Below are 71,779 nucleotides of genomic sequence, written 5' to 3' on the forward strand. Positions count from 1 at the left end.
GTGTTTCATTGACGTAAGCATTGTTTTCTCATATTAGACTGTTAAGCTATTTTTAGCATGAGAATATATTTGTTTATTTTTCACTTATACTTCTGCTATTTCCTTCCACTAGATACAGAGCCCAGGGATGAAATCCTGGTCCTTTAGATGCCAGCAGGAGTTCTGCTATTGGCAAAGGGGAATCTCACAACTGACTCCACATTTTTCTTTTAAAAAAAATACTGCATACTTTTGTGCTCTTGTCCCCTTTTACATGTCAGAGTGATTTTTTTTTCTTTCTATTTTGTTTGAAATCCCTGCAGGAATGGCTGCACTTTAAAACTTTTAACTTGAAAAACATATTATGTAGGTAGTTTAGGTTACAGGCATTGTGTATTTGACCATTTGGGGTAACTTTTCATCAGCATTTGCTTGACTTTCCCTATTTTTTTTTCCAGACAGGGAGTTACCAGGAATTCATGTCTGTATGTCTGAAATAGCTGCAAAAGTTGATGTGTCAATGTCAGTTTTACTGGCAGGAATTCTGGGGAATGGTGCTGCTGAATGACAGAAGAGGCACTGGTTTTGAAACAGCACAGATGTGTATACATGTTTGCATGATTTTAATTTTCAGTCACATTGTATTAAAGTAATGTAACTTTGGGGAAAGAACGCCTAGATGTGTATTTTAAGTGAAATAGGACTGACATGAATGCATGATGCTGAATATAATGGAAGACACAATATATTGCCATATCAGTGAATGATCTTTCCCCATAATGGAAGTACTACTTACAAGAAAATCACCATTCTGTTCTCCAAGATCCTCTTTTGAAAGTCTTATTTCCTTAGTTTTATTGTGTTACTTTTTTTCTTGTTCTTGTTACTTTTTTTCTTTTGAATAAAGCTGAATGTTTATCAAGAATAATTTATATTTCTTAGGTGTCAGCCACATTACAAAGCTGATACTGAATCTTTCTTGCCACTTGATGCGCAGTCATTCCTCTTCTCATTATTGCATAGCTAGCCTATCTGACTTGTTTATAGTCCATTCAAGTAATTTATAAAGATAAGAAATTGCAAAAGTCATTTGAAGCCTGCAGACATCCCACATGGTAGAGTTTCAAATGGATGTGGTCTTTTTCCTGTCAAATAAACTCTTGCTGTATATTCACTATTTCTTTTGCAATCCTTGATTTTATTTAGCCCCTCACTTCTGAATGAGTCAATGTGGAGATCTTTATCAATCAGCCAGTTATTCCATCATTGCTGATGTCCTGCTCTTCAAATAAGCATCTTCAGGGGGGAAAAAATAAAATGGAAAAAAAATATATCTGTAAGTAAGTGCATCATCAGATGATGAAAAAGAGACAATAAATGGGTAAAGATTAAAACATGATTAAGAGAAGCCCAGTCTGTGACAGAAGTAAATTTCATATGTGAGGGATAGTTTCAGCAGGTGACCTAAAACCAAATGAGACAGACTCAATACTATGAACACTCAACACAAATCATGCCAGATCAAAACTTACAAATGCCCCTGGGAACTGTGTGTGGTCTCCTTCTGCTTCCCATCGAGCCTTCCCGTTATAAACCCCACGCTGTCGATGTTGCTTGTAAATTGAAGACCAACAAAGATGGGCTCAGTTTGAGCAGGCTCCTTGAAGATGAGCTGAAATACCTTGGCAAGTCAGTAGGTCCACAGACAGCTTTGCTGTCTTAGAACTAAGCAGAGAGCAGGCCATAGCAAAGCAATAATGAGTAACTGCTGCTCTGCTAATTAGAAGTCAAGTTGGAGTTTAATGCTTTAATCAGACTGTAAATAAGTAGAGAGACATGCAGAAAAGCCACCAATAGCTCTTGTGGTGACACTTGTACAGATGGTTTGGGCACTGAGGATGGCATATTTATACATATTTATGTGCATATTATCCTGATGTGAAGAATAAAATATCTTCTGCCTGTGAGATATTACCTTGCCCAGAGGCAAAGAAGGAAATCAGAGAACGCTGCTAGAGGAGCAGCGGAACAGCGACCTCTCTGTGGAGCCTCCCAGTAAATGACTCCACACAGCAACCGGGTTATTCCCCATGAAGAGTTACTGGCCTAATACTCAGCTGTGTCAGAGAGGTTCTTTAACACGCTGGTTTGGAGAATATAGGAAGGGAGCATCAAACTCCAGCCTAATTGTTCAAGACAAACCTCCGACAGACCGAGAAGGAAGGTCAGCAGCTGCACGTGACAGCTTTTCTCTCTCGGTCCGTGCATGGAACTGATCTGGATCTACTGGGGCTGCGGACATGGGTTGTGAAGGAAAGCACATTTTACTATTTTAATTAATTTACCTAGATGCCATGTTCCACCTGGCTAAGACGTCTTAGCAGTTTGGGATATTTTTAATTCCTCATCCCAAGTGATCAGGCCCCTGTTGGGTTAACAGACGGGGGTGATTCTAGGACAGAGGCTCCTACAGGTGACTGGGGCACGGAGGGACACCTTCATCATCCCCCCAGCACACCACTTGCCACGAAGGTGGCAACTCTGCATTTAAAAAACCAGTTCTGGCCTAAAGAGTGAGTGATAGACAAAAACGGGGATGAGCGTGACCTGACAAGTGTTGAGGACGCTCATGGAGGTCATCCTGCCTCTGAAGGGCTAAGCAAGCTGTCCCACGTGATGGCCACATCTCCAAAAAACTGCTTCTGTGTCCCACTTCACTGAAGTTCTGCACTTCCAGGTGATATGCAAGAAGTCAGGCTGATAGGTTTCTTCCTGAGGACACAGCATGACCGGTGGCACCAAGGGACCTTCAATCCAGGCAGTAATACTTTTTGATCTTTCTCCTTCACAAGCTTAAAAGCCACTCAGCAGAAATTGTAGCATATTGTTAAGTATTCAGGGAGTGTGTTTTTACAGCAGGGGTTAGAACCAGGAATCACGCAGTGCTGCTCTGTTTCAGAAGGAATTCTGGAAAACACAAAAATTTGTACAGGTAAGAGAAACTTAAGGAAAGATCAGCAGAGGGCACCTCATCCATAGGTACAATCTATCTTCCTGCAGAAAGCATCTCTCTTTTTAATAGGGTACCACGACCTTTGTGTAGCACTTGTGTTCCTAAAGACCCTTCTTCCTCATCCCACACAGGACACCGCTCACCAGACTGCTTCATTTCCATGCCATGCCAGAGCTCCTCCACCCTCATGCTCTCTATCCAAAGCAAACATTTTAAAACTTCTTAATAATACCTGGAGGAGAAGGAAGGGAATTTCCAGTCAGAACTTACGCTACAGTCCTGGCTTCTTTACCAACCACTCTAATTAATAATAAGGAAAAATATAAAAGATGGAATTTCTGAAGGCAGAATTAAAAGGAGTTAATACGTCTTTCCTAGCCAGTTATCGTGGGGATATATTAACTGGCCAGACAACTGGGCAGAGGAAGAAAGTCACATAGAAGGTCAGACAAAATCTTATTTAAAAGAAAAAAATGAATCATATTAAATTGTCATGTTAATGATCCATCTCTCAGCAGTTTCTTCAGATAGTTAAGCCTGAGCCAGGGTTTTTCTAAGTGTAACATCTTTGTACAAAAGTGTTTTGTCATAATATGCCATGCTACCTTTGTCTACGTGCATATGTGTGTCAGAGTCCTTTGAAATGAAGGTTCAGGTTCACAAACCATAGGCTTAGGAAATCTTTCATCATTTGTAGGAAACTAGTCATGCAAACTCCTGCCTGATAAAAGCGACGCAGGTTTAGGTAAGTCCACCTGGGGATCTCTTCACTGTCGTCAGGATGGACTGGTCAAGGCCGTTTTAGAATGATGGGCACTGAGAAACATCTAGCGTTGACAAGGGTTTCCTGAAGTGTCTGTGCATGTATGTACAAAATAAATACTAAACCAGCAGACTGGGACTGTAAATTGCTTCTTGCTGTAGCTTTTTCCATCACCTCTTAAGAGGTGGTCTTCAGTATTTGGAGCTTATTTACATCTATTTGAAATTCTTGTTTCAAAACAGAACTAGTCTTGAGGAAAGGGTTTTGCCTGAATGCTGGTTTTATGCAGCCATCCCCAGCCAGCAAGCGTGCTGGTTTATAATGCCAGCTTTGGAGTACTATTCACAGCAACTAGCTAAAAAGTCAGTTTTCAGTTTATCATTCCTTGTTTGATTCAATTAATGGAATTTAAGCTCATTTTACAGCACATTTTCTTTTGGTTTTCAAAACATACATTTGCTAGTCACTAGACAATAACAACTGTTTAATAACATAATTAGTTAGGCTTTGATTTGTAAGACATATGACTTGAAGCCACATGATTTCCAGGATTCCAGTAATTATTTTTAATTCAGGCTATAAAAATTCCATGCCATATTAACCAGCAAGGCTGGGAGAGAAGCCAAAGACGGAGTTTAACTTTTTATGTTTAAAAAAAAAATCTTCTTTTCCAAACTGTGTTCAACTCCTGTTTACTATACAATTTTCTACAGAGATATTTCAGTGTTAAATCTGCGAAGGCTAGTTAGCACAGGATTAAAATGAAACAGAATCTAGCAAGTAATGTCTAGACCAGACCTTTCATGACCAGCTGCTCTAGGGACACAGTATGAGAAGGTTTAAAAGGCTCCAGCTCCAATGGGGCAACATGAGGGTCTCGGCAAAGCAAGGCATCGTGACCAGTGGGTTAGCAAAGGCTACTTTGAAAGAGTTGGCTGAATTCAGCAGGTGTCAACAAAATCAAGATTTGTTGCATTTCATGTCCTGCCTCAAAGGGTGTGTTAGAATACATTTCTCAGCTAAAGAGAGTTCCCTTAGATCTATTGCACACACCTACTTCATCAACTCTTATTGCTCTTAATCTTCTTATTGTACCTCAGATTTGGTTTCCCTCAGCGAAATAAAAAAAAAACAACACCCCCTTATTTTTTTTTTTTAATTATTTACATGAACAGCATCTATTTTTAGGGAAATATTAAAAACCCAGGACTGAACTTAGGGTTATAAATGCGCAGCTCCTCAAGTGTTCTTTCAGGATGTACAGATAACAAACCTTTCCTTTGGCTCATTCAAAGACAACATTCAGAGAGGCTATTTCTCCCGTGCAAGAGAAACTTGGTGTATTGAGAGTAGAACTTCATGTCAGCCAGCAGTATTTATTTTAAACAACCCAAAGGAAGCAACTACTCTGGATCTGGATCTGAGCAACTGCTCAACTTATTACTGCTCAACTTACTCTGTGAGGTTTTCAGTACTCAAAGAATGTAAAGGGACACCCCAATTCCTTGCAGAGGAAGAAAGCACTGCTTTTGTTACATATTCATTAGTCAATTTTGCAAAACTATCATCATAAATACCTTTTTATGTAAACAATTAAGTTCTTGAGGAAAAAAAATATATTTTCAATAAGCACTATGGGCACAGAGATGTATCCTGACCAAAAGCCTGGTAAAATCAGTCAATTGATTTGTGTAGAGCACACACAAATTGAAAGTTGAGCAGAATTCTGCCTATGAACACATGATATCCACCCATGCCCGTATGACTCAGCTGCAATTTTTCTAAGCCCGCTATATAGGAAGAGGAAAGTGTTATTTACTTCCAAAATTATTAAGCAAGTTGATTTTATGCACTTACTCGTTTGCTTATAGGCTTTATTCGCTCACACGCTCGCACCCACTTACTCACAAGCGCCATGCATGTACTCCCAGGTGGTTTCCCACAGAGAACGGGGGACAATGACTGTCAAGACAACTCTGGGGCTTTTCTTGATTGGCAATGAGGAACTAGTGCTTGGACAGATCTTTCATTTCCTTTAGGAATTGTTGGCTGTGATGGGGTCTCCCTCACATAAAAATTTTGCATAGTCCATAAATCTTAGACCACGTTGCGGCACATTGTCTGCTTTCCCTTGTTGGGAATATATGTTTGAAGTATTGGCCTGTAGTTAGTTTTTGTGTTAGGCTAGAGGGAAAAAGGAACTGTAAATGGGACATGCTGCAACCTTGTCACCATCTTTCTGGTCTGAGGGTGCAGGGACTCCAGTTGGCAAGACATCCTTACTGGGGTTTTATCGGAGCGCAAGCTGCATGACCTCAACGTAAACATCTCTTTCCTCAATCTTGCTGCTGGGAACGGGGTGCTGGCAATCGTGTGCTGAGGTCAGGGTCCCTCAGTGTCAATAGAGGTCATTCTTTCCACCTTTCTACTGCTTTTCTTCTGGGGCTTGCACACGCTTTCCTAATTCCATTCATACTTCATTCATGTTAATATTTGTCTTAGAGATCTCTGCAGCTTTACAAAAGTTGACAAATATGACTTATAAAATAGGGAGGCTTTCCATGGACTTAAGTCCTTCAAAATGCTAACCAACATCTAAAACTGGGAGTTTGTTGATGGTTAGAAGAGCATTTCTTATTCTACCTGTCTTACAATAAGTCTACCTACTTTATTTTATTTATTTTATATCTTACTAGAGTTTTCTTTTCAGCTCAAATTGAATTTAACAAATATCTTGTTTGGTTTTGATTTTCCATGTTACTATTTTATTTTTTTAACTCATGCTAAGACCTTACCTTTTATAGTCTAAAGCACTGATTTATAACTCACTTTTCATCAGCAAAGACATTATGAGTTTCCAACTCCACTTTCTTTTAATTTTTAACAACTTAGGGCCAACATCATCAGAATGCCTGTAATCTGTTGTCAGGTGCTTTGGCTTTGATGGTGATGATAGGGCACACTAAATCTCTCAGTGAAATTTGCATCTTAAAGTACAGTACTGGTACGAGGCTTGCTGATGATGTTGCTTGCTGTTCAGTGTCAGCAAACTTCTGAATCAGTAAGCTGCCAGTCTAAGACACATTAAATACACTAAAATCTTCCTTCTCTCTGAAACATAAATTTGAAAAAAATCTGTTAGGTAGACTTTAAGTATGATATTTATCATTGTATGATTCTGTCTTCCTTTCCTCAACTCCAGGAAGCCCAGCTGTCTTTAACTTATCATCTTTAATTTTTGCAAGTATGGCAAAAGTCTTCATGGCTGTTAAAAAAATTAAATTTCTCTCCATTTTCCCCAGTTTTAGATAGTACCTGCATATCACTTTCTTACCGTATTTGCTGAGCAAAATTGAACAAAAGTGCTTGAATTTATGCATAAAACTTCGCAAAATGCATTTTGTGATAAAGTGCTTTATGTTGTTAAGAATTGTAAAATTATTACTGCACATCAGCTTCATTATGTAGCTTATTTTAAATGGGGCAGAATATTTTAATAGTCCAAGAAAAGACATATTTTATAACTTACAACTGGAGATATATCTGTAATTTTTTCCATAAAATATGCATGAATGATTTTCAGCTCCATTTAACTAATGTGTTTTGGAAAGTCTTTGCAATAGTAAATGCAACAAATCTCAGGCAAGATGAGAAGTAATGTGTAAGTGTGGTTAAGAGTAACTTTTCTTTTAATTTTCCAGTTCAAATTTTGGACCAAATGTTTCTTTATGTAGATAGCCTCAGTGTTATTGTGGAATGCAACAGAGTGATCACCAGGTATAAAGCTGCAAACTATGTCAGAAAATAAAAAATGTCCAAACATCATAAACTCCTCACAACGCATTTGCTAAAGGAAAAAGAAGTGCGTGCATCCTTAAATTGACTCGGAGAGCCTCTCGGAACTGACTATCAGCTGCTCCGCAGATGGATGCAAATGCCAGTGTTGTCCTGAGCTGAGATTTACTAAACACGGAGTGAAAGACAGCAGAAGTCACTGAGAAGGAGCAGGGGTTGGCTGGTACTGCCCATGCCTATGAGAGCAGGCTCTGGTCCGTTAAAGTCTCAGAATCCACAAGATTTTGGGTCTGCAAGAGCATGTTGCCCTCTGCCCATCTCTCGCACATCTGCTACACCAAGTACATCGCACCTTCCCTTTGGCGTTCTCCAGACACGCATCAGCTGTGTCAGGGGCTGGAGGCTTGGCCCCACGTTTCGTGAAGTCAGTGGGAACAAGCCGGGTTCCGAAAACCGAACAAAGAACAGCAAATGAAACTTTGCAAATAATTGAGACTCACCGAAAGCACCTTAAAGATGCTGTTAGTGATTATCTGCTCAAAAGAGGGGAAGCTGTCACATCAGAAGCAGATTGCTAAGGATTCAAAACTGCAAACAGAATTCCTGAACCCAAGGTCATCCCACTTAACTCAGGCACATAAATCAAAGGAACCAGCTCAGGAAATGAGCGTCCCAAATGCTCCCTTATGATCAATATCTAGAGGTGATCACCTCCATGGAGCAATTCAGCACACCTAAAATCTTAATCTGCCAGTACTGGGCCTCCTGGAAGAGAAGTGATTTTTACAATAGACCATAAAAAAAAAATTAAACCCTCTTCCAGACAGAGGGAACAGAACCCCAGTTCTGCTCCACCCCTAGTGAATTTGTAAACCACTCACTGAGAAATATGCCCTCTTTCACCTATTTCTAGGTCTGTGATTTTTTTCACTAGTGACTACACAGATGTTTAGTTTCAAGAGGCAGAATGAAGCCTTTTTTTGCTTTGGATAAGGTAGGTTTTGTTATTAGGACATAATTCTGGGACTTGATGAAGCAGCTAATCCTGGAAACCAGTTCCAGGTACATTAAGGGTGAGAAAATTATCAGGAGCAATCAGCACGGCTTCACCAGAGAGAAGTCATACTTGACCAACTGGATGAACTTCTAAGATGAAATGACTGGCCTCGCAGTTGAAGGGAAAGCAGTGGATATTGCCAACCTGGACTTCGGTAAGGCCTTTGGGGGTCAGCTGTTAGTCTTGGTGAATAATTTAAACTCTGAGTTACTATGCAAAAAGTGACGTAATAACACGGTTACTGTCAATGCTGAAGTTTTGAGGCTTCTCTGGCAACTGATGCAGTGTCCAGTGGGAGAGTAACAGCAGTGCTTTAGGCAGGGAGAAGGCACCCACCTTTGCAGAACAGGTCCTGCTTGTCATTCACAAGTTAACTCATTGCAAGTAAGGCTGTCAGGTTTAGGAGATATGTCCTAAAGAATAAGCAGTTCTTACCCGTGTTTGTATTTGTACATAGGACTTAGACCACATCTGCAATTAGCTAACTTGGCAAGTAATGAAGTCCCGAAGGGTGCCATCCTTCAGCTCAGTTCTATAGCCAAGTATTGCTCAATTTTCTAAAGAGAAAGCCTATGAGTTTAAATAAAAGTCTTACGTAAGGGTTGCAAAGTTCAGTCCTCTGCGTTTCAGTCAGCAACATTTTTACCATCAAATGCTGTGTAACTGCCTCGCAAAATTCATACATCTGCCAATACTGTCAATACATACAATTTTTTACAATGTTTGTAAAGTTGCCTTGAAATATTCTGTTTTCAGATATTATAACAAAAAAAATGAAAAAAACAATATGAGAAGTATAACATTATACTTTACATGATTGGTAGTATTGAAGTGAAAACATAGTTATACAGTGATCTTACTTCATTTTAAAAACCTGAACATTACTATTCATGGAAAGGTGGGATTGAAAATACAGCAAACAGAAATCCAGATAGTAGAAGAAATATAACACATGCAATGGCAATGCACTATTTATTACGTGCTAAATTGCCCCATTAACATGACTTTTTCTGACCTTGAAATATCACACTGAAGACAAAAGAGTAGTTCTGCCTCAATGCCTGTTGATTTTTGCATTTTATGTGGAAAATGACAAGGTATCTGGGATATCTGGCCATTATAAGTGTAACTGTTGCCACTCCTTGTCAAGAACATACATTCAGCATAATCTTCAGATAAGTAATGTGTGAAAGAAAGGTCAACTAAACAATATTTGAGCAAGTATAGAGTAGAAATTGATCTAACATTCAATTTCCTAGGAAGAGAAACATATCTGAGGATTAAAGGATTATAAATTAGGTGTGCAAGTTATGTGTCACCTCTGCACGTAATAGAGGTTTTAAGATCCAAAAGCAAAAGCCACCACTGCCTGGAATGTAGATCTTACATTTGCTTCCCTGTACCAGTATGTATCGCAAAACCTGTTTGTTCCCCAGAAAAAAAACCAAACACTAAAACTTTTTTTCTTTTTAAATGCCATTACTGTAATCGATGGTTGAGCTCCACCCCATCCAATTTCTAATCAAAACAGTATTATTCACTTTAGTATTTCTCATTTAGCTATTTATTCCAGCATGAATAAATTAGGTGACTAAGAATTAGGTCAACAATGTTAAGTATTTCAGTGCTCTGATAATAAAGGGATAAATGGAATAAAATTATGGAAATATTTTGCAATTACTAATTCAGTTTATTATCATGTGTCCTGGGTTGGGCTGGGATGGAGTTAATTTTCACAGGAAGCTGGGAGGGGGCACAGCCAGGACAGCTGACCCAAACTAGCCAAGGGGATATTCCATAGGGGATATCCCATACCATGTGACGTCCTGCTCGGTCCATAAGTGGGGAGCGGGCTGGGGGGTCGGGGTGGTATCGCAGCAGGGGAAGTGGCGATGCACATTGTGCATCACTCGTTTCTTATATTCTTTTATTCGTAGTATTGTTATTGTAACTTCTTTTCTTGCGTTGTCCCAGTAAACTGTCCTTATCTCAACCCACGAGGTTCTACCTTCTTTTTTCTTTTTTTTCCTCTCCTTTCTGATTCTTGTCCCCTTCCCCCCAGGGAGGGGGGAGGAGGGAGTGGGCTGCCTCCTGGTGCTTTGGTGCCAGCTGGGCTAAAAACCACGACACCAGGGATGATGGGTGTTGGTGGTTGATAATTTCTTTTTTTCTCTCCACACAGTAGGAAGTCAAACCCAAGAAGAGTAGCAGAGTCTTGAGGAGCATTTGGCTCATTTCCCCATATTACTCCCCTCCAAAGGCAAAATTAACATCAAGAAGTTAGGTATAGCGTATGACAACAACTGGGATGGAGCCAAGGCAAATGTTCTAGGCATATTGCCTGGATATATTCAGATTTCAAGGAGGTGGTGTCAACTTCACTGAGTATTTAGTCAGATGTGTATAATACGTTAACAATTTACTCAGACCAGAGTCCTACACAGCAGACACAGAAATAGTATCCTTTATTTTCCTATTAAAACTACCAACAAAACCTTCTGTTTCATATCAAAATTATAAAATTCAAAAGCACTTGCTCAAAATCTTGTAGCATTAGTATTACAAGTTAAAGCTTCAGTCCAGCTCCCGATTCAGTATGATAAAGGTCTTATCTGGATATGTATATTTATGTATCTGTGTGTGGCAGGGGGAGAGAGTGTGTGTACGCACGCGCACATGCCTGCATATAAAATAAAAGGTACATATAATATAATAAAGGACAGTTTAAAAAATGGTGACACTGTGCTATTGATATGAAACTCTGAAATAAAGTCTTGTATATAAATATCTCTTTGATACCAGAGGAATGCCAATATTTTATTCTGGACCAAAAACACACACAAGGCAATGCCAGTAACAAGACATTTGATTTAAATATGAATTATATTCCCTCTCTCCCCCAAGAGAATTATCTAATAGATTTTTTTTTTTACTAAGGAAAATATTTGAAGGTAGTAGTAGGAACACAGTTTGCAAATGGCATTTTAGAAGAGTTTTCACAGTAAGAGTGAAAGATATTAAAGACATTAATTATCCTCAGATTAAGATATGTTTTTATAGAGGATATAAAAATCAATTTGGTAAGAAAATGCGAAGTAAGTATGACTGTTGGATACATATCATAAATAACTTTTTTTGCTATCGTATGTATTACTCTAACATATGAGAACTGTGATTATTTTCTAACATGAAATTGCTAATCTGTTATTCCTATTTAAAGAGAATTATTTGGCTTCACTAAAGTCCTTGAGAATTTTTATTTCTAACTTGAATAAGATCATCTCTTCACCTTTAACTTTTCTAAGACACATCTGATCTACAGAGTTATTACAAGTAGTACCCTTTTCAATTAGCATTTATGTTAATATGTCAATAATTAATTGATATGAGAGTAGTATTGTTCTCTTTCCCTAATCTCCTCTATGACATTCAAAAAATTTTATTTCATCGTTCTACACTTAATGAACCACATGAGTAACTTTCTTCTGTTTTACCATGCTCTACTGACAACCCTTAGTTTTGTATAATATTTCTTGGACCAAAGAGGGGATAAGACGACGATAAACTCTTGACATACCATCACAACAATGAATGTAGAGTTGAGATTTACTAGTTTATTAGCATATTCCTAATAGTAATGGTAATAGTTTTTGAAAATGGTAAGCATGTGTTTATCATTTCACTTTTATCCCTAAAGACAGCTCAGCTTGAAGCATTTTGTAACCACAGTGTTGTTCAAATCCCACACTCGCTGAAGCTGTCTATACAAATGTTCTACATCTCATATGAATGACCGAGCCTAAGAGCCCCAGAATGCTTGCCTTGTGGCAGAAAAGGATCAGCTTGCTCTTTGATTATCTTGCAAATTACAACATACATATAGAAGTGTATTTATAGAGACATATATACACATATATTCATTTGTCTATAAACAAATTCTTCTTAACATAAATGAAAACATTTCCTCTCTCCAAGTCCACTTATCTAATTATCACACAATAACTGAGAAGTGCTGTTAAACGAAATTTTCATGCCAAGAGTGGGTTTTAAAATACCTTACGATGTATTTTCCTCATAACCAGTTTTTGTAAACTGGAATTTACAGATCCTTTAACTGAATATTAGGAATGTTTTGCCATATTACATCAATTATATAAAACCTGTCTTATTTCTTCAAAAATTTTCCAAATAAATTAATATACCCATAGTCACTCTCCAAGAAATCATAGACAAAGATAAAAATCATGTTTCTTTCTTTCACTAATTAAACTTAAGGTCTAGGAAAGAAGACCCACTTTTAAAGGTATGACTTTCTTTTTACTAACAACAAACACTTTCGCAGCATGTTTCCTCTGCAGTCTGTAAGGTAGTTAAACATCATTATGCGCTCCCTTTGCTGGGGAAATAGAAGCGCAGAGAGGATTTCATCACCTTCCCCCATCCGCAGAGCCGGGCCATGGTAGCGGCACAGCCGGAGCCCACATCCTCAGCCCGTGGTTACTAAAGCGTTCTGCGTCCTGAGAATCAATTTTTGGAGGGCGAAATATATACTGTGCCTATGAGTATAGGAGAAGAAGTTTTTACCGATCTTTCTTGAGACACAGTTTTGCTTTAAGAAAAAGAAGAGGAAACAATTACAGTCAGTGAGTGCCCAGTGGATCGACTTCAAGAGGTGCTCTAAGGTAAGGAAGATCTCAGAAACACTTTGTAATTTACTTAATTAATTCAATGAAGTAACACTTACAATCCACTTTTATTAAGGGTACAAAAACAGATGTAAATTTTGTGTCAGAAATGGGCCAAGTACAGGCTAAACACAATACAAGCCGTGCTGTTAATGGATGTTGAGCTAAGAGTTTTGAGATAAGTAACATGGTTCATAACTAAATTATTAGTACTCCACCTTACTGTGTCTTAAACCCCTGTACATGGCAGGTAATACTGCATTATTAACAATCTTCTCCATTTATGCTTTTTCTCTCAATAGTAAATTACTGGCAAATCTTTCAGATAGTCTTAAAAAGATACTCTTAAGGAAGAGATTTAGTATGCATGAGCAAATACAAAACGCAAGTGTTTGGCCTTGAAAGTATTCTTTTATCCCTAACTTTCTCCATGCCATGAAGAAAGAGAAATTGGTGGGAGTATTTGGCTCATTGGTGACAAGAAATTTACCCATCCAGTTATTAAATGAATAAAGCATGATCAGAAGATACTACTGACAAGGACTGAAGTCCTAGCCGCTTTGTATACCCACGTGATACTAAGCTTTCATTTAATTAAGACATCATATGCATAAACAGTGAAGCTGAAAGGCCTGCAGAGCAAGAAAATAACTAATGAAAAGCACACAGCGGCTGAAGCCTGGTTTCCAAAGAATTTGTCATGTCCTTTACAATACACAACGACAAGAGAACTACCTCTCCCCACATTTTCCATGAACCTTTTACTCTCTTCTCCCTTCATCACAACACTCTCAGTTTCTTCATCTTCTACCATCAGCACCCTCAGGCCTTCAGTGTAATACCTCCACTTTTCTCTCACCCATCCAAATTTATTCTCAGCCACTTCTGGTGTTCGTTGTTCTCTCTCTCCCCTGCACTTTTGGGGAAACGTGGGAAATGGGACGGATTGGATGGACGGTCCCATCAGCAGCGTGGACCTGTAAGCCGTATTTCCATAGTGAAACTCAACTCAATATTTGAGAGGCATCCACTCCCACAGAGCAGAGGTTGCCAGCTGTACCTCAGAGCCCACTGGTGGATCCAGCTCCTCCAGCAGGTTCCTTCGCACGCCCGAAGGAAGCCGCAGCAGACAACAAACCTCCTGAAAACTCAGGGTTCAAGCTTCGGTGTGTGCATCTTGCAGACCTGACGGCACAACCTTCCTCTCCTCCATACAGACCCGTAAGTGTCTTTCAGATAAGTGTATCATGATAAAATCTGACATTACCTGCAATGTCCTGTTATTCAACACATCAGCCGGGGAAAAGACTGAAGTAGAAAAGGGGACGAAGTTGGACCGTACCGTTACGGCACGGATTTGTCCACGTCTCTCTGCTGTGTTACACAAGTTGAAGTATTGACATGCTGGGACATCCCGAGTGCTGTGTGGGTGCTCTGTGCAGCTAAGCGGCACATGCCTAACGAGTCTAGTTAAGGACGGTTTTAGCAGATTCACCATGCGTGAGCAGCCGGGCTCTGCGACACCTACACAGCGGACAAGGCTTTCCCAACGCGAGCACGTACCCAAGGGCAGTCGATTGGACTAAGCAAGCACGCAAAATATAGGTGACCCGAACGCAGACAGCTGTCATTTGTCCTGCTGCTCCTTCGAGTGGACTGCTGGGCACCCAGAAATCCCAGAGAAAACGGCTAAAGCTGGTAGGAGAGCAGGAGGTGAGACATAAAAGCAGTCGGCTACTGCCAAAAGCAGTAACATCAGCAGGTGCGTATTCCCTCACCCGCTCCGGAGGCAACGTGGACAGGATCGTCGTAAAGTTGCAGGCAGGACACGCTACGAAGCTGCAGCCCAGTAATTACTGTACAATACCAAATCTTGCATTCAGTCGTTGTCGCAAGCTACTGTGGTTGCCACTATAGAGCAAAAAAGTAGTTAAAAGTTAAAGTAGGTATTAGAAACATTGCCATCAGTTCTGTTCAGTGGGAAAATTACTACATGCCTCTAGCGAAAGTTCTTCATGGCTGTCTAAGAGAAGAATTTGGCCTATTATGTCTCTCACAATTATTTGTCTTATGCTCTCCATGCTTATTGCTTTACCCTTTCAGATTGATTTTATCATTTTATTTAGTGTTCACTCTTAAACAGGTCTTAGTAACAACCACCTGGCACAGCTTGGCCATAAAATATTTCTCAGCATTTGCTTTGTTAGGTTAACCATTAAGATCGTGATGGTGCTTCCTATTTTCATTATCAGAAGCAGAACTGGGATGGCAAACCCCATAACACACTAGGATACATGACTTAGGTGTTTATGTGCATATTAATATGTTCTCCAAATAAATTACACATATTGAAATGTACTAAAGCACACACAAAATACGGTAACATGCTAAAAGAAAAAGCATCTATTTTTTAAAGCATGCAAATTACATGTTTGTCTCAATAGGTTACAAACAGATGGAGTGTTGTGTTCAGCACATTTCTTCAGAGTTTCTAAATCTGCCTGATGGGAATTCCATTACCTGCACCAGCTGTACAGGTGACCTCTTTGACTTCCACTTGCCAGGCTCTGAATATATGAGGCAGTGCTGGCATCTTTTTAAAGTAAAGTATATGCAAATATGGACATATTTGACATGTTGCTGTAGTGCCTATTTAAAATGTATGCTATCTGGTTTAACCCTTGCACCCATAATTATAAAGTGTTTCAAACTGTCTGTGAAATAAAATGTTTTTATGTCTTTCTCTTGGTCAATCTACTTTACTTTTTTTTTCCTTAATCAGAAGCAATTAAGATTTCTTTTCACCTGTAATTATGAGTCTTTTTTTTTCATTTCACTGTGAAAAGTTACTACTATACTCCTAAGGCTGAACTTCCCAGGCACTGAATATCAATTTTCCACCCTTTCTGAGCAAATGCTCAGAAAGATCTTGAAAGTTTTCCATATTAGGAGTTTATTATACAAAAAATAGGATACATATCTTGTTTTCATATAAACAGAGCACAGAAAATATTCCTTCTCCTGTTTCTGTCTCATTTATTTCAAAATACCAGAGCGAATGCATGCATTACATAGCATTTTAAAGATACACTAAGGCTTGTATTGAAAAATGGCAAGTAGTTGTGTTGGTCTATAGTCATTTTCTGGCTGAGAGTGACCACACACTTGAGACCTTATTACACAAAAGACAAAATGCTCCTTTCCTAGGAATAACCTGGGTAAGACAATAGGCCCAATTTTAAGAAAACATATACCTAAATCCGGGTCATTTCCCTGGGTTTCTGGTGCCTACGTGAGTATGATTTTGAATGAGGACATATGCCTCCAGTGAGGTTATGGTTGATAAATACAGTACAGGTTAATGAAAATATAGTGTGCCCCAGCACAAAAATGGACCAGCCCATCAGAAAATTCTCTGTCTCTCTACTTGAAGCTGGACTGTGGAAGGGCTTCTGAAAGTTTAGAAAGCTACAGGAATAAGGGGACAGAATCTCTTTAGTTCCTTGAATTCTGCCTATGATCTTTTTCCATTTCCAGTAAACAATGTTGCTATGCTCAAAATTTTGTTTACAAGAAAAGGGAGAACACGTCTTATAGGTAAAGCCAAGAATTTGCTCAAAACCATAACAGCGCAATCCAAGAAACATTATTGGTTTTAGTTTTAATCGTTGCAGACACAGAAAGACTACTTTTCTATTGGGAAAAACCTCTGTAGTAACAACAGCAATAATAATAATGATGATGATGATGTTAACATTTTTATACACTTAGTTTCTACCCCTTTTCCTAGTGTTATACACACGCTCCCCCTGCTCCTGCAGGTCCTGAGGTCAGTGGTTTCAGCCTGGTGGCAGGGGTGGGTGTTATGCTGGGTGTCAGTATCTGGAGTCCTTCACCAGGAGGAATAAGATGTTCATGGTGGTGGTGGCTTCTTCCTCGCTCTACAATATACCTGGGGACATTTTTATATGTTTGCTAACACATTTTTATGCTTTGTTCTTTCCCCACCAATCTCAAGCTCCACATTACAGCCAAATTTACCATACATGGTGCCTTTTACCTATGCTAGATACTATTTATTTGTTTTCTTTGTTATCCCGAAAAGCAGTTTTGTCCAGCTCCAGGCCTTCCTTTCTTTAGCTGACCGCTGGTGAGTTGTTTATAGCCGTGGGGCTCCAGTGCCAGACTGTGCCCATCTCTTACCAACCCGTGTCTGCCCTCCTCCGCGCTGCACCCTGTGTCTCCACTTCTTGATGCTGCTACTACCCTACCAGGCCAGTATTTCTGTATACTACATCTTTATGGCCATCATAAACATCTCATTCTACATAGAACAACTGTTTATTATTGTTATCTCTATAAAACTATGATTATACTCTACAAAGATAAAGGAAAGTAGAACAAATTAGCGACAGCCACCCAATTGTTAGGAAAATTGCTGTTAAAGCTAAGCCAAGTAAAACAAAAACAGTTCGGACAGGGCAAGGCTGACACAGCTCTGTCCTGGGCCTTGCAAACCCAGTTCAAAGCCTGTGACCAGATACTAGCAATGTCAACACTGTACTGCACGTCTACAAGGTCACCGAGTTAAGTGCGTGTTTTGTAACTATAACCACATCTCATGAAAAACCACCAGAACTTATTTTCATTTTGCTTCATGGCAATTGCCTCCAATCACTCTGCATCGTATCATATCCCCCTGCTGAATTATTGTCTGGCAAACTTTCAGGCTCTGGATTTTAACCGAGCTCTTCTGATCAGTGTGCTAAACGCGTCCTGACCTAACGCAGCCCGTCGCTGCCCAGAGTCCTCTTCTATCTCCAAAACGCCGTCGGTGAGAGACCGGCCTCCCTGCTGCTGCACCGACTCGGCTAGAAATTTGCACAGTAAAGCGATGACAGATACTCCAGGCAACCTTAGGAGAGAATTAAAAAGGAAATGATGTGGGGCAGGAATAGGACAGAAAAAGGGATTAAGCAGGTTTGAGGAATGGGATAGTGGGAAGAACGGGAGGTGGCAGAGTCTGAGCTCTCGGGAGAGGAAGAGTCGTGATCAGCACGAAAGCAGCTCAGTGTCTGTTACATGCAAAGGCGAGAACTCATAAATGTAGAATTAGCATCATGTTCACCTTCGGCTTCACAAACCACATCACGGTGAGAAATATCGGGTTAATTTCAATACAGGTGCCTAATAATCTTCATGAAATTGCTAGATGAACTGTCAGATTTATCATCTAAACTAACTGCAACAAGCTCTACAGACCCACCCAAGACCTGAAACATAATAGATTTCCTCTGGCTAGCACTAAGACTCTCTTTATGTTTCTCAGCACTGGTGAATTTTAAAAATGTATTTACTTTCAATCTTAAAACTGTCAGGCAGTAATAATTCTAATCTAAATTTACAAGGATCAAGTAACTACTTCTGGAAAGCATTCTATAGGTATTGCAGAAACTGTTCATAGTTCATAGTGGTCCAAGAAATGCAACAAGAAGCTATGCTTGCAGACCATAAAAATGAAGTAAAAACTTAAGATTGCTACTATGAATTTGAACTACTGATATCAAATCAATCTTTAGCTTAGCGTCATCTAGAAAAGCAATTGTAACATTTTTATTATGAAGTCCAGATATAGAAAAAGTTTTGCACAGTTTGATATCTAAAAGTGAAAACTATAATTCTTTAATTTACTTTGAAAATTATTTTTATTTTCCATCAAAAACCAGCTGAAATGTGCGAGGATTTATCTGCCTTTAAAAGAAGCTTTGAGCGACAACAGTAATCCCTTCTTAGATGGAGAAGACTGAAGCTACCTGTAAACCAAATTGCATTTTCCACACATGACAAGGCAACTCAGTATAATGGAACCCAGGTGTTCGACTAATTTCTAATTTAACCATAAATGAAGAAAAGAGAAATATTAATCCTCAATGCAAGTTGTTGTGGTATTACAGAATCCATCATAATGAAGAAATGACCCCACTTTGCACAAAGGTTAACTGTACAAATGGTACTGCATTGACAAAAATGTTAATGAGTTTGTGTGGCAGCAGGTAAGCAAGAGCTGGCAGAAGGAAGCTATTGTGATAGGCAGATAATTACAATGGAAGTCATGTCTTTGGTAATGACTAGGATTCACATCACATATCTTTTCAGTCACAGTACAATTTCGCTAGCTCTGTTTATGGTAATCTATGGGATTATTTGACAGCAAGGTGACACTTTGACTTTGGAACAAATTTCTTTCATAGACAGCACAATTACTGATATTGTGACATTCAATTAGATACATCACTGCTGCATAACTTTGATTTTAGAGAATATACAAACATAAAGGTATATTTTTCATTAGTACATGAAGTTCTTTGGTTCTCAGTTCAGGTTTCATCATGCTAAATGCTTTGATCTTACTAATGTGTAGAACTCAGGAGAAATTTAACAGCTGTGATTTTTTAACCATTCAGCTGCAGGATTAATAAAGAAAAAGGAAAAATTATGCATTTCAAATACATAATTGTCTTAAAGAGAAGAAATATTGATTTCCAGGGAAAGTTCATCTGTGTTATGAACTCTACTACATAACAACAAATATGTAATATCCGTTTCAAAAGGGAATTCTCTGACAGTAGTTACACGTTATATCATATCCTAGGCCAAATGCCCAGCTAATCTATTTACCTCCATCTCACAAAACAGCTACAGACAGGAGAATATTCAGGTGAAGAACCAAATCTGTGCCACCCATTCTTCCCTTTGTGGAAGGAGTGTGAAATAAGAGTGAGAGGACAAGACTGGCAGCGAACGTGGTGAGCAGCTCCTGAAGTTCCGTCATATCCTTGGTCCATGGCAATAAGCAGGGTCTTACTGTCAGCATTTCATGGCAAGACCAAGGACTACAGCACCCCATCAGTGCTTGCATGTAAGTAAAATGCTCTACATTTACAAGTGATAAAAGATGTACTTTGGCAAACAGCAGTTTTTAAGAAAAGGTTTCGGTTTGAAATTGTTCAAGAAATGCTTCGTGCAAACAAACTTTGGTTTCTGGGATGCTCATCAACAGTTTCTCCATGTGTTTCATGTGCGTGTTTCAGTACTTGAACTTGTGTCACAGGTTACCTAAAGCACATTTGGTTACTTCAGTTCTTTCAGTGGCCGACCTACTTTCCACAACCGCCTTACCTAAAATCTCTCTTGCTTCATGCTGTTATATCTTCACAAGTATAGCACTGTAAATATTAATTTTATGGAAAAAAATAAAAGAAATGAGAATATAAGAAGGGGTATGAATATATCAGAAGCGAAAACTTATTTAGAAGACAAAAGAATTTCTACAAATACATTGCCTTACTATTAGCATGGCTCTTGTCCTATTTGTGATTTCCCCCCCCCCCCGCCCCCGACATAGGTTTTACAATCTAAAGTTTATGTATCCACCTTCCTTGTAACCCTGAATCTGTGTGGAATGTTCATTATTTTAAGATATGGGATCTAAGTATTAATCAAAGAACAGCATTAAGGAACAATAGTCACTCTTGCTCTGCATGATGCCTGCATCATTCCTTCCACTGGACTTAGGTGTAAACTTTTCTACTGAAATTGGATTAGAAAAGTTGGCTTAGGTAACTTATTTACAGTCATGATGTGGAAAAAACCAATTTGCTATCAGTATCCTATTATTTTCACTTCTGCTCAGAAATTTGTGACTTGAATGAACAAAAACCTAAGGCTTTGATGGGATGAGGATGCTGCTAAGATTTGTTAGAGCAGTCATGTTTTCTCTCTCCAAGGAGACAAGTCACAATCATAATGATCTTACATTTGTAGAGTGGTTTTTATGACAAAGGACACCCAAGTGCTTTAAAAACTTGAGAAATTACATACAAGAATCTTACCATTCACCACTGAATTTCAGCAGCCTCTGTTGTGAAAGGTTTTTAACAATGCACAGTAAAGTCTAGTTCACTTTAGGACAAGATATGACTACTATAAAGCAGGAAGAGTCTCAGCAGGCAGACAATAACACTTCAAATGGAAATGCAAAGAGGCCACTGAAGTTAACATACTACTTAGGAAGTGTGGCACATCGATTTAACGACCTTCCTTTTGTGTTTTCAGAGGACCATACATCCAATAACTCATTGAGCAAGTCCAAGGGCACTTCATGCACTTAGAGCACAGTTCTTCAAGGCGCTGAGTACTGTGGTTCACAAGACAACAAATGGTAAGTCTGTAAAAATGACATAATTAAAAGTAAGTAAGTGCTTAAGTGCTTTACTGATGAGAACTTCCAGAGCTGTGTAAAAGAGTCTGCCTCCCTGAGAGCCTGACTTTCACATCTTGAAAGCAAGATTCCAGAAGGAGAGAAACAGAAGCAGTGAGAGAGGTTGGTATTTTTCACTGGCACAGTTTCCAAGGACAGAAACAGGTAATTTCCCTCAAAATTCTTTCTCTCACCCATTCCTTGAGAATTTGCTTTATGAGGCTACAGCTGAGGAGGATGAGGGTTCTGTTAAAAAAAAAAAAAAAAAAGAAAAAAAAAGGACTAAAACATATTGGAAGAAATTTAGACAAAACCTAGGTCTCTGAAAAACTTCTACACAGTTGTTAACCTAACTGTCGAGATGCCTGTGTGTCTATAGACACCTCCAGTGCTGCAGTGAAGATGGTATAAGAGGGAGGTCTTCCAAAAGCACTACTTTAAGAGGTATCTTGGAGGCAAATGTGCCTGAGGACTGATTAGCTGCTGCAGCCACGGCTGCAGTGGTGATGGAGACAGCAGGCAACAGTCTGATGAGACCCTCAGGAGATAAGGAGCATGTCCGAGGGTCTCGAAGAATCAAGAGGGAGGGTTGCCACAGGGAAGGGTGATTTTGAATAGGCAAGTCTGTTATCCTAGTGTTCTCCTCAAGTTCACCCAGAGGTGCCTCAGCCACCCTCAGACCATCTGTCCTCAGACACCCTGCCTCTGGGACCACATCTGCTGCCTTTTATGTCAGCATTTAGGTTAGATTTAGGCTTCTTATGTTAAAAATGTCATGAAAGGTCACAGTTATGTGTCTCAAAAAGCATCTGCAAAGACCAGCATGGCAAGACAGAAGCAAACTAAACTCCTACTACTGGTTTGTAATACTTCCTAAAACCGAATCTAAAAGAAATGTTAAAGCAAGTGTTGACAATTACTCTTTTCCCACGTTAAGACACACTCCTTAAGACTCTAGCACTGCACATGCAGTAAGTGCCTTACTTCATGGTGATATTTGCAGTGTGCAAGTTACACGGCTGGCCTCTCTGGGAGCATTAGTGGGTTTCTAGAAAATGTCTTCAGAAAAGCTCATTTTCTACCCAAGATGGATAATCAAAAAGGATTGTGAACAGTATGATTTCTTAAAAAACTACCCTCATCAAGGACTCAGCTACCCAGGATTCATTGACTGAACCCAGGAAGGCTTCCTGAGCCCCCGTGTCTGAAATACGGAGCTTTTCTTCCTTTCTAAGCAAAAGTCTGAGGGGATTTGAACTCAGATTTCCCACTGCTCAGGGAATGCCCTAGCAGACTGTTGGTACTCTGAAGAGAAGGAAGGGACCACCCTTGGTACCTTTTTTTGCATGAAATAAGTAAAAGTGTGTGGGAACTAGAAAGAGTTGAAGTAATAGCCAGTCCCCTTCAGTTAGTGGCTGGCAGACAAATTCACTCTATTGGAGGCATCCAAAGAGCAGGAGAGAGCTGTTATGTTAGAGCTGGACTTTTACTTCTGCTCTTATCCAGCAGTCAGAAAAGGAATTGAGATGGAAATGTGTACCTGTGACCTTCTTTTCTTGTATTCCGGTCCTACAGGTAATTAGTCTCCTACTCCTCATACCAGATCTAAGGCAGCAGCTCTGAAACCTGAGGGTAATATATATTCTATGATACCCAGGAATGCTTCTCAGATCCCATGAATGAATATTCAGCCCTGCCAAGAGTTCAGCTCGGTACCAGCGTGAGGTCTGACCGGTAATGTCCATTCCCTGCCACTGTTCCTGTACTAAAGAAACATGTTCCCAAACGGTTTCCCAAATGGATTCCAGCAGTGTCAAATCAACAGACTAAAGCCTGATGGACCATCAGCTGATACCAACAACAGCTCACTGGGGATGCGGGAGGAGTGAGGGCAGCTGAGGGATGGAGGAGGACACTCGCAGGAGCCAGGCTGTGGGAGGAATGGGGGAGATGCCGTCAAGAACCACGCACGTGCCTACGTTTATTCGTGGGCATTTGACCAGAGGTGAGAAAGCAGCTCTGTAAAAAGAGGACCGAGGGGAAGGGGGTTCACCTCCTCATTTGCAGTCTGCTCCTGGGAGCTCCCAGTTTGCTCCCACCAGACCAGACTGAAGCGATCAGGGTGAAATCCGCTGCTGTGGGATTAGGGGTGGAAATCGGAAGAGGACACTGGGATGAAATACCCTTCATTCTCACACATGTAACGTCACAGATCGATTCCCCGGATAGAATTTCATTTCCCTTCTCCCTTGTGTGCGTTGGAGATGCACAATGGGAGGAGAAGGAGATAACTAGTAGCAAAAGGAAAAGAAGAAAGGGCATCCTACAACTCCTACAGCCTTTCCACAGCTACCTGAAAGGAGGTTGGAGGGAGGTGAGGTCGGTCTCTTTTCCCAAGTCCCAACTGACAGGACAAGAGGAAACAGGCTCAAGTTGCACCAGGGGAGGTTTAGATTGGATATTAGGAAAAATTTCTTCACCAGAAGGGTTGTCAAGCATTGGAACAGGCTGCCCAGGGAAGTGGTTGAGTCACCATCCCTGGAGGTGTTTAAAAGATGTGTAGGTGTGGTGCTTAGGGACATGGTTTAGTGGTGGACTTGGCAGTGTTAGGTTAACAGTTGGACTCGATGATCTTAAAGGTCTTTTCCAACCTGACTGATTCTATGATCCCTTATTCATTCACACACACACATACACAGAGGAGGAAGTTGAGGAGGAAGGAGGGACGAGTGTAACGTGTTCATTGAGAAGAAACCTTCTCAAACGAGGAGAAAACAGCAGGATGGCAATGGGGAAGGAAAACCATTCAACCGTGAAGCATTTTGGGGAGAGGGAGGCTGCTCCACTTTGCACTGGGAAGGAGACTAACCACAGTTACTGGGTACCAAAGGCCTCCTGTTCCTGCAGCCGTCACCCTGCCCGGCTGGTCACCCAGCCCTGCCTTGTTTACAGACTTTTCCTCGGCTAATGCCTGGGAGTGGGGAGCATGGGTGTAAATCCAGCGAGTGCTTCAATGCTTTTTACTTAGCATTCAGTAGAGCAGGAGCTGAAACCAAGATCTCTCTTCATATCCTGATTCCTTACCCACCAGCACGTACAGCCCTTTGTGCGTGCCCTTCTTCTCCTTTTTCTTCCTTCCGTCTTCTTTTCAAGGAAAGTGAGAGTAATGGCTTCACTCTTTCCCAAGCTCTGAAGGAATTTCTCATGTCCCATTAAAGAACTGCAACAAAACCCCCTTACTGAATAAAAAGATGATGTAAACCTTTGTTTTCTAGTTTTCTTTTTGATCAGGCTTACAGGCAAGCTAGAGGAGGAATGCTTGTTAGCCAATTTGGATGGAGTTCTGGAGGACGATAATCTCTTGGTGCTGAGCTCTTCAATTCTACCAAGAGGTAAGATTCCTTGCACATCCCCTGAAAACTTCTGAACTTTTCATTATATCGGAGTTGGATTTTTCTGCTTACTGACGATTTTTGTTGTTTTCACTTATACCTGCTACTGTTCTCTAAAACAGTTCTGAAAAACTACAATCAACACACGAAGGCTCCTGTGGTGACTGGCATACATCCACACAACTGAGAGCTAGGTACTACAAACTTTAAAAAAACTTCTGCCAAGGAACTATTCAGTGAGGTATGTCATGGCTAGTGCTTCTTCCCTAGGAAAAAGAAAACACCTAAAAGACTTTTTATTAAATTACTCTCCTTTGTAAAATCATATCTCTTTACTATTTGGACAATGATGCTCTTTTTTTTCCTTCTTGTTGGTTTAGCCAAAACTTCAACATCTTTCAGATATAAGAGACAAAATGAAAATGTTGTGGAAATTCAAGCATGAGGAATAAAGAATTGAGCTAATGTAATTTGCATGATTCTGATTACTGATCATGGGTCTTTATAGCTTGACGTTTTGGTCTGCCGCAGGCACCCCAGTATTTATCTAACTGCCCCTGCAAACACAGTCACACTCCAAACCAGCACAGATGGCAAAAGCATTTACATATATGTTTTGCAGTAGTCTTCTAAAGGAAGCAAGCATTCGGCAGAAGCAGAATAATGCGATTGAAATATGTTTAGTTTTTAACCTATTTTAGCGTTAGAGTTATGCAAATTTGATTAAAGCAGAGATTTAAACCAAAACTGAACTGCACACTGAGCAACAGCTGTGTATGGTCTGCAGGTGGCTTTCCACAGCAGCATGATGTTCCACGGTCCTTCAGCTCCCTCTGCTGCTTAATCGATTCCCACATTTTTCACATTTGCAATGAGATTTTACTCTTTTTTTTAACCTCTGTTTTGATGAGAAAAAATGATGCAGATTAAAATTGCGCCAAAAGCAATGAAATGATTGCCTGAACTGATAAACAGTGTGTGCAAAGTTTCATGTAATTGTTGTCCCTCCTTTTCTCAGGGAATGACAAGAAGCCCATCAGCCTCTTCTGATTGCTTTCTGGTGAGTTGCAGTGCACATATTCTGCCATTACAATTTGACTTGGTGTAACTGAAATGTATCTGTTGCTTAAGCTGATGTTTCCTGGTTATGTAATTTTTTTCATACTAATTTTTTTTTTTCCCCCAAATAATTATGTCTTTATATAACTCAGGGTAGTCTTTATTACCAACATCTCTTGCAGATATATCCGGAATACTTTCTTTCCTAGATTTTTATGCTGATCAACTATCCAAAATGCTAAAGAAAAGCAATTTCTAAGTAGACTTGACAAAGCTTATCCCAGATAGAAGACAACTCTATATATTCAGACAATGTGTTGGTCCAAATGCAATATAAGTGCAAACCACACAAACGCACACACATTCATTAAAGTAGGACTTTGGTTAATAAGGTATGATGAAGGGAAGGAATTATCTGCCAGAATATGTGTGAGAAGTATTATAAAAAACTCAGTATTATACATCATACTGACTAAATGGGGATTTGAAAAGCAGTAGAGGTTAAGGGAATATTAACACACAAGATTATGCTGTTCCAAGGCATCTCTGTTCCTCAGGGGATTTTAGAAAACCCAGAAGGTCTACCTAGATTACATCAAAGATGGGAAGCTTAGAATTCAATGTGTAATTTTCTTTATAGGTATGTAGGGTATTATATCCATTTTTTTCTGTTCAGATATTCAGCCATGCGACTATGTCAGTCACTGATGCAATTACCCCAAGAAAATAAGATTATGAAATCTCCATTTGAAATTCCACAAAAGCATTGAAATCACAGGTTTGGGGAATCTTGGCCAAGACGCTACTTCCTCCGAGACAACTAGGATGACTTTCCGAGGGATCTGCATTAATGCTTAGCCCCAGAAACAACGGGACCCATGGGTATGAATTATGCTACACCTGGGAATAAATGCAACCCACCCGCAGTCCAACAGGAACAGGACAACTCAGACAAATCAGGCTTGGTCACTGCTTGGATGCATTGCTTTGTCCTTTGCGAGGACAGTGCTTACATTTGAATCTTTTTCCAAGTTTTGCTGCTGTTCGGGAAATGGCGACGGCTCTGCCCGGGGGACAGGAGAAGCGGTTGTCTTTGCGATCGCCGTCTTCATGCAGCTTGCTCCTGAGTGACACCTTAGGAGCAAGCCTGTTGGGCTGGAGACTGATTACGTGACCGAACTCTTCTCGGGAGGAAATGACTGAGTGATGGTCAGATCCAAAAGGTGGTAGGCATGTGAAATAAATAGGTGGATCGCAGGACCCCAAAGCCGCGGTCAAACGAGAGCCCCCTCAGAGGCTGCCTAATTCTGGAGGTACTTGGGAGGACCTTCCCCTTCCACCCTTAGCGCCTGTCAGACACTTGAAATTTGTGACTGTCCTGACCTTCCCTTACCTGAGCCGTTCAGCACCTCACTCCCGATCAAGTCTCACCAGGGATTCTGCTGCCCCACCGCAGCCAAATCTCGCGGTTACATATTGCTGGAAAAAGCTTCATACGCCGTCAGTCCCGTTGTCACAAAATATATGGGGACACAGAACAGGAGAAGGCAACACCGACCATCACACCCAGTCCTCCACCACCAGAGACAACCAGAACACGAGCAGCAATTCAGGGCATAAGGGATGCAAGTCATAAAAGCTTTCCCATTGCTGACGAGTGGTAGACCTACGGAAAAAAGGCCAACATCCCAGCTGGGATGTGCCACCATTGGGAAGGAGAAAGCATTCGAGGTCACGCCAATGAGCTTCATCCCTGCAGCAAGAAAGACCATCACTTAACATGAAATTCTTGGGCGATTCAGGGGGCTGCTCCATCCAGGTCTGCCTTTCTCGCTGACCACTCCGTCCCAGTGGTCACTACAGGCTCGGGAAGCGTAGCTCCCTACTGACACCCAGTGTGCAGGGTAACCCGGACCGCACAGGTGTAATTGCCCACTTCAGATCTTATTTCCGAGGATCAGACGCACCCAGCGTTGCCACTGTCACAGCTCAGGTCAGCGCCGGACTTGTCACACGGGAGTCTGCATTCAGAGGCTGCACACGTAAAGCTGTGCACGGGTGCCTGAACAGCGCGAAATAGGGTCCAGCTGCTCAACAGAAATACCGGTCATCCCTATCAAATTAATCAAGGAAAATTTCCTTTCTAGTCCCAAATTTGGTGATTAGTTTAACCTTGAGCACGTGAGTAAAATATACCAAGGTGGTACAATAAGGGTCTAAGATCTCAAATCCATCAGCTCGTCCTAACCCAACTGTACTCAGCCTATCCCTGCAGCCTCCTGCCAGGGAGAGCAGTGAAGAACTGAAACCCAAAGTTATAGATCTTTGGGGGTGGAGAGCATAAAGGAGGCGGAATAGCCCTTTCCTTTACAAACTTTGCCAATGACCAGGAGGAATCCTGAAATACAGGATTATTACAACAGAAAGAAAATGCAAATAAATGTGAACACAAAACAATCTAGTTTCAGTTCATCCTTTTTGGAATACTAAAGGACTTAACATTTCTCATTCTGGGATCAACCTTTTCCCTAAACTTTTCATCCTCAGCACAAACAATGCATATTCCTTGTTCTCCGTCTTACTTAGAACACCCTTACTCTTCAGATGCTTATATACCATCTTCTAATTTCCTTTTTAAGTTAACCATGACCATTTTATAACTGTTCAAACTTGTACTTAAATTCCCTCTCCCAATATATTTATGGAGTCATCACTTCCACTCTCATCCAGTTTTTCTCGCTTTCTTTCCAAACCTTGTTGAGAAAGACAACTGAAGAAAGCAAAACTCACGGCGCCAAGGAAAGCAAGAGCAGAATGACAAAATTGTGGTCCTGCGATAGGAACATTCTTTTGGGAATGGGTGAGTGAGAACCTGGGCTGCAGGACCTGCGTGTCCAGGTCTCCCAGGTCTGCTTTTGCATTTTAGAATAAGCAGAGAACAAATAAAATCCCTGTGCGTATGCAGCTGTTCTTCCGAGTGATTAAGCCCGAGGTCTGGGTTCAAACTGCAATTTTGCATGGTGACCTTACACACTGTCTCAGCCCCTCCAGGTAGCAGGTGGCATTCTACTGCTATTTCCAGATAGTTTTAACCCAACAAGTAGCAGGGCAGAGTGGTCTTTTGCCTAATTGAAATCAATGTGAACAAAACATGATTGGTAGATTCTTCTGCTTAGGACTCAAGTTCCAGGTAGGTACTTGACCTATCATCACACCTACAGCAGTAAATTAACGTGCCTGGAATGGCTTTCTGACACTTGAGGTAAGTGAACAGAACAATTCAGATTTATATTTTCAAACTTTTCAAATCTCCAGAGTGCACATGTGCAAGCTATCTAGCTGAGATGTTCCCAAGTCCATGTTGATTCTTTAGCCACGTCCAGTACACGTGTAAGGATGCTCGTGGAGTACCCCAGGTACCGGTGTCGGGGCCAATGCTGTTTAATCTCTTCATTACCAACCGGGAAGATAGGAGTAGCACAACTTCTGAAAGTTTACAGACATTACAACGCTGAGGTGAGCGGTTGATACACCAGAGGTTTGTGCTGCCATTCAGACAGACCTCGACAGGGCAGAAAAGACCCTGGCAGTGCCGGTGGACACCAGCTTGTACGCAAGCAACACGGCCTTGCAGAAAAACAAGGTCAACAGCCCTCTCAGCTGCATTAGGAAGAACATCGCCAGCTGATTGAGGGAGGTGATTTTCCACCTCTGCTCAGCACTGGCGAGACATCTGCAGTGCTGGGCCCAGTTCTCGGCTTCCCAGTACAAGACAGACATGGACTTAGCAGAGTGAGTCCAGCAAACTGCCATGAAGATAAATGGATCAGAACACCTGACCAACAAAGAGAGACCGAGAGCTGGGACTCTTCAGCCTGGAGAAAAGAAAGTTCAGGGAGATCTTGCCAATGTGCATAAATACCTGATGGGGCGAGGGTCGAACGAGGGAAGACTGAGCCAGACTCTTCTCAGCAGCACCCAAGAAAAGGACAAGAGGAGATTGGCACAAAGTGAAATACAGGAAACTCCATTTACACACAAGGATGTGTCTTGGTTTTGGCTGGGATAGTTAATTTTCTTTCTAGTAGCTGGTACAGCGTTATGTCTTGGATTCAGCATGAGAAGAAAGTTGATAACTCACCGATGTTTTCAGTTGTAGCTGAGCAGCGTTTATACCAAGTCAAGGATTTTTCAGCTTCTCATGCCCAGCCAGTGAGAAGGCTGGAGAGGCACAGGGAGTTGGGAGGGGTCACAGCCAGGACAGCTGACCCAAAGTGGCCAAAGCGGTATTCCATACCATGTGATGTCATGCCCAGTATATACACTGGGGAGGAGCTGGTTGGGGGGGGGGGAAGGGGGATTGCTTCTCTGGAGCTAACTGGGCGTTGGTCAGCACATGGTGAGCAATTGCATTGTGCATCACTTGTTTTGTATATTCCAGCCCTTTTATTAGTATTGCCATTTTATTATTGTTATTATTATCATTATTAGTTTCTTCTCCTTTCTGTTCTATTAAACTGTTCTTATCTCGACCCAAGAGTTTTACCTTTTTCCTTCCAATTCTCTCCCCCATCCCACCAGGGGGGGGCACGGGAAGTGAGTGAGCAGCAGCCTGGTGCTTAGTTGCTGGCTGGGGTTAAACCACAATAGGAGGAAAAAACCCAGACCAACCTACAAGAGCAATCAAATGTTGGAACAGATTATCCCGAGAGGCTACAGAGTCTCCATCGTTGGAGACAATCAAAACCCAACTAGACACGTTCCCCAGCAACATGCGTTAGTTGACCCCGCTCTGTGCAGTGTGGCTGAAAGAGCAGCATCTCCAGAGGTCCCTTCCAACCCCAGCAATTCTATGCTTCTGCAGGTGCGAACAACTTTACACAGGAAAACTGATACCACCACCACTACTCGGACCTTAACATCCTGTGAAGTTCAAAGCCTGTCTGAAATGTTTTGCACTTCATATGAAACAGTAGCAATCACAGCACCACCTCATCTTTTGTGGAACTAAATTTCCCGCTTCAGTCTGGATCCAGTAACTGTTAGAGCAGCTATACCTACAGACCTTTGACTGGGGACCCACACCTCCATCACATCAGTGAACCACACCTCTGGTTGAACCACACCTTTAATTTCAAGAGAAGAAAACATGGTTCTCTTGCATCCATGACAACGGTTATAACACCTTATACTTGGAAATAACAGAGGAACAAGACAGCTTCTCTGAGACTTAGGATGAAGCTAGCAGCCTCTTGCTTTCCTCAGATGGACTTACCTAACAAGAAGACGATGACCATAAGCTACACCAACATTTTGAGCAAAGTTCAAACTGATGGACAGACTCTCACCAATGCTTACCCAGCTTGTAGGTTTGATCTGGTAAGCAGAATTGTCAGTTAAACTCCCCAAAAGCCAAAGGGTTTTATGTACCTGTAAAGTTAATGTTAGATGAGGTAGAATTCCAAGAATTTCAGGAGGTGCTCAAAAACAACTGTGGCAGTTTGGCTAAACCCAAAATTTAATATAGATATTAAATCTAGACCCAAGAGCTGTAGTTCAGTTGCCCATCTTTTAAAATGGAGCGATGAAAATCAAGTTTATGACTGTGTATCAAAGATGGTGGAAATGTAAAGATTTTATGAAAAGATTTATTCAGTAACAACAAAACTTTTAGAAACCAAGTCCTAGGCAGACTGCGCAGAATTAAATATGCATTGAAACGTGTAGATCATTGTTTGACAAGTCAGTTGGTGTACTAAGTTATGTTACTGGAACAGCAGGTGAGGAAACACGGGTTTTTGTCTTGTTCATTTACTTTGTTTACTTCCATGGAAGTTGGCTCCTGGAAAAGTTTACAAAATTAATTGACACATTTGATAGAACTGCACTTTCCACCAGCACTGTGTGCATATACTGTAACTCCAGATGTTGCAGAACAATCAGATATTAACATAATTTTTCAGGTTTTTTTCCTTTACAAGTTAGCATTATAGCGATCTCTGTTCTGAAAGTCTCTATAAGCACGTTTTGCATCTGTTTTACTGTGCGGGATTCTTCCAAAAGGTTCCAGATCATTGAAGCAGGCATCAAAAACTTCATCCACAGCTTTTTCTGCCATTTCTTTGCTAACTTTTCTAACAGCCAGAATGGAACGAATTGCTCTGTCTCGTACACAAGCCTGAAGTGGGAATCAGAGATAAAGAAAAATCCGTCATTATTAGGATAAGTAATTTTTTTCCCAGATTTTGTCAAGTATTAACTCCTACTACATACACAATAATTTTGTATCGCAGAAGAGTCAAACAATGCCTGTAATGAGCCTTGAAGTACATTTTTGCTCCATCCTGTGTTAACTAGGTGTTTTAGTTTTCCATGTGCAAATAAACCATCAGATAAGTAAAAGACATTCCTTAGAACAGGAATTAAAATACAATTGGGCATTTGTTGTAGGTACCAAGTATTTGTACAACCTGACTTGGACACAGGAGAAAATACATCAGAAAGAAACAGCCATAAATACCAACTAGTGCTTTTCCAACTGAAATGCTGTAAAACATAAAAGGAATGACTCCTCTACAGGCCTTCATTTTGACACCTCTCTTTATGGCAACTTTTGCTTACGCAGTTTGCCTACTAAAAGATAAAAAAAGGTGTAAACACCCCCAGCTACAAGCTAACTGCCACTCTAACATGAGCAACTACTTGGCACTCAACCCATAGTCTTTGTTACTATTAAAAAAAAAATTAATTGCTGTAAGACTTAACACACGTGGTTATTTAGAACCCTTGTCATTCTCCTTCCTCCAGTTTTCAAAGTCTTTTTAGTTTTACCCAGTGGGTAAGCTATTCCCACTACATTTCCTGCAAACCCCGATTTTTGTTTGGTTCTTATTAACCACCCATTACCATTGTCAGTGGTAATGCTCTACGGTATGAGGAATTTCACTCCAACAAAAATAACAAGGTGGAAAAAAAATTATCATTAATCATTAAAGGTTATTAAAGGTTAATTAAGAGAAAGCAGCAAGTCCATGGCATCTAATTCTTTCTCTAATGTTTTTAGCTATGAAAGTGTAGAAGGCTGCGATCAAGTAGGTAAAGATGGCTCGTAACAAACCAGCAGACTTTAACATCTACAGCCTTTACCTGATGGTGTCCTTTTAACCCAAATTTAAACCTGGCTATTTCATTCATCAGTGTACAGTCTCCACTGAGATTAGCAGCTCGAATCTATTGAGAAAAAAAAGCCACACGATCAGAGAAACACATGGAAATACAAAGTCAAAAAAGCTGTAACATTTTTTTCTTCAATATCTTTCTGGTAACTGCTGGTAGAGAATATTCCCAAGGCCACTTCTACTCATTAACTACATATTACCCTTTACATCCACCCTCTCAGCCTCAATGAACTGCAAAGTATTACTATAGAACCTGTAAGTTTCTCCAGGGACGAAGTCTCACATATTCGCAAAGCTTAAATGAATGAGCAGAAGAGGTCATATGTGTGTATGTGTGTCTATACACACACACAAACTGCTAGAAGAACATGGAAAGTGGTATTCTCACTAGTCTATATCAGAGGCTGACACAGGAGTCAGGAAGAAAGGCAGATACCTTTCAAAGACTACAGCTGCAATACCCAGAAGAGCAGTAACCTACCCACTTTAGGAAAAGCCACATTTAAATGAGCATGTATGTTTTAGCTTGTTAACTGTCTTGCCCTGTGCACTGTAACTTCTTTTGCCTGCCAACCATTCCACACCCTACCCCTCTGTTAGGAAATACAACTAGAACTAGATTTCCTATAATTAAGTACCAGGATGAGAATAAACGCAGGGAAAATATGAAAAGTAAGAATTAAAAAGCTGACAATAAAAATCGTAAACACCATATAATAAAAAAAGTATGAAAAGGCCTCCATGTCCTCATCCACAAGCTTTTTAATCTTTTTTTTTCTCCCCTGTCCTACTGAGGAAGGGGAGTCAGAGGATGGCTTGTTGGGTGCCTGGCAGCCAGCCAAGCTCAACTCCCCACAAATATGCAGAATGGCTTTACTGATACCACATTGGGTTACTTCATTAAGTTTTATCTATAAAAAGATAAAAGATAATACATGACTGTGACTCTCTTCCACAGCAAACATGAATTTAATTAACAAATTAAAATTAATTTTTAGGAAATCTGGTTTGTTCTGTACCAAACTCATTATTTTGCTCCTCTCATATACTGTTTATAGGCGAAACCTGGGCACATCTTAAGTCTGGAATCAAGTATGTTCTCATTAAAAAACCACCAACCAATCAAACAAAAAAACCTCCACAACAACAACAACAAAACCCCAAACCCCAAGACAAAGCCACTATAACATTTTTGTATCATTTTACATATTTTTTTAAAAAGTTTAAAAGCCACCTAATTCACACAGTCACAAGAACATACCTTCATAATATTATTATTTATTATTATTATATTGTTACCTATTATTAATTATTATTAATGATTATTAATATTAATTATTAATTATAATTATTAATTAATGGTAAGTTCTTCTGTGGTCAAATGATATGGATCACATCATAAATCAACTAAAAGCATGTGAATACACAAAAGTCGTGTGCACAAGAGGAATCCTTCCTAGCCTGTGCTCAGTGTAATTTCACCTCCTAATGCATCAATTTTTAAGGCCTTTCAAGCAACAATTCCTACGTCCTCTGAAATGGCCATGGAGTCATAACTAAAGCATACTATTAGCAACACCACAATTAATCAAGAAACATATGTTACAGGAAAAGACAAGTTTGCTGTTAACCAAAAAAATCTAAACAAAAACAAGGGTACCATACTTCTGCGACAACAACCCAACATCCCAAGACCTGCAGGCAAGAAAAAGAACCCTATAAACACGTGATTAATGTGTGAATGTGTTTTCACCTCTGACTACTCTCATTTGTTATTAAACACTTCTTCTTGTGGTTACACTCACAGTGATCACATCCTACTTAATATGGCAATGACTTAACCATATTTGTGAAAACTAAATATTTGTTTTCTGAATGAAACTATTTAGGTTGATCTGACAGAAAGGGCGAAATGTATTAAGAGATTTAAACCAAACGAATTCTGTGTAACAGTATGCCTATTTAAACATGAAGCACCCCTAATAACCAGCAGTAATTAATATAATGACAACATTAGAAGCATTTTAACTTACCTCTGAACATGCTAAGTGTTTGACATTATTAAACCAGTCAACATGTGCACGGCAGTGATCAAAAGCATGAATCAATTCATGCGTGACCACCCGGTTCATATGGGATTGGTGGCGAATGTTGTTCTGACACAGAACAATCTGTAGAAAAAAAAGATGTAGGTAGTATTTTCACCAAGTTTCAGTATCTCCCTTACTTCTCAGAGACCCAGCACACATCACCTACAGCATTTAGACTCTTTAGATCAGTGTTTTTCAACATTAACAGCCTCATCATTCTGCAGCATATGAGTTCCAATACCATGGAACACCTTTCATTTATCTTGTTTTCACAACTAACTGAGATATCACCGTAAGTACATTTAATCCTAGTAACAAAACGCTAAAAAAAATGGGGGGACAACATCCAGTGCCTACCTGAGATGTGGCAGAATCAAAGCCTCCACTGACACAACCATCACAGTTTTCGCAGGAAAAGTGCCGGTCATTGAAGACAGTGCTGAAAGGACCAAACAAAGAAAGCTGTAGGGAAGAATTTGAAAGAGACCAGTAACTCCATATAATGGCGATGTTACGACACAGAACAAGATGAATTAGTTTACGTACCAACCAGATTGCTTCATAGCCTCAAGAAGAAGTTGAGCGTATGGATCTAGAAAAACATTGCTGCAATCAATTTCTCTAGGCAAAAGTTTTGAAAGTCATCTATAATCAAAATGTAAAGACAGTCAAGAAAAAAAAAAAGCACTACACATGCACAAATTCATACTTTGCAATATTTAACCCTAATGCAATGCAGCTGGCACCCTGTTACAGCTCAGGCCATGTAAAGGGATACAGAATCATGATATGTACACAGCTATTCAGGAATCAAGCCAGTGCTGCTGCTATTTTATTAGCAGTGGACAGAAAGAGTGGCCTATAACAACCGTTGTTTTCAGTAAGAGTCACAGTCAACATTACGTGGCGAGGAGGGCCCAAGCGAACCAGAAAGGGACAAATCCTCTCGAAATTTCAAGAGAAACAAGCCAGAGAAGGGCCTTCTGGCAGGACAAAAAAAGCCCACAGCCGCCCTGGAAATTCGCCATTTTCCCCGCCTGACCCACAACCGGCCCCCTCCCGCCCCGACACCCCGCGGCCCAAGGTCACCGCGGCAGGCCGCACCGGCGGGGGACACGGACCTCCCCCCCACCACACACACACCCCGGGATCCACCCGGGGCACCGGAGCGGGGCCGGGCCCGGGGGGAAGCGCTTACTCGTGTCTAGGGTCATCCTCAGCATCAGCTGGCACCTGTTGTGGAAGGTGAAGAGGCTGCGGACCAGGAAGCTCTGCGGCTTCTTGTTGCGGTCCGGGAAGAGCCGGTAGCCGAAGTCATCCTCCTCCTCCTCCCTCCCCTCAGCCGCCTTCCCCTCAGCCGCCGCCTCCCCTCCTCGCTCCATGGCGCCCGGCGGCGGCGGACCCGAAAGGGAAGAGGCCGGTAGCCAATCGCCGCGCCAGCTCCCCCCGCTACGTCAGCGGAGGGGGCGTGGTCAGCGCGGCCCGGCGGAGCCGCGGAGCAGCAGCGGCGGCGGCCGCCGGAGGAAGCGGGGCCGCGTTGCATTCTGGGAGGAGGCTCGGCCGAGCGGGCCGCGGCGGCAGAAAGCGGCGGGACCCGGCGCAGGTGAGACCGCGGCGGGACCGGGGTCCCGGGTCGCCGGGATCCCGGGTCGCCGGTGTACCGGCGACCCGGGATCCCGGCGACCCGGGACCCCGGGGGGTGTCTGTTGTCCGGCCGGGCCCGGTGCCCAACAGGCCCCGCCTCAGGCGCCTGAAGGAGTCAGGGCCTGGTTTGTAACTTGGGGGTGAGGGGGGGAAGGTGGCTGCTAAGCTGTGTGAGGCGAGTGGAAAAAAAACCCCAATACAATAAACACCAAAATTACAAACGCGGTGGGAAATAGGCGGGTTTGGCTTCACCTGAAGTGCTTTCCCGCTTTGTTTCAAACAGGCCAAATATCGAGAAGGCTGGAGGGAAAAATACGTTGCTAAGGGGAAGCAAGTTACCGCCTGCGTGGAGGAGGTAACTAGGGAGAAGCACAACGGGTGCGTCGGGGCGTCTGCACGGGTGCTTGCTCCTGAGGGTGAAAAAACGCTTCTGCCCTGGGAGCCATAGTTCACTGGTCACCGTGCAGTGTGTTTTTCCATCTTTTATGAGACGCTTGTCCGTAATTATGGACAGCACGTTGTATTGCAGAAGTCATTAGCTTCAATTGGCCCATAAATAATTATAGTCTATGCTGTTAGGTTATTGTCTTACTGGATGTTAAAAACAAATAAAAAATCTAGTCCTTTTTCTTCCTTAAAAATGTTGTGTGTACCATCTCTATGAGTAGCTTATTTATCCTTACATGAGGATCGTAACTGATCCTGAAGCTCTCTCAGTCAAGAGGTTGCAGTTATCAACCATTCACAGATTGCTTTGTCTAAGTTTGTATTTAGTTCATCACGAGTTACTTCATCATGATTGTTTTCAAAATACGTTTGTTTCATCCTTTCAGCTTTTTGAGCTACAGACTGTACAAATGTGGGGTTTTTTTCCCCTGAATTGTAACCAAGGCTTTTTTTAAGGTTGCTTTTTACTTGTGACTTGATACTTCTGTGATAATAAAACGTCTTTCACTTAAGACACTAAAATTAAGACAACAAAACTTATGAAGACTATTAAGTATTAGTAATTATTAAACAGTAGTTTAGGGACTTGGCGGGCTACAGATGTGTACAAGGATGCGTACATTCAAAGAATATTCTGGACTTGTAATTCACTAGACTTCATAATAAAACACCTCATGTGTTTACTCGTTCCTGTGCTGAAAATGTGTGCATATTTAAATGTACTTACTTGTAGGAGCCAAAAGTGGTTTTGGGAGTCAGTTTGTCAGATGTCTTGTTTCTGTTCAGATACAAGGCAGCCTGTATATCTTAATTGGGTTTTGGGTTGGTTTTGGTTTTTTTTTAGTTAAATGTTAAGGTGTTAAATTTTCCTTTGTTCTGTCCTCTGGGAAACACTGCATAAATTGCTTTAAACTAGGAACACCTTGTTATCACTTTCAGGGTTTTCATTGACTGGTTGGGCCCTTTACCTTACACTTAGGAAAGCATGAGTTGCTGTTTGTTCTGATATACTTTGTTTCAACTAAATAACATGGCTTCCCATCCTTTTTTCAAAGACATTTAAATTGTGTTTCTTCTTAGTCTCTTACTATGAAATGTTCCTACTATGCTATTGGGAAGCCTGTCTTGCACACAGGTCAGACTAATTCATTTTGAAATAGCTAGCTTCCTTCAGTACATACTGTCAAGTTCTCTTTAGAAAGTTTTTTTCCTTGAAATTTGGCAGATTACAATGAGTGCACCAAATAAAGCGATAGAACTACAGCTGCAAATGAAGCAAAATGCTGAAGAGCTGCAGGATTTTATGAGAGAGTTGGAGAGCTGGGAAAAAGATATTAAAGAAGTGGATTCTGAACTAAGGAAGCAGAGTGGTGTCCCAGAAGAGGTAAAAATCACAAGTCCAGTGTTGCTGTTAACTGAGCTATTCATAACGTGATAGTGTTTATAGTAGTTACTTTTTGCTTCAGCAAAATTACCTGTGTTGACTTAAAATATCGGAATAGAAGGTATGAGCTCACCCAGCTGACTTGTTCTCCATCTGAAGCAGACCAAAGATTCCTCTGTAAACTGTTCCACCAACAGCTGTGGGGCATTAGCCTCTGGAGGTGGTGGGGCCAGTAAATTTTTAATCACTTCCAGGTAGAATATTTGTGTTTGCAGCATCAGTATTACTTATTTATTGCTGACTTTTAATGTATTGATGTGATACTTCAGTGCTACTCTGCAGAGAGTTGTCTTCTAAAATTTAACTTTGTACCATACATGTAATATTTGCTATTATTACCTATTGAAGGATTTATACTTGCTGTCCTTAGTGGTTTTGTAGAGTTCCTGAGAACAGCTTACTGGATGGATTTCTACAATAAAGCTAGCGAGTAGATGCAGATACTGTATCTGGATATAGGTACTATAGATTCTTCAATACAAGTGACTCTCACACATCTGTTTTAAAATAAATTACTTATTTCAATTTAGAACTTGCCACCAATTCGAAACAGGGCTTTTAAGAAAAAGAAGAAAAGCAAAAGTAAAGTCCCTTCGAAGATAACCACCGAGGAAAACAAGAAAAACAAGATCAAGTCTTATGATTATGAAGCATGGGGAAAACTCGATGTGGTGAGTCAGAATATTTGCTTGTTAACTGAGTCTTATCCCCAGTTGATTTTGTCTTAAATAAGATTTTCTTACTGTCCTGAGAATTCAGTTGACAAGTTAGTATCGTACTGTGTGAACATAGAAAGTAGCTTTCTTCCAAAAAGGTTATGGGTTGAAAATTTGGGATGTTGAGAAATACTATTTCAATACTATATTTTCTATTGACCATGCTTTCATCCAGCAGATTGAATTTGACTAAGTTAAAAAAAAAACAAAACACCAAAAAACGTTTTAATGATACATCTATTAAAAGGTCATAATTCTAACAGAATATAAGACTAAACACAGCTGGCAGTATTAGAGGACAGATCTCTTACTTCTGAAGTGTGGAATACTCCTTGGTAAAGAGGACTTAAGCAATAGAGTTTTTTTTAAAATGCACTACTAGTTCTCCTAAAAGTCTTGCTTGATTTATTTTGTGCTGTTAAATTCCAATGAGATAATTTGGTTTTATCTGATTTCAGGATAAAATACTTGAAGAACTTGATAAAGAAGATAGTACCCATGATTCTGTATCTCCAGAATCAGACTCTGAGGAAGATGGAATCCGTATAGATGCAGAAAAAGCTCTTGCAGAGAAAGAAAAGGTTATAGCATTATAACTGTTTGTTATACTCGATATTGGGGCCAGTTCTGTTTAATATCTTTATCAATGATCTGGATGGGGGCATTGAGTGCACCCTCAGCAAGTTTGCAGATGACACCAAGTTGGGAGGCAGGGTAGATCTGCTCGAGGGTGGGGAGGCTCTACAGAGACATCTGGACAGGCTGGATCGATGGGCCGAGGCCAACTGTATGAGGTTCAACAAGGCCAAGTGCCGGGTCCTGCACTTGGGTCACAACAACCCCAGGCAGCGCTACGGGCTTGGGGAAGAGTGGCTGGAAAGCTGCCCGGCAGAAAAAGACCTGGGGGTGCTGGTTGACAGCCGGCTGAACATGAGCCAGCAGTGTGCCCAGGTGGCCATGAAGGCCAACAGCATCCTGGCCTGTATCAGAAATAGTGTGGCCAGCAGGAGCAGGGCGGTGATTTTCCCCCTGTGCTCGGCACTGGTGAGGCTGCACCTCGAGTCCTGTGTTCAGTTTTGGGCCCCTCACTACAGGAAAGACATGGAGGTGCTGGAGTGTGTTCAGAGAAGGGCAACGAAGCTGGTGAGGGGCCTGGAGCACAAGTCTGATGAGGAGCGGCTGAGGGAACTGGGATTGTTTAGTCTGGAGAAAAGGAGGCTGAGGGGAGACCTTATCGCTCTCTACAACTACCTGAAAGGAGGGTGTAGTGAGGTGGGTGCTGGTCTCTTCTATCAAGTAACTAGTGACAGGATGAGAGGAAATGGCCTCAAGTTGTGCCAGAAGAGGTTTAGATTGGATATTAGGAAAAATTTCTTCACCGAAAGGGTTGTCAAGCATTGGAACAGGCTGCCCAGGGAAGTGGTTGAGTCACCGTCCCTGGAGGTATTTAAAAGACGTGAAGATGTGGTGCTGAGGGACATGGTTTAGTGGTGGATGTGGCAGTGTTAGGCTTATGGTTGGACTGATGATCTTAAAGGTCTTTTCCAACCTGAATGATTCTCTGATTTGCAGGGTAGCATGGTAGACATAGGAGCTTTTGTAGATTCTTTTAAAAGATTGTCCACTAAGACTACACTTCTGGTGGAAGAATTGCCTGTTTGGAATTTTGTATGTCTGTTTTCCTGCCTGTTATTCCAACATCCAGAATTCTCACTGCGTTTCTGTTTCTTCCCATCACCAATTGCAGCAAAGCCTGTCAGACTCTGCTTAATGTGCACTTATGATGATTAATGTAGTGGGGTTTTTTTGCTTTGAGAAGTTGGATTGCTGTATAGAATTGCCATGTGGAACAAACTGGTGTTTACCTGAACACAAGGTCTGAATGGCCCAAACTAAATCACCAAGAATTTAAGATTGGCTCCTTTGCGAGGCCACTACATCTGGGAATGATGGGCAAACTTGCATGTCTTCCCTGCCTTGGTAATGGCAAGTTGGTATCCGTTCAGTTTTACCTTATTTTGCGAGTAGAATAGAGCAAGACCTATCTTGTGCTTCATTGCCATGTGAGATAGGCTAAGTTAGTTGTATGGCAACTTCTGTAGTTCTGAGACACTTCTTTGTTTACAAACAATCACCTAAGACCATTTGCCAGTCCATACTTCTCTTCAGTAGAGTTTCTTAGGGGTTTTTTATTGTCTGCATGGGTGACATCTGCCTTCTTTCCCTGCTGCTGTAGAAATTCCCTGATGTATAATCTGCAGTCTACACTGAGAAATTGAGATGTCGTTAACTATTATCATCTTATCTGCTGCAGTGAAGCAGTCGAGGGCACACAAGATAAAAGTTGTGTCCCAAAGGAGGCAGAAAAGAGAATATTTACCTTGGAAAGCAAAGACGCCCAATCTAGTTACTAAAAACTCAAAAAAACTTTGGTGATTCTCTATGGCAATTTAAGCAGCTATGTATGTGCTTGTTATAGGTTTCTATAAATGACCTACAGATCTTGAAAATCAGTATATAATAAAACCCTCTTATTGGATACATTGTGAGAAATTTAATATGGGATGCTTAGAATATTTTAATTAAATGTTTTAGAGTAAAGCAGTACTTTGTGAGAGATGTTAAACAAAAATGATTTAGCATTCTCAAATACGAGCTTTGAATTTTTTCACCAAAAATTAGTAGTGTGCCTGTCAATGTATACTTCACTAATAAGACTTTCTTCTATTCACAGGGTAATAACTACTTTAAACAAGGGAACTTTGATGAAGCTATAAAATGCTACACTAGAGGCATGCATTCTGATCCATACAATCCAGTGTTGCCCACAAACAGAGCATCGGCTTTTTATAGAATGAAAAAGTAAGACTTATATTGTTAAACCTTTAATATTTTCTTATTTCAAATGCTACCTTCAGATTTTTTGTCTGGTTTTAAGTCTTGATTATATTATTTATCATGCCATAATATAGTCTGTGTAAGACTGCTGTTGCAATCTGCTTTGCAGTTTCAAAGTAAAATAGGAATTGCCAGGATAAGGAATCTGGTAGTCTCTCTCATCTTTTTTTCCTCTGCTTTCATGTTGGAAGTTCACTGTCTTCTGTGTTTCAGTGTAAGACTTCAAAAAGAAGAAAGAGGGAGGAAAAAGTTCAGTATCTAATTTGCCTTTCAGATTCAGAGAGCTCTATTTCTAAGGCTCTAATTTGTTTTGGGGGAAGAAAGGGTATAGGAGAGTTGGTTATTCTTTCTGTTGCAATAGAGATTGTTGACCTCTGTTTTCCTCACCTGTTCTAATGTGTTCTGAATTGAGAGATGTTTAAATACTTGTTCTGTGCCCCTTCTGAAGCATGTAAGATTTCCACTTTAGAGAGAACCTGTAAAGCTTCAGAGTAATCTAACTGGGTGAAGTTTGGGGTTTTGTTACCTAGATGTGTCCAAACTAACTTTTTCATATTTTTGATAGGTATTCTGTTGCAGAATCTGACTGCAATTTAGCACTTGCTTTAGATAAAAATTACACAAAGGCTTATGCCAGAAGAGGGGCTGCTCGCTTTGCTTTGAAAAATCTTCAAGGTGCTAAAGAAGGTGGGTCTTTTTTAAAATTCTTAAAATACATACAAACTGTTTGTCTGTCAGCTTGATTAAAGCTTTTGTGATTTGCCTATTTGTTGTAAGAATTTAATTTTCATTTCCTGTAAACAAAGAATGAAATAACCATATTGCATATTCTTCTGGCAAGGTAAAATTCAAGCAGCAGGTCTAAATGATTACTGTAGGTATTAGAAGTTACAGAATAATTCAGCTTTAAATATCTTTGAATAATGTGTTCTTTGTAGTGTCTCTGGCTTTTTAGGTAGCTACAAAAAAGGGTTATCTCAAAAGAGTGCTCTTATTTTATACTCTGGTTACTAGCCTGTAGTTCCTACCTGAAACATTGTTTTCTGATCTTCTGATAGATTATGAAAAAGTTTTAGAGCTGGATGCAAACAACTTTGAAGCAAAAAGTGAACTGAAGAAAATTGATCAGGTAATAAGATTAATAGGCCTTAACATAAATTAATACACCCTGTTCAGTTTGTATCTGTATCAACTTATATTTATAACAAGAACTGAATTCAACAAAATCTCATGAGCTTTTTCTGGCATTTGAAGCTCACTGAGGTTAAAATCTGTAATTGAGTTTCTTCCAGATTAACTAGCATGCATGCGCACATCAGTGTAATGGTGGATTAGCAGACTAAGACTGGATGTGTGGACCATCTGTGGTTTTGTTTGTTTGTTTGTTTTAAAATCTTCCCTCAGATGTTTTTTCTATCTCCTGTGTTAATGTTTCTTTCAGTCATGCTTAGTATTTTGGTACAAGGTAGCACTACATATGAGAGAACTTGTGTGTTCTCTTGGCCGTGCAGCTAAACTGCTAGCCTGCTTGTAGCCGCACTGATGGCTGTGGTTTGCCAAACCAGAAAGTGGGTTTAAGCCTGGCAGAACATAATACTCTAGTGCGAGTCTGATTGCTTTCATGACAGGGAGAGAATGTTGATTATGATGACCTTAGCAACTATAAGCCCACCTGTCATTACTGTGTGCTGTATTTTGAAAGTGCTTGAAAAATTTATGTTCAGAATGAAGACCCAAAGTCTCCAGTAATTGAAGAAATAAATGATTTGTGAATTGGAATATATAGAGACAGGTTCCATGGGTCATTTTACATTGTGCCTCAGAAATTACATACTTTTTATTTACCAAGTAATATTCTGACTCGCCATCCCTCATAGAAATAACATTTTCAAGAACAATTTAGAATGGTCTCTTCAATTTGCATTCAACTTACAACACAGGCAATTCTGTTAAAATGCTTGGCAGATTTTTTCATCTTAAAAGTTTAGAATTTGTCGTAATTTTATGTTCTGGAAATGTGTAAGTGGGGGAAATACTTACTGAGGAAAAAAATTACATCTTTGCAGGCTCTGTCATCAAAAGAAAGTTCAGAACAGAAAGAGTTTGAAGTTGCAGTCAGACCAGAATTAACGGACGAAGAGAAGCAGCGCATTGAAGACCAGCAGCTCAAGCAGAAGGCTATTACAGAGAAAGATCTGGTAAGTCACAGGTTCTGGTGGAACAGGAGAGAACTAGTGAAGAAGAGTGTTGTGTTGTGCTATTAGCATGCAAATGTGTAAGTTAAACCCGATACTGTCTTGAACTTCATAAATACAGTGTCCTTGATATAACCTTAATTGTTTCCCATTTTGGGCTCTATAGAGAGGGAGGGGGACAGTGAGTTCTGTTGAGACTCTTGTGGAGGATTAATTATGCAAGGTAGCTTTTACAGCCCAAATTGTATATGATAAATTTCAAATATGTAGTAAGATAAGTAGAACTTGAACTTTCTTATACAAAGGTCCCAGTTAGCCAGTATTACATGCATCTTGACCACTGCTTATCCAAATAGAGTTGTGGACTGTTTCTTGTGTTTTCAAACCTCTGATTACATGGTGAGAAGTAGTTATAAAAAGCACTTCAAGGAGTGCAGGCAACAATGGCAATAAAAATGTATTTCTGGATACATGGTCTTGACTCACAGTTAGCTTATTGATTTCTCCTTCTCCTGACTGTTGCAATTAAGAAACAACATAATCAACTAAAATATAATTTTCTCTGTTTTCTTACCTAGCTATTTAACTTCTGACATTTTATCAATATTCAGGTTTCCTGTAGTGGTTGTGAGAGGTAATTAGCAGGAAAAAAATGAAAGCATACATTAAGTAGGTAAAAGGAACAAAAGTTTGAAGAGGCCACAGAAAAGAAATTTCAGTCTAGTGCAGTACTTCATTGGTAGCAGATTTGACTCACTGTGGGCCTGTTCCTGGCAACATGGATCCTGTCAAGTCTGAGCTGTGGCCTTCACTTTTTTTGCCAGTGATACAGTAGTAGCAGAGAAGATAATACATGGGCTTTGTATTAGTACTGAGATGCAAAAGATAATTTTAGTCTCTTGGAAACAAACAAAAAAAGTAATGTAATTTTGTTGTATGGAGCATTACTTAGAAAATAACAGCAACATTTGGGCCCAAGAAATATTTGAGGGTAACGGTTTCATGGATGTAGCAGGATAAAGATGGATTTGTGCAGTACAGAAAGTCGTCCTGAAAGGGGAATTGTAAAGGTTCAGCTTTGTTCAGCTTGTGTTTAAATTCAGGAGGTACAGGGTGACTTATCCTGCACATCAAGAGTAAAGATAAATCACAAGCTATAGATTTGTAAGTCTACACTTAAACTATGCATGTAGCAAAATTTTTTTATCCTTGAAATACTAGAAAAAATTTAAGTTTGTTTTTTCTTTCTGGTGGTCTGCCTCCAAGCTTAGATATGAAGAAATATGCCATAAATATCTGCCCTGATGTGGATGCGCTTTGTGATCCATTTTCTTGATATTGTGACCCTGTCTACTAAAAAGGATAAGAAAAGCTCATTGCACTAGATTTTTCTGAACGCTATTTTTTTCTAACGTCAATATTACAGGGTAATGGTTACTTCAAAGAAGGAAAGTATGAGACTGCAATAGACTGTTATACCCGTGGTATAGCAGCAGATGGCACCAATGCGCTTCTGCCAGCTAACAGAGCCATGGCCTATCTAAAGATTGAAAAGTAAGTAGGATTGCTTGTGCTATGCCTTTTGATTCTTTGTTGTGAACTAGATGGAAGAATGAACCAGTAGATTTTCACTCCGTTTAAGTTACTGTCACTCCGTCTAATTCTTTTTAGAATTCAGTGTAGAATAAATTGTATTGAAAACAGTAAGGGAGAGAACAACTCAGTATGTGTGATCTGACAATGCATTTCATAGGAAAGAAATTCTGAGAGAATAAAAAAGCATCAGTATGAAACAGTTTCTCAAGTTTGATTTTCATTCTTCTGTGTGTGTAAAATTCTAGATATTCACCATTCTCAAAGGACCTGCCCAAAGCTTTTTGTCTTTTTTGACTACCCAGTCAGCTACTAAATGTTGCACTGCAAAAAGAAGTGGATTATAACTTCTGACTTCAAAGGGAATGGACAGGAGCTTTTTCTGGAAATTGTCATCTTTTAAAATATTTTTCTTTAACTCCACTAATGGAGATACGTATGTGTAGTTAATTTTTAATTAAGCTTTATTCAAATAATCCAGTAGCAGTGGGAAATGCATACTTTCTAGCAAGTGAGAGAAATTCCATATGACCATTTTTGAAGTCTGAATTTTTTTTTTACTCCCTGATGGTATGGTAGTTTAAACCTTTTAAACTGGTAGCATGAGAAGCAGATTGCTGAGCATTATGTTGGTCATCTGTTCTAACATGACATGGCTGGGTATCTGTAGAGACAATACATTGATCTCCAATTATGAGATTATAAAATAGATTTCACAGGTAGTATTTCTGACACAACTTTTATAATGTAGTACTGAAGCCATAGAGGACAGCATAATGCAAATAATGTTCTCAGAGAATCAGAGGAAGTGATACTTTAATTGAACAGCCAAGCGAGCAAATTGATTCTGTATGATAAATCAGTGTATCATGGGTCTTTACCTTTCAGAGAGGACCCAAACATAAAAGGCAACAGAAGCTTATTGGTATTCTTATAAATCTCTAGAACTGATAACTGCAAAAAGAAAATACTGTTTCCATAAATTTAATGATAGATTGAAGAAGGAGAAGAGGAACGAATGAAAATAATTTAAGATGCACATAGTGGAATCATGATCTAATACAACTAAATATAACTGGGTTGAGGAAGTTTGATCTTACAATGAAGCTAATTACTTTAATGCAAGGATATACAGACTTCTCGTTCTGAAATAGTTAAGGGCAAGTTGCAGAAATTCATATTTAGAGAAATTTATTCTCATATATGCTTGCTTCTCCTTTGTTGTATTTTTGCTTGTTTGTAACAGTATTTCTGGTTTTCAGAAGTACAAAGCTATGATGCTGACTTTCATTTTAAGGCTATCTAATGTTTAAAGTGGACTCTGCTCTGACAGGCTTTAAGTGTTTGTTTTCACAGAGGAAGTGAATTTCTCTGTGATGATAAAAAGAGAGTCAGCAGTGTGTCATGAGATACCAAAAGATTTGGCTGAAATTTCAAGGTGCTGAGAAATCATATTTTATATGTTTGCTTTTATTTTACATTTTAGCTCAGTGGTGTGTATTTATATGGATATAGGTAATTAAGATCTGTCTTCATATTTTAGTTGTTTTGGGTAGCTCTGTCTTTTCAGTTGAAACTGCCTCTTCAAACTGATTTATTAATTTTGTACTAATCTTTTGTTGAGATATGAAGAGGCAGAAAATGACTGTACACAAGCTCTGCTCTTAGATGCCTCCTATTCTAAAGCCTTTGCCAGAAGAGGAGCTGCCAGAGTTGCTCTTGGAAAGCTAAAAGAAGCTATGCAAGGTATGACTTTGAATTAGCCAAAGTGTGATAGGTAAGAGATGAACATAAGGACATCCTGATTTTTTTTTAATCTTCTAATAGAAATTAAATCAATTGCTGACTAATTGAGCTTATCAGTGCAAAAGTTAAGAATGGTGGGGTTTTGTTGTGTTTCACTGAATATATATAAAGTTTTTTGTGTTGGTATCCACATGATGAGTAGGCAGTTTTGTGTGAAATTACAACTATTGTTGCTTATGATAAGTAGTAAGAAATAGTTTGAAAAATGTGTTTAGAAACTAGGTCATGATATAAGCATTAGGATGACTTACCTGCCTTTAATTATTTTAGAGCTGTGAGAGGAAAATAGAAGGTTTAAAAATTTGCCAGGGTTACTTTGTAACTTGAAATGTCTACGGTGTTCATATGTTATTTTTTACTCAGATTTTGAAGCTGTTTTGAAGCTGGAACCTGGAAATAAACAAGCAATAAATGAACTCACTAAAATAAGGAATGTATGTATATTTATGTACTTATGCTTTTTTTTTTGTAAGCCTATAGTATTAGTATGTTTTCATTCTTTATTACATAATTTTTAACATACCTTATAATTATTCCTCAAACTTTTTATCTTTTGGACAACTTTTTTTTTTTTTTTTTTTCCTTCCCCCAGAAATTAGCTGAGAAAGAACAGTGGACTCATCAAGAATATCCTGCAGTATTGATAAAAGAGACAGAAATAAAAAATATAGTGAAACTGATTGATAATCCATTACACGTGAAATCAACAGTAAGTTGTTTTGTTTTGTGAGTTGCTTTCTGTAATGATGGGAGAGGTAGGGCTTAAAGTTAAACCCCACTTCTTGCTTATTTATGTAGACTTAACTCCTGACAGTCACATCTTGCCTGTGGAAAGCCCAAAATTTATGGTTTTACTCTTTTGATATTTTTCAAGAAGGTAACTTGAGCATTGCCATGTGTGTGTAACAGTAGCAGTGCTGTAAGCATTCAGCCTGCAGTACCACACTCGGAAAACATGGTGTACACCCATACCTATAATACGAAACGGGGAGGCAACCCCACAGCCCTGTCCTGGGTCAAGAGGTAACATCACAGCTGAGAGTAAAGGGGAGGCAGTTGAGTCTCTGTGCTTGATTGCAGATTTGAAGAAAGCTCTGGGTAAACTTCCCTTCTTTTCATCTGCTGTTTACAGTTTCTGTAGCAGCTGGAGTGGTAACAAGATGTGGTGCTTACCCATGTGATATGCTGGTGTCACCCAGGCCTGCTGCAGAAGCCTTGAGCCGGCATTTTCATTCACATAAACTGTAGAATAGCTGGGTATTGGTTTTCAAGAAATTACCAGTGGTTATAGTCAGATTAATGAGTTGCACGTGGCAAAATGCAGTAATACAGGGTGTAATATTAGCTTTCTTTATGTATTAGGCTTCCCCTTTTAGTACATTTAATCTTTATACATTCAGCAGTGAGTTGTGAAAATACAAAGCATGCTCACACTTTGTATGGAGTACTGTAGTGTTCTGCTCTTGATGGTTTCAAAATGTTTGTTTATCTCCATTAAATATATATAATTCAGATGGATAGTTTTAGTAGAAAATGTGTGATATTTTGATCCTTTTTTGGGGGGAGGGTGGGGTGTATTATGCATTCTCTATAACCAGATACAATATTTCTTGAAATCTAAATGAATCTGTTCTGAAGTAACTGAAATACTATAGACAATTATACTGAGTTTTCAGTTTGGCTTCTAAATTAAGTGGAGATACTAGGTTGACTGTTTTCTCCTTGTTATTCTTTAAGGTAGAACAAGGTATAGATGAACCATCTATGCTTTTAGTACTACCCAAGGATTGTAGAGAACTGTGATTTTTTTTCATACCCACAGGCAGCCTCCCAGTCTTAGCACAACAATAACATGGTATATTGGCAAAGCAAACCGTGTATCGTCTGTCAATACACCAACAAGACAGGTTTTTTTGGCATGATTTAAAGCAGCTTGCAAACTGCAGTGAAGACTTACAATGGGATTGTGTTAGAGTTGAACAGAGAAATCTGTTGTTTCTAGAACTCTATAAATTGTTGATTATGTTTAATTGTGTGTATTTGCATCTGTATGTCTTGACCAATATATACTATGTTCATGTTCAGGAAATGAAATTCCAAAGTAAAAGGTGATGAATTTCTTTTTCTTCCCCCCGTTCCCCATGGTGCTTCCTTGTAAGACCTGTGAAGGTCAAAAATAGTGGTGATCGTGCAAAGATTAAACAAGCTGAAGCATTTTAGTTAGCATGACCTGTAGTGGTGGAATTAATTGCCTTGCGATGTATGTAACTTGGTCAACCAGCAGGGCTAAGTAACAGATATTTGTCTCAAAAATTTTAAGTTGAGGATGAAGGCCTGTGTTGCTGGATACTTACTTGTTTAGCTAAATTACAAAGCTTGACCAGATCATTGGTCAAAATACATGGTAGTCCTTGCCCATTCAACCTTAGTAGGGGGAAAAAAAAATATTTTTATTACTGGGAAAACAGAATGCAGATTCTGAGATCCTCTAGAGTAAGGATACACTGGTTTATGAGAGTAAAGCAATAAAATGGTCATATAAGGCTTCCTGCAGAATGTAATAAAGTTTCTTTTTTTTGCCGTTTATCTTGACTGAAAGTATCTTCCATGTGCACCACTACAAATGAACTAGTTATCATGAAATTATTTAAAATTAAACATAGCTGTTTCTCTGGGGCTTATATATACACTGATGTTGAGGCTACACATGACATGAGTTATGTGTTCTGTTCAGAAGCCTTTGCGAAGAATAGCCATTGAAGAAATTGATGATGACACACCAAACAGTGATTTGCCCAGCACTACTTATTTAGTCAATAACTGGAGGGATTCAATGAGTGTTGAAACAACAGAGAATCTAGATCAGGATGATCAGTTGACTACAACGGACATTCCAAAAGCAAAGCACTTGAAAATAGAAGAAATCAGTGATACATCACCATTACAGTAAGTATAAAAATTCTGATCCTCTTTTAAAAAGTAAATGTAGTTGAAATGTAATCATCATTTTCAGATTCTACATGTGATGAGGTATCAAACATATTTTGGAGAATTTGAATCAAAAAGAAGATATTCAAAGAAACGGTAGTTATTACACATCTACATCTTTGGTCATGGAGTGGTTGAGACAAGTATGATCTATTTATTGTCAGATGGAAAACTAGTCTTGTTCTTACATTTCCAATATAAAGAATTCATAATATTTTCCTGTATGCTGTATCTCTTCCTTGTGCACTTCATCTTCCCTACCTGTGGTTTTTTATTTGTAATGTTTTAGAGTAGATTCTGAGCAGAGTTCAGTCAGTCTTTGCACACCAGTTACGTGAGAGAAAAGGAGCAGATGAGAGTGTCACCACTCTTCCCTCTGCTGCGCAGGCAGCCGATAACTTCAGGTTTGCTCCAAGTTCCACTGTGTTAGCTAGGCAAACTCAAGTCTGGCTGGCTGAAACTAGGCTGAAGTATAGAAGCCACTATCCTAATTTTACCCCTGCTGGAACGCTACTTGTTGTCTGCTTAGGAAAACTCTGTATGCATTGGCATAATCTCGTTCTGTTAACAGTAAATGCTTTTTATGGAATTCTGATTGAAGAATTTCTATGAGAAAGACCATCTCGCACCCACCTTTTCCAGCTCAGTCAGAAGGATTTACTGTGAAGTGTTGAAGAAAAAAGTGTATTTTTTAACAATTTTATAACTTCTGAAAAATAAATGGAGTGAACTGACAAATTACAGGACAAAAATAGCTCCACTGTAATCAGTGTTGAAAACTGTTTGTTCGTTTGACGTGTTACTGTTTTGCATCGTGAACTTGCAGAAAATGTAATTTTTTTTTTTGCAGCTGTGTATGGTAGGAATCTGTACCATAAAGTGCAGTTATTTCCAGAAACAAAGTAGAGAAAGGCTGAGTATATTTGTAAGTATTTGCAGGTGTGGTTTTTTTAGAAAAGATGAATCAAGTGTAAAGCTTCCATAATTTGAAGGTTTTTTTTAGACACCTGCTTGAACTAAACCCCGTTATTTTTAAAAATGTTGTTGGTATTTTAAATGAATTGAAGAATCTCCAATTAGGTCTCAGGGTAAGATTTCCTTAAATGTTTTCTTGATTATCTATTTCAAAATCTCTCTGCAGGCTTCCCGCTAGCGTGAAAGGAATTTCATCAATGTTGCATCCATCTTTCCCTGTGAACAAACAGAGAGAAAAAGAAATCAAAAGGTCATTTACATCTGCTTCTCCAGTCCCTGCCATTCCTGCAAATTCTTTCCAGCTTGAGTCTGACTTCAGGAAGTTGAAAGACTGCCCAGAAAATATGTACTTGTACCTGAAGGTATGAAACGTAGTATTGACTGACAGTGCTTGGACAGTTTCTTCAACTGACATTGAAGAAATAGCGCAAACTTAGGTGGAAAGGGGTAGCTATGTTTAGAGTGTCTTAACAGTGTACAATAGTCCCTTGCTTTAATTGCCTTCACACAATTCTAAGTGGTTTGATCCACATTTGAGTATTTCTTCTCTTGTGCCTGACTTTTCACTTACCTCGCTTTGAGTACAGTCTCTGCATAATCTGTCTCTTCTTTCAAACATAGGCCCTGATTCTGTAAAGACATAAATACGTTAGTAACCATGTTAAATTCTAATTTTTCAAATTAATGATTCTAGGGTAATTAGACATAGCAACGTTCTTATCTCTTTAAACTGAAAAAATGCTTGAAATGCATCAATCTACTTAATGTGTTACTTCTGCTTATATATATTTTGCAAAAAAAAATTGCTTACAATATTTCTAAAAGCAGTCACCAGTCATCATCACCAAAAAAAAACCCCAAATTAATGTTCAATGTCAAATAGTGCAAGTGATTTGTTTTTCTTTTTTTTGCTTTCATGCAGTTCAGCATTGTCCAAGACCTCCTAAAAACTCATTTCTAATTCTTATGACTCAACTGTATTTTCTTGCCTAAAAGTAATACTTTTTTAATTTTTCCAAAGCAAATAGAGCCTTCGCTTTATCCAAAACTGTTCCAGAAATCCTTAGATCCAGACTTGTTTAACCAGATACTGAAAATTCTACATGATTTCTACATTGAGTAAGTTTAACTCCTCCTTTGTTTTCCATCGCTTATTGCTGTTCTGTTTTTTTGCTTTTTCTGTTTTTTTCTTCCTAGCCCTACCCTTGGGCTTACAAAATTATTTCCAGCATGCAGCATTACATGAGCATGATGCAATAATTGGAATGATTCAATTTTTCCTTCTTAAGAAATTAAATGTATCTTGAAAAATCAGATAGAAAAGAGATAAAGAAATAAAGTCTTTACTGTATGCTGTCGAATTCAATTCTCCTAAATAGCATTGGAAACTGAATATTAGACTGTATGAAATAATTTTTTTCATACTACTGTGTATGTTCTATTATCATATATAATTGCACAATATTAGCTTTCTATATTAACTTTCTAAAGCTGAGAAATACAGAGGGTTTCATTTTTGTGCAGTGCTTATGGTGATGCATTCTGGCTTTTATTTTTAATTACCCACTAGCATTTTACAGTAGCCTATAGTAAATGTGTATTGGAGCTAGAAGTTCTGATAAGACAGGACCTGACAATTATTTTTGAAATCTCTATCCGTGCTGCCATTTGAGTCTTAAAGTTCATTTTGCCTGTCAGAGGCAGTGTATCGCTTCTCTGAATTACTCTGTCTGAGAGCACACACTCAGAATGTTTTTAGGGTGTTTTATGGAGAAAAGCAAACGTAAATCAATGTTAGCCTTTCCCTTGGTTGCTTTAAAAGTAGATATCCATCCTGTGGGTGAAACATGACATCTCAAGAGATACAGTCCTACATTTGGTGGTATGACACATAAAGGCTAGGAAGTTGAAATTGTTTGCAGTAAGGTGAAAGACGTTTCGGGGGGGAGACAGGACAAGAAACAGAAGAAAAATACTACTTGTTGTTAGTATTTGTAACAAAGGCACTGCCTGTTTACTGTTGACCAGAAGAATGTAAAATGAACACAATCTAGGAATTTTCTGTATGGATAAAAATGATGGCAACTGTAATGTGGTGCTTTTTGCTGAGCTTCTTATGACCGTAGGTGCTACTTCCCCTCACAACACCTGGATATATGTGAGAAATGGTGACATTATGGCAAGGTGTAAGCATTAAAACCTATAAGCAGCTATTCTGTACGTGAACAGCAGTCAGTTTGCATCAGTCTAGGTTTTTATATTTCTTCACTCTTCTCTGTATCAGAATGATACTTGCATAAAGATTTCTGGATGTTGACTTTCTGCTTTGTGGGTCGAAGAATGAACAGGAAAGATGGGAAAGGCAGGGAACATGAGAGAGACAGAGAAGGGAATTCCATTGGTCCTTTAATTTCTTATTCCTGAAGTCTTTAATATTGCTTGCAGCTACTGAATCTTTCTAATCAACAGTAGTTATTTTTATATTTCTAATAATCTTCTTCAGGAAAGAGGAGCCATCTCTCATCCTTGAAATCCTCCAGAGGCTATCTGAATTAAAAAGATTTGATATGGCAGTAATGTTTATGTCGGGCTCAGAGAAAAAAAGTAAGTAATTTGGTAGTGTCTTTTTAAACTTCATTCGTGATACTGTAGAATCTAGCAAAAAATACGTAAAATTTAGTGCTATTCTTGTTGTTTATTTCATGTAATAATCAGTTAAGATTAGTTGTCTAGCTTTTTGATTGCTTTAGAAGTTAATATGAATGTAATTTTTCTTAATCTTTTGATTTCTTATTAATTGTTAAGACGTGAAAACTGCAGCTAAATCCTTTTGTTTTTATCAGTAATACTACTGCATTCTAGTCTGATAAACTAAGCTTCTCTAGCATTTCAGTTTGTAGCTGGTAATGTTACATATCTATGAATTTATATGAAATCTTATATCTGAGATGCAAGGTGTCCCAATTACAGTTTCCACAATTTACAACCATTTCTTGGCAATCCTGACTTTACAATTGGCAAAAAGAATGCAAACGTCTCTAAACCACTCAGCCTGGTCGTCTGTCCTGTTCTTGAGGCATCACTTAAATTAGTTTGCAATTCAGGTTGACATTGGCTTGGGTTCATGGTTTATAACAGTGGGGTTTGTCTCAAACATTTTCTTTATTTAAAACACCAGAGAGACTATATGACAGTGAGACACTTAAAAGGTAAACATTCCTCTATGACCAAATAATGTTGAACTTACTATCTACAGCTGAGTTTCCCTAATAACCATTATACTTTGAAAATTTTGATATGTGAATCTCCTTAAAATAAAATTACTTGTTTAACGTACTTGAGTGCAAGTAAATTCCTCTTATGAATTGCATTCACAGCTTTAACCTGATGTAAGCTTTGTCTGCCATCTGGCATTAACTTTTATCTTCTGCATTCAATGGCATAATGCCGAGATAGTAAACAAAATAAACGTTGTCTGTTTATGTTGTCAGGATTATATACCTGTTTAAGGAAATGTTAGGTGGATCACGGGCATCAAAACAAAATGAGAGCTTCCCTTTGCTGCTTTTTTTCATCCTCTCAGTAGTTCTAAAAATTTACTTGCATTTCAGCTATATAATCCAACCCTTACTCTCACCAAGGGAAGAATTGGACTAATTTACCTTAAGAGTGTGGGTAACAAAAATAACAGTTTATGTTGGGATTTTCTTTTACAGTTACACAGGTATTGTTCAATCATGTGAACCACATGGGATTGAAAGATACATCTGTTGAAGAATTGGAGAAGAAATACGGCATTTTCTCCTAGTGAGGTGACTGACGTAAATTTCTGTTTCCGTACTTCTTTCATGCGGAAATCAGCTGAAGAAGCCTGTAAGGACTGGAATTTTGTTTCTTTTGTATAAGTAATGAAACTCTTAAACTTGGTTTAGCCAAAATGCAAGTGCCTGAAGAGATAATTATCTACTTCTGCAGGTACATTTGCTTTCCAGCACCTGAAACAATACAGATGTACATTGTCTTCAGTGGAATCTGTTTGCCTAAAAAACAATTGGGCAGATTGGCATTCAGCATTGGGACTGTAGATAGAGATCTTTATTAAAAGGAAAAAAAAAAATTATTTATAAACATGTCTTTGGTAAGAATCAAATGGTGTATATTACAAATGTGCGTGTTTTTTATTTTAGAAAATAAACTGAATGTTGAATTAAAGATACTAAATTTTTAAGGATTTTTTTTTTTATTAAGGTGCCTAAGTCATTCTTCTCTAAGGATACACCACATCAGAACATGTAATGTGCAAAGCAAACCTGAGGTATGATGGCCAAAAAATTCCAGAATTCTTTTACTTGAGTTTACCCAAAAGCTGAGTTTTAGCATTGACAGCTGAGGTATTCCTGTGAACCTCAACTGTAATTGCAGAATAGAAGGAAGTCAAATACTGTAGAATGAAACTAAAAGTATAGGGGAAAATCACTTTTTGTTTTCTTCGGAGAGTACTTTTAAAATATTCTGATGAAACTTATCTTTTGGGTCAGTTGTTCCTAGCCAGGTAAAGCCTTCAAGAAGCCTCAGGAGGGTGAGCAGAATACCTTTCCAGTATGAACAAGACAAAGGCATGAAATCACCTGAAATTTTTAGATGAGACAGGAAATAGCAGTAGGCATAATAAACTATTCATACTGTTCACGTGACCAGAAGAAGGAAATAACAGCACTTGTGAAGTACACTGTAAGACTTAACTGTAGTATCCAAGTAGCAGCATCTAAAAATTTGCCTGTGTCTCTAAGCTTGACTGTTATATCTCTCATCCTGCTCGTACTAATATTCTGTCATCTTGCTTTCATCCTGATTCAACACTTGTGCTTTACTGATGCTTCTCTGACTGTGGAAGCCTTCTGACATTAGTGCTTTTGTTTTGGTAGTTGTGCTCTTTTTCAGAGGAATGATTAAGCAGCTGTAGCATTCAAAAAGACTTCAAACTTCCAATATGGATTAATAGGAAAAGGTATGTATGTTATCTTCTATGTAGTCAGTATTGGAAAACCAATTTTAAAACATTTGCAGCTGTGTAATATCCTAGTTCAGCTATAATCTGGTTAAAAAAAAAAAATGTAACTGAGCTACATCCTTGGGCTGAGTAGCAACTGGCATGAATGTAACACTAGATCCCTAAGGTAGCTTCCAATTAGAAACTGGAACCGAGCACTAGTAGAATAGTCAGCATTATTGGGGAAATGGAAGAGCCTTTATGTAACACTGCTTGCAGCTTACCTACAATATGAACTGTTATTACTAGGTGTGTCCCAAGTTACTTCATAACTGGCTATTTCTTCCCCTTGTTGTAAAGCTCTTCTGATAATGTATCAGGGATACTGCTGTAACTAATAGAAGTGGGGGGGAGTAGTTACTGAATTAATTTTATACGCCTTTGTAGATACATCGTACCTTCTTACGGACTGCTATGAGTTGTTTTTCAGTGTAGAACAGAGGTGTATACCTGACTAGGTGATACTAATCGAGCATTTGGTGCATTCTCAGAAGCTGCTTCTTGAAGGCTGTTGGATGAAAACATCTGATTGTAACATGGATCCTTGACAGTAAAAGCAAGATGATAGCAGAAGGGTTTGACACCTGTAGGCCAAGAGTCACCTACAACTCCATCCAGTCTGCTGTGCTTTTAATGAGAATAGGCTGGTCCCAATCTTGCTTTTACAGAGATTTCTGTTCAGGATTTGTATGTGGTAAGGAAGGCTGTTTGAAAGGAATCTGTTCAAACATGTAGCATGTGGTGAGGTAGGTGGGTAGATCCGATACATGTTGCTGCTGAACTTAGGCCACCAAGATTTATCTTGCAAGCAGTATGCTACTGTAGCCTTTTGCTTGTATTTCTAAAGGCAACATCTTATGGTGACTTGCTAAGATCCTGAGGTTACTTTTCAGTGCATGGAAAACAATGCAAGATGGAGAGCAGAAGGCAGGTAGGCAGAGAACTGCAAGCTTCACTTGCTCCAGGAGATGGCAGTGTTCTTCCCTTCTAAATTGTTAAAGCTTGCCAGAACTCCGAATTGATGAGTTTAATGAAACATGGAGAAGATTCATAGATCTGAAGTAAGTCAAGAATTCTTTCTGGGGGCAGAAGGGGTTTTTTTTTTTTTTTTCTTTTTTTAAATCCAACACTCTCTCAGTCGTTATATCCCTATTGTGTCAGGGGAAAAAATTCTGGGGTAAATAGTGTGGGGCAATTAAACAGTATGGAAGACTTTATAGCCTTTTGCTATGTTATGGCATTCAAGGTGTCAAAAATCTGAGGTCATGTTTGCTACAGTGACTGATTCAGACTTGAGTTTTGAATGATTCCTTTACTTACCAATATTAAATGTTATATTTTTCTAGACAACTTCTTAACTTGTCAAGATTATTTTTTAATTTGAATATCGTCCTCCAGTAGATCTGGGAGACACTCAAACTCCATGTTGTCTATTGATTTCATCATCCAGATTGTTAGAATATCAATGGAACTGATCCTAGAACATAATTCTGCAGAATATCCTTACAGCTTTCTGTTTTGACAGTAGACTGTGACTTTGTTTTTTTTTTCCTTTCTGATAACTCTAGCTAGCTCTGCATTCACTCAGTAATAGTTTAATCTGAGTTGTGTTTGTCTTACGAGAATGTCCTGTGATAGTCAGATGTTAAGATAAAGATACTTCATCTACTGCTTTTTCATTACACTGCTGTGGAAGAAAGGATTTTAATGTGACTTATTGTTGGCTGACTTGTGTCAGTTACTGTGGAAGGCATAAACAAGTGTAGTTTGAGTACTTGTTCCAAAATATTTTTTAGAATAAAAATTAATGGTCTTGACTCTGGTCAAGAAGTTTTTGCTGCTTCTCCCTGTCTTTCTGTTTAAAAATAGGCATTTCAGCTTGCCAATTCTCAAATATAACTAATATTACTGCTGGTTTTGAGGCTACTTTTTAACATATCATTAATATAAGATTAACATACCAGTTTTTGACATACCTTATAGAGAAGTCTTTGGGGCCCTGAGAACCTGTGAACATTGAACTTCAAGAAACCTACATTCTAACCCATTCTTTTCTTTTACTAGGCAGAGATCTTCCTTTGTCAGTGATGTGACTACAGTTGCTTGCAGTTGCCATCACCGGGGAATACTGCAGTGAAAACTGCTGTTGAACAGTTCATTTCTAATGTCATCAGCTGTCAGTTGTTTTTCTTCCACCTTGCATAACTAACACTTCCCTTGTTTTTCTTTTAATGCAGGCATACTTACATTGTAGTCTCTTCTTACTCTTGTCAACTGCTGCTTATTTTGTTTTTCTCTTTCGGTTCTGATATGGTCCCAGTGTTCTCTTGTTGGTCCTACTTAATAATTCTTAAATAACCTGTCCTCGTTTCCATTACTTGCATGCTTTTCTCTTCTGAGATCGTTGAAGAGCTCTTTGTTGGTCAGGTTGGTCCCTTTTTACGCTTCCTATCCTTTTTTCCATTGACATAATTTTAGCTCATTGTCTTGATACCATTTGTTTGGGAACTGCCAGGTCTGTACCCTTTTCCGCCCTTAGATTTTCCTCCCATGAAACTTTACTGGGCAGTGTTAGAACAGAGGAAGAAGTAGAGAGAAGAGAGTAGAGAGAAGTGCATGAAGCTTTCAAAGTTGCGTTTAGGTGCTGTGATGTCTAGGCAGCTTGAGATTGCTCTACTTGTCAGTATTAGAAACTAAGAATTTGGGGCATTAAGTATACATCCTCTTTTCTCTCCTTAGCCTATGTCCCATCTGATAGTAACTGTAAGCCAAGGAGACTATACCAGTCTTCTGCCACTAGGGTTCTTTTTTTTCTTTCAGTAAATTAGTGCTTTTCTAGGGATAGCAAGAAGGGCTTTAATAAAAGCAGAGGGATGTAACATTTGTTGACTCTTACTTCTCCCCAGATAAGATTCACCTTGTAGCTTTTCTTTTGTAGCAGCTGTCAGTCACACTCTATTTTTCTTTCTTGGATCTTACAGAGCCAATGGTGTTCTGAACTGCATTGTATCACTGCTGCCTTTGCATGATGCTTTAGTAACTTCCTTAAGGTCCATTTCCAAGGGTTGTGTTATTCAGAGGATATAATTACCCTCCAAAAACCTTTATTGATTGTCCTTGAGAGAGCAGGAAACTAGCCTAACCTCTCAGGAACACGTCCTAAGTTTGAATCTAGTCTTCATTTAATATTAGCAGGTACAAGTCTGCCAAAGGACCCGGAACTGCATTAGTGATTAATCTGACCTTATCTGCTTTGCTGGTTAGGCTTAGGGAAAATAAAACTTTTGGAATAAAAGGCAAAATTGTATTTTTCACTGTTGTCACATCTCTTAAGTATGCAGTTCAGCCTGATTGCAGCAGTGAAGTTGTGTGGGTTTTATGCATCTGTCTGTTCCTTTTTCTTTGTACTATTTCACATGAACCGTTTGTATCAGATCTTTCTCATTACATCTGTCACCATGTGCTGACTCCCTCCCTCTGAATTTCAGTCTTCCTTTTCACTGTGCCCTCTCTGTTTTCCATCATGTTCCAAACATTGTATTCTCCACTGCCTTCCCCCTCCTGCCATTAGCTGCAAGCAGCTCAGCCTCTAAAAGTGTCATTTGAATGCTCCTTTTAGTTTTCTAAAAATTTCTGCTCAAGGCTCTTTGTTTCTGAAAGCTTCTTCAAACAGCTCTGCTTCTTCAGGCTCCATTTTGTAGGAATATTCCACTCTAATGTCTGTCTTTATAAACTGAAGCGAGTACAGCATAGAAACCAAGGGAATTCCTTTTTCTTTTTTCTTTTAAATTTTTTCTCCTTGCTTCCTTTTCAAGTTGTTGCGGCATTCAGTTGTGGTTGGATACACTGGAGTCTTCTGCTTTCTTAATAGTAGCAGAAAGTAGTGTTTGCTTTCCAGACTTCATCTTCAAACTTCAGACTTCCCAATCTCTCTTCCAACAGTTGTTCCATTAATAAAGTTTAAGGTGGCAGGGTAAAAGATAAATTTGATTCCTTGTTCCTTCATACCAAATAAGTCTACCTGGGTTTTAAAGCAAGAAATGTACAGTTAGCACAAATACTGATTACGTTAACCAACAACTGAGTATACAAAAGTCTTCCTTGTCCTGATGCCTGATGAGGTAGGACAGATTAATGTTCTGTATAAACTATTAAAGTCCTGTTTTGTGGCTACATACTTGGGCAGGTCTGCCACAATGAGCTGAACAGCAGATCAGAGTCTAAGTGAGGAAACCCACAAAAAGACCCAAATAAACAAACAAACAAAACCCCCAGATTTTTTACCTGTATGTGTATTAGAGGGATGACTGCTTGTAATTCAGGTTGCAAGGGCATGTACTTGGAGGCAGCTTCCTCCCTAAAGAATCGGCAGACAGTATGAGTATTGCCAAAAAGCAGAAAAGGATTAAATGGTTGATTTGCCCAGCTGTGATTGTGATGGGAGAATAGTATCTGACTCCTTAAGTTGAAATCTGGTGTCTTTCTGGCTACACCACGCTGAGTACTCAGCTTGACAAGTGGTGCTTGAACTTGGTTTCTAACGAATTGCTACCACTTTTTGAAAAATCGGGAACAGTTTGCTGTCTTCAGAAAAGTGTACTCCAGAGTCTTTGTTGGGAAGTGGAAATGCTGCCAACTTTTTCTAAAATAGCCTGAAGTTCAGATTGTTGAAATAGGAAGTAATGAGCTACTGCTGTATGCCAAAGCCTGTGTTTGTAACACTATGTAGCACATGAGCTTTGAGGACTCCCAATTCTGACCTTGGTGTCAAGATTTCTTTGCATTTTGTGATTGGATTCTGGTGGTTGTGAAAATTAGCAAGGCTATTACAGGGTTACATCTTATTAAATGCATTATTTAAGTGAAAATGTATGTGTTTTCAACAGATGGGTAAAAACATTTTAGGGAATATTTTCCGTACAATCTGTAACAAAGAAAGGACATGAAATAAATACTTAAGAATTTGCCAGATCTCTGAGATTTTCTTCTGCTTCATGTTTCATTCTTCTGTGGACAAGCTTGTCTGATTGATTGGTAAAGCTGGCATCTCTCACCCAAAAATCTGCAAGCATTAATTGAGCTTAAGGAGAACATCATTTTTGTTTAAATTTTTATCATCCCTAGACTTCAAAATTAAAGCAAGAGAGAAGTACATTCAGCCCTTGCACTGGGTTGCCACTGTCAAGCTTTGGCTTGCTCTGACCTTGAGAGAGCCCTTGTCCTGCATCTCACTCCCAGTAGCACTTGAAATACTGATGCTAGTGGCTCGATGCTGCCTGAAAACGGTGCAGACCACAGCAAGTGGGGTCGTACGTGGCTGGAGCCTTTTTGAGGAGCTGAGGAGCAACCTCTACTTCATTTCTGTCTTAAATTTCAAAGATGACACCTGGGTAAAACAAATGCTTTGCAGCCTGATGAATTGTTTGCCTGCTTTGTTCAAACTGTGTGTTGCATACTTTGAAATACAGAGCCCTGGCAGTCCCTGGGGCTCTGCTTTCTGGTTGTCTTCCTAGCTTTCACAGAGCTGGGGGTGAGGCAGATGACCTGTGGGTCTTGCACAGGGACTTGTACCAGCATCTTGTGGTCACTGGCTTATGACGGCACAGAGTAAGTCCTTCCTCCAGGGGTCTGCAATCTAAACAGACAACGTGTAGTGTAATCTTCCCACTGTTAGAGTTGTGGGACTGAATGCCTGGAGAGGCTGAGGAGAGACTTCCCTTTTTGCAGTAAACCCCTTTCTGTGGGTGAACTGACTCGATGATTTTCCCTGAAGTGGAGTGGGAAGGACTGGGCTGCTCAGCTGAGAGGGGCGAGAGATGGTACATGTTTCTGGGCTGTGATGGAGACAGGGCCATCAGCTGACACATCCCGTCATCTGGGACGTAGAAGAGGATGTGTTTTACTAGTGTGAGTTCCAGCTCATTCCCAGCGTAACGCAGGAACTCAGTGACTGGGGAGTGAAGGAGACATGACTTTCTGTTTCACAGGATTCAAAGTCAGCATATTTTTTAAGACTAAATATTTAAATCTCAGTATTCAGTGTTTTCACATTTCTCTCCACTTCAGTAAAATCTAAACATTAATGAACATTTTTAACGTTTGATTTGGAGAAGCTAGGAACTAAGCAAACCCCACTAGCCCTTTTTGAGCCCTTGGTCTGTTTTAGTAACTTCAGCTAGCTTTCCTCTCTCAGAATTACATTTTGTCCTTGTCTTTGTCCTTTCATGCTTTTGCCTGTCACATACCAGCTTTATGTGAAGCCAGCTGTACTAAGGACAGATTCCTGCGGTCAGTGTTCCCATTATCAGATTTTGTCAGAAGAGCTCTGCTGGTTCAGAAGCAAAGAAGAAATTTGGCTTGATCAGGATACCCACGTGCTGCATATAAAACACCCAGAGACTCTTCGGCTGTATTCCTACCTGGTTTGGGCTGACGGAAGCAGGAAGCTGCTGTACCACACCACCAGAGCTCCAGTCTCATTTTGTAAGGCATCTTTCTCTAACTGCAATAATGCTAAAGCAAAATAACATTATAGGGATGAACTGCTGTGTTCAAGGTCTTGGCTGACTAGGCGTCTTGTTTGTTCCGGTTCAGCTACTTGTGGTAACAACATCCTAACAACATCTTCATCCTAAGATTCTCAGACTTCAGAGCTTGATGAAGGAAGCTTGTTTATCATCCCTAGTTGCCTAATGCATAAAACAGTACTTATTCTAATCTTCATTCCCTTCTTCCCCTGCTGATTCCCTCTAGGCTGATACTTACCATCCTTCAGCCTGCCTGTGTTCTCTGTTACTGCCAGTTCTGGGCTGAATACAGCCCATGCGTTTTTCAGAGCAAGAGGGACATTTTCAGTGGGCCAAATTAACAATAGACCAAAGCACCATTTTAGGTGCCTCAATGTATTTGACCTCCCTGTGTACAGGATTCCCCCAGGTACAGTACTGCATACTGACAAATTTCAAAACTTAACAAGATGGCTATTTCCAAACTGATGAGCATCTGTTGGGAGGTTGCCAAAGACACAAGTGACAATTAGATGCCTAGATGCCTCTGAATCTCAGGAAAAACCAGCTGCATTATCCGCCCTATGGGAGCAGTGCTAGGTCCAGCTTTATTACAGACCACAGGGACACTTGGACTAATCAGTGCTTGGGAAAGGAAGGGAAGCCAGGCGATGAAGTGAGTGACAAGACCAAGCCCCTCCATCGTTATCTTCCATTATTACAACCAATTGCCCCATGTTGAGAATTGCCCTGCTTTTCTGCATAGCCCCATGCCTCAGGCAAGTTCCTTCCTAGAAATTAGTTGTCATCCTGTAAATTCAAGATTTGGAATTTTTTTTTGTTTTCACCTTTACTGATAAGTTATGGCTGTGCTGTTTTATCCTTCTGCTTAGGCTTCTGCTCCTCTAACTGTTAGGTTCATGAAGGAGCAAAGCAGGTTTGATTACTTTGAAAGTCATGTGGAAAATTGAAAAGACACCATCACAGAAGGTCTCTCTCTCAACAGAAATTGGCTGTGTCACCCTGTGCACTATAAAACCTTTCTCAAAGAGCTAATTTGCAAGTGTTGATAGTTTGTTATTTTTCTTTTATTATTGAAAGCATTCTGGGTTTGCTACCCCAGTGTCTCAGGCCAAAAATTATTAGAGGAGCTTCCATATGTCATCTATGACTTGAGACATTAGAGAGAACTTGATTTCCCTCAGGAAATATTTTTCAGATAATTCTGCCTGAAGATAGAGTGGTATGTGACTTCTTTGTGTTTTTTTTTCTAGATTCTTATAAATACTTTCTTCCCTGGAGAAAAGAGAATTTTTCCAATAAATGCTGTCTTCCCCATAATTTCTCTCTTCTTTTTTAGACTGTCTCTTCTTCCACCTCCTGTATGCTGCCTTTCTGTGCTGAAACTCTGCAGTGAATCTCCTGTTTAGCCAAGCCAGCTCCTCTTACACCCACCCGTCTTCCAGAATATCAAGGTGGGCCCTGCCTGTCCTCGGAGGATGCCGTCCTTAAAAGCTTGCCAGCTCTTCTGAGCATCTTTCAGAGCTGCCCCATGGCATCCCACCTACCAATTCCCCGAACAAGCAGCAGCCTCCTCGCCTGGAGTCCCAGGTCTGTGCTGCAGTCCTTTCTCACTCCTCACGGGGTCTTGGACCCCACTATTGAGTGGTCACTACAACCATGGATACCACTGACTGCCCTGTCCCCAACCAGCCCTTCCTTGTCAGTGAATAGCAGGTGCTGGGGAGTATCACCCTGCTTGGTCCACCCAATACCTCTATCAAGACGTTCTCCCTGACACCTCTAGAAATCTTCCTCAATGCTTGTGTCCAGCTGTGTTGTCCTTCCAGCAGATGAAAGGAGGTGACAGTGCCCCAAAGAACAAGGGTCTGTGATACGAAGGCTTGAGCTGTCTAAAGAAGCCTTCGTGTTTGCCCTCACCCTGATCAGGTGAGGTGGCATCCTCCCACGGTGATGCCACCCTCACTGGTTTCTCCTCTGATTTTGACCCATGAGCCCGCGCCCAGCCCATCGCCTATCCCATGGAAATGCTCTGCACCTCTGAACTGCTTCTTCACCCAGAGGGCATCTCCTCTCCTCTTCTTCATTGCCTGTCTTACCTGCAGGCAGTCCCAGCAGATCTCCAGTCCTCCAGCGATGGACTGCTCATCCCTCCGGGTTGTTTCGCAGGCTGTGCACACGCGTGCACGTGCGTGCTAGATGGGGGATGCCTCCTTTCACCCTCTTCCTGATGTCTCTTGTTCTCATCGCCCTACACACTTTATTAACCGTGTCAAATTTGACCCTGGGCTTGGTTTTAAAAAAAAATAGAAAATTAGACTCCTTTTACAGACCTCAAGTGTTTGTTTAGCTGCAAACCCAAATTTAAGTCTTTCTCCAGGTTAAGTTCCTCGCCTAGGTCTATAGCTGCTGGCACTCAGAAAGATAAATATGATCAAAATGTTCCCAAAATGAGGACTGGGGGGGGGGGGGGGGGGTCAAGATGACCTGAGGCTTCTGTCATGTCACTGTACCTGTACCCCTCGCTCATGTGCTGTCACTGCTGCCTAAAACAAATCCTCAGCGTGTGAAATTGCAAGGTGATGGTGGAGCTGGAGTCCCCTCATACACAGAAGGTGGAGCATCTGAGGCGTTCAGAGATAATTAGGAAGACTGTTTCCCAAGTGTAAAAGATGAGATTCTCTTCATTGGCAGGAAAAGGTAAAAATGTTTTCTGCTGATGGGGGAGGCAGCTCTAAGTGTGTGGGAGAGTCGGGGCAGAGGGAGGTGTGCTGAACCTCTCAGTGGGGCAGGAGATTCTCGCAGGAGCCAGGTGAAAACTGAGAATTGGGAGGGAAAAACTTCAGAGCAACTTTGGGCCTCATGTTATAGCTAAGAGTGCTACTCAGTGAAGATCGTATTTGATGAAATTTGCATGAAATATCCATTTCTCCTCCTAATTATAGAGCTGGCATAATGATTCAGGAATATCCACAAACTATTTATGAAGTGAATTTTGTGAAGAAAAAGCTATGAACTATATTTGATTTGTTTAAATATTTGACAATCTTTGAGTCTGACCCAGCTTGGGAGCAAAGAAATGCTGGCAGGGAAAGAGAGCGCAAGGCCTTTATCTTTACTGGATTATTTCTGCTAGGAAAGAAAACCTTTGGCTCATCAATTATTTCAGTCCCAGCCTGATGTTTGTTTCCTATCAGCCAGTCCTGGATCATCTGACTTGTCATACAGGATCATGGTTGCTTTTTCCTCTTCTACCTAATGCTAAAAATGAGAATCTCGATTTCCCTTCTTACCCGACAGCCTACTGACAAGGCGTTTTTTGACAGGAAATTTTGGAACTGCACAGAATTGCTGTAAAATCCAGTATCGGGGGAAAATGATCACCCCTGACAGCTACAGCACAAACTGGAAATGCGTCTTCCAGGCTAACATGTCTTGCGACATCGCTGTTGCTATTAAAAGGGTAACACAAGACAATTAGGCACGCAGGGAGGGTGCGAATGCCCAGCATAAACAGATAGATAGAAGGAGACAGTAGTGGCCAACCCGTGGTTCATGGGCAGCTTTTCTTCCCTGAAATGCCTCGCTGGCACTATTCAGAGTCAAAGGAACTAAAAAAAGGTTAGAAGAGAGCCACAGCCTCCTGCTGCCACAGGAAGAGCAAAGTTTGCCACAACTCCTTGCTGTTTCCGCCCTGATTTATCCCCGAATTGTTGAGGTGCCACAATAGCTGATGCAGAAATTTCTTCTGATTACTGATTCATTCTCTTGCACGTATTTAGCCATCAAGAGGGCAACCTGTCTCTTCTGCTCTTCTGGAGCACAGTTCCTGCTTTTAAGCTTTTTGTAATACAGTTGTGCAAAAAAAAAATAAATCTAACAGTGGATTGCAGCCACAGGGAGGAAAGTAAAGTGAGACTAGTGGTCCTTGTTCGGCTGGTTGTTAAAAATGTCACGATAGCATCAATGACAGCCCTACACACAGTTACTCTATTCTCCCTATTGAAGTACTCTGCTGTTTCCTGGCTGTTTGGCACCAGAGAGGGACCCAACTGACAGACAGACAGACATACCTCTGGGTGTATGTGCTGGTTCAGCTGGACTACACGCCACATAGTACTTGCTTTATGTTTGACAGACTGCAAATGAAAAATCACTGTAAAACCTACAGTATCAATATATTTTTTTATTAATTTTTTGAGTGCTTTGCTCTTATAGACCTACATTGTTCTTCTTCCAGTTCATTTAAGTTGTTCTTACTCCTCTAATTTTCCTTCCTACTTTTCTTTTATTCATAAGTGCTAATTAACTGTGCCTACGAGCCGTAACACTTTCCTAATGAACAAGCCATGAGCTTTATGAAAGTACCTCAAAAGACACGGAGAGAACCGCTTCCAGCTGAGCCAAACCCAGCACATCTCCTCATGTCGGCCAGACGGGGCGAGAGCGGCTCCATTTAACAGCCTTTTGGAGAGTTGCCGACGCTGTGCAATTAAAAGCAAGCCTGCAAGAAGCAAGAGCATCGGTGCTCGGCCGTGACAGCGGGTGAGAGCGTGCCAGGAGGAGAGGTGTTTCCCAGGAGCCTGCTGAAGCCACGCCGGCTCCGACTTGCAACATCATCCTCCGACCTTGCCTGAAAATACACCGCGTTCGAGAAAAAAACAAAACGTCTGAGGACAGAGTGAAAGGAAAATGTTGCAGGGAAGAGAGCCAGCTCAGCAGGAAGATGCGGAGTTAGTGTCATTGGAGGTGCATGGTTGTGCCTTGGGATGAAGGAGGCTTTAAACGGAGAGGAAGGATTTGTCCTTTCTGGGTAAAGGCAAAATGGGAGAAATGGGTTGATTCACTGCCTCCACACTAACAGCAAATGAGATGGGTCTGTATTTCCATCCCTTCTTTCGCAGGCAGAGTCAAAACCAAAAGAGGTCTTCAGAGCTTTTACATTCTGCAACATGATAACCAAAAAATGGCACTGGGAAGAAATCATTTGTTTCCTTATTTTTTATGCATTTTTGATGAAAGGGCCCATGTTGGATTGTCTTTACAGTGTTAGCATAAATACAAGTAATGGGAAAGAGAGAATAGAAATGGACTTCCATTTGAAGAAACTAAAATCTTTTAATATAATAACAAATTAAATTCTTGTTATGAACCATTGTGTAACAGAGAAAAAAAGAAGGGATGTTTGATTTGCAGAAGTTCCTGCTTATCATTCATGGCAAATGAAGCAAATGCAGTTTTATTGCATGAAGGAACAATCTTCAACTGGCTTGAACTATTACGCACTCCATTTAGCCCGGAGGCTAAATGAGACATGCAGCAAGAATGAACGTTATGTAAAATAGGCATAGGTTGAGGGAAAGCTGCAGGAATGAAGCTGCATGGGGCTGAAAAATGCTTTTCCCAAATTTCTCCATTTCTTCCACCTTGCTCATAGAACAGGGCCTGGAAGAATCCCAGAAACAGCGTCTCTCAGGCTGAGCTCGCTTTTCTGTATGGAGAGCAGCAGCAGCAGTGCCATGCAGCAGCAAGGAGGGAAAGGGAGAGCTGGGGGGGTATAAAGGAGCACCAGGACCCCCTCTTCGGCTGTCAGACCAGGGTCTGACTCTTTGTACCCCCTCACTTGTTGAAAGCACAGCAGTTCTTCCCGTGGAAAGGCGAGTTTGCAAAACACAAAGAATGAATGAAAATGACTGCTTTCAGGCATAGAGCTGTATGTCACACATTCCCCTCACCAGCTGAGAATATCCGATAGCGTATGCAACACATACTTCCCTTCTGTGGTTTCCACATCACTTTTCCTCAGTTAAATCCACTTCGTGAAAACATGACAAATATGAATCTTTCATGATTCTTCAGTGCTTCTTTGGACTTTACACTATAGCTTTGTTCATGACACGAAGAAAAACAAGGTTAGAGCAACACTGATTTTTCCTCTTAATGCTCTTTTATCTGTGAACATAAATGGAAGAAAAGCAAAGCAATAAATAGTTTTACAGAATAGCTTCCACCAAAGGGGTGTTTATGCCAAAGAATAAAAGAAAGATGAGGTTAAGTGTGCGTGGTCACACCAAAATGTACCCTGTGACTTTCTGGTCGATTGGTAGGCTGTGCTGCGAAAGCCAGCATTCAACCTGATTTAGAAAAGAAACACACAGGGAGGAATATCTAGTCAGAGTAACCCTACTGCCAGTCTCATGATTAGATTTGTAGCCTGTAATTTTTTTCTAAATCATCTTTGAGAACAAGAAATATACAAAAAGTATTATTTTAAAAAAAAAAGGGGGGGGGGAGTGCCCACAGTAAAACTGACAGAACAAAACCAGCAACAAAAATAATAAAAATAAATCAGGCTGAGCGCAGTGCAATGTGCCCAAAAGCCCAGGTTTTGAAAGTAAATTAGGATAAAAACAAAGTCTGCCTTTTTTCTTTTCAAACTGTTCTACACTCAGCCTTCTTGACTTGTACAACTTCCACTTGTGAGCACAACTATTGCTATTCTACATTCTTATTTAAGAGGGCTTTTTATCATAAGCCATTAAAATTCCAATATTCCTGCTGGAGTCTCTCAAGTCATTTAATAATTCTGTGGTTTAATTATTGAAATTATTGCAATCTATATTCAGTAAGTGCAGCAGCATGTTGGTAATTTGAAGGGTGCGATATACAGGTATTCTCAGCAATGGAGGAAACATAGAATCATCAGTCATGTTGGCTCTTCCACATAAAACAATGATGGGGAGAGAGGCTTTTTGGAGGTCTAACAACCCAAAGAGCATTTGGGACCCAAATTACTGTATCACATCCTCTTCTTCTCTTGCCCCCATGAGGTAAAAGTTCTTCAGCACATCAATTTCTGCCACTGAATTTTCACAATCGTCTTAAGTTCCTCATAGTGAGTACGTGCAGACCACCAACACCTGGGCAGGATAGAGTTGCACAACACTTACCTGATGCTGAAACCAGTTTGGGATATTTCTTTATCTCCCCTAGTTTAACCATACCTCAAGGGAGAACTTGAAGCCCCTACGCACTCCCTAAGATCACAGTGGATGAGCATCGAAATGGGAAATCCTGGTTCAAGTTCCTTTCTCCATCCTTGTAGCACAAGCCAGTGCCCTCGAACATCCTGGGACAGTGGGTCCTAAATCCTTCTGAAAATTCCACTTTGCGTGATCTAATCAGAGGTCAAGCTTTACAATAAAATTCCTGATTTATATTAAAATAGGAATTGAAATGCCCCAAATGTCCTCTTCAATATTTGGTAAAAGGAACTTCTCACATTTTCACATGCAGAGGGCAGCACCTTCAGTAGGCAATACTGAGCCACCTTTCTCCTCCTGCCACCTGGAGATTACTGTGCAGTCTGGTGGGGTTCAGCAGAAAGTGTAAACCTGGGCGAATGGAAGACCTGAGCTCAGCTTTATACAATTCCAGGTATGTTTGCCCTGACTACTGGCTTATTTACTATGTCAAACAGATGTCCTACCCTGACATCTTTCTAGAATGAGAAAGAACTGCTATAAAGGTGTTTTAAAGGCAGTGAGAATTAACAGGAAACTAATAATTGTGTAAATCCCAGGCAGAGACAGGAATCTCAACCAAGCGAAGTGTTAGGCTGTGCTGTCTTCAAGGAAGTGGAGATTAAGATGTGCCTCTTTCTATACTTTTTAATAATTGCTTGAGAAGTTTCTCTTGTCTTGCTGCCCCGACAGGACACAGACTGGTATATACTCAGCTAATAGACAACACAGAAAATACTGACTGCATGGGGAAATTGTGCATTACAGTTAAGATTTACAAGAAGGTGGGACTACCAGTCACCTCAAGGATTTGTAGGGCATGGATCATTGTCTGTTTTGAAAAGATGTGGAAGAACATGGTAGACTACAAAGATACAAAACTTGATCTCTCTCCAGCTGCTGAGAACAAATTTCATAACTAGTTCGTAACTGCATAAATACTGGATTGATTGCTACAGCAGCAGTCTCCAGCATGTGGGCCACATATGCTAAAACTGAGGCTGCTGATGGAAAACAAAACATGATGTCATCTTCATAACGTCTCCTTGCCCAATATTAGCTGTGCCTGCAGCAGTCGATCTCGGTGTGCATGCTGGCTTTCTGGCTTGGGTGTGTATCACCCTCTCTTATCTCCCGTCTCACTCCTTCTTCCTCTTGTGGAAATAAAACCCAGATTCAGGGGGAAAGGAACATATAGCATCT

General features: G+C 40.0%; 2 protein-coding genes across 6 annotated transcripts; one reads left to right on the forward strand and one right to left on the reverse strand.

Moving 5' to 3' along the window:
* Positions 1 to 31,120: 31,120 nt before the first annotated feature.
* Positions 31,121 to 36,663, reverse strand: ATP23 (ATP23 metallopeptidase and ATP synthase assembly factor homolog). Of its 3 annotated transcripts, XM_075059103.1 has the most exons (7): positions 36,470 to 36,663; positions 35,818 to 35,863; positions 35,629 to 35,710; positions 35,215 to 35,352; positions 34,847 to 34,876; positions 33,150 to 33,233; positions 31,121 to 32,181 (listed from the first exon to the last, which is right to left on the reverse strand). In XM_075059103.1, exons 1-7 carry the CDS (start codon positions 36,651 to 36,653, stop codon positions 31,978 to 31,980), a joined length of 768 nt encoding a protein of 255 aa, XP_074915204.1. In that variant the 5' UTR covers positions 36,654 to 36,663; the 3' UTR covers positions 31,121 to 31,977. The 3 variants fall into 3 exon arrangements, with proteins under 3 accessions (XP_074915204.1, XP_074915205.1, XP_074915206.1); XM_075059104.1 differs by lacking the exon at positions 34,847 to 34,876; XM_075059105.1 differs by lacking the exons at positions 33,150 to 33,233; positions 34,847 to 34,876.
* A 93-nt stretch (positions 36,664 to 36,756) lies between these two features.
* Positions 36,757 to 56,198, forward strand: RPAP3 (RNA polymerase II associated protein 3). Of its 3 annotated transcripts, none has more exons than XM_075059049.1 (18): positions 36,757 to 36,874; positions 37,199 to 37,270; positions 38,588 to 38,746; positions 39,337 to 39,477; positions 39,981 to 40,103; positions 42,257 to 42,384; positions 42,986 to 43,107; positions 43,479 to 43,549; positions 44,487 to 44,618; positions 46,042 to 46,169; positions 47,833 to 47,954; positions 48,378 to 48,448; positions 48,607 to 48,723; positions 50,749 to 50,960; positions 52,144 to 52,339; positions 52,999 to 53,096; positions 54,481 to 54,581; positions 55,694 to 56,198. In XM_075059049.1, the coding sequence occupies exons 3-18, from the start codon at positions 38,594 to 38,596 to the stop codon at positions 55,783 to 55,785; spliced, it is 2,007 nt and encodes a 668-aa protein (XP_074915150.1). In that variant the 5' UTR covers positions 36,757 to 36,874; positions 37,199 to 37,270; positions 38,588 to 38,593; the 3' UTR covers positions 55,786 to 56,198. The 3 variants fall into 3 exon arrangements, with proteins under 3 accessions (XP_074915150.1, XP_074915148.1, XP_074915149.1); XM_075059048.1 differs by having other exon boundaries at positions 36,792 to 36,874; positions 37,199 to 37,293; XM_075059047.1 differs by lacking the exon at positions 37,199 to 37,270 and having other exon boundaries at positions 36,761 to 36,874.
* The last annotated feature ends 15,581 nt before the right edge of the window (positions 56,199 to 71,779 follow it).

The sequence above is a fragment of the Buteo buteo genome, chromosome 28 (genome assembly GCF_964188355.1).
Source record: "Buteo buteo chromosome 28, bButBut1.hap1.1, whole genome shotgun sequence".
Lineage (NCBI taxonomy): Eukaryota > Metazoa > Chordata > Aves > Accipitriformes > Accipitridae > Buteo > Buteo buteo.

Bases quoted from the DNA above. Each gene is read 5' to 3' on its own strand.
- ATP23 (XM_075059103.1), bottom strand. From the start codon at position 36,653: ATGGAGCGAGGAGGGGAGGCGGCGGCTGAGGGGAAGGCGGCTGAGGGG. The intron at 35,353-35,628 runs GTAGGCACTGGA...TTTTTTCTACAG, and splicing joins TTGATTCTGCCACATCTCAG to ATTGTTCTGTGTCAGAACAA. The intron at 34,877-35,214 runs GTAAGTTAAAAT...TCTTGCCTGCAG, and splicing joins AACACTTAGCATGTTCAGAG to GTCTTGGGATGTTGGGTTGT.
- RPAP3 (XM_075059049.1), top strand. From the start codon at position 38,594: ATGAGTGCACCAAATAAAGCGATAGAACTACAGCTGCAAATGAAGCAA. The intron at 48,449-48,606 runs GTATGTATATTT...TCCTTCCCCCAG, and splicing joins AACTCACTAAAATAAGGAAT to AAATTAGCTGAGAAAGAACA. The intron at 50,961-52,143 runs GTAAGTATAAAA...ATCTCTCTGCAG, and splicing joins AGTGATACATCACCATTACA to GCTTCCCGCTAGCGTGAAAG.